The 71,885-nt window shown below is 33.1% G+C and overlaps 7 protein-coding genes and 1 long non-coding RNA gene across 13 annotated transcripts in view; 4 read left to right on the forward strand and 4 right to left on the reverse strand.

Annotated features, from left to right (window-relative positions):
* Window positions 1-843: 843 nt before the first annotated feature.
* Window positions 844-4,704, reverse strand: LOC130828134 (GTP-binding protein SAR1A). The gene is made up of 3 exons (XM_057693950.1): window positions 4,292-4,704; window positions 3,702-3,833; window positions 844-1,442 (listed from the first exon to the last, which is right to left on the reverse strand). Exons 1-3 carry the CDS (start codon window positions 4,418-4,420, stop codon window positions 1,125-1,127), a joined length of 579 nt encoding a protein of 192 aa, XP_057549933.1. The 5' UTR covers window positions 4,421-4,704; the 3' UTR covers window positions 844-1,124.
* A 4,684-nt stretch (window positions 4,705-9,388) lies between these two features.
* LOC130828548 (uncharacterized) lies at window positions 9,389-10,903 on the reverse strand. Its single transcript, XM_057694513.1, has one exon. The coding sequence runs from the start codon at window positions 10,901-10,903 to the stop codon at window positions 9,389-9,391; it is 1,515 nt and encodes a 504-aa protein (XP_057550496.1).
* A 1,489-nt stretch (window positions 10,904-12,392) lies between these two features.
* LOC130828954 (universal stress protein A-like protein) lies at window positions 12,393-16,583 on the forward strand. The gene is made up of 4 exons (XM_057695000.1): window positions 12,393-12,770; window positions 14,063-14,166; window positions 16,095-16,213; window positions 16,291-16,583. The coding sequence occupies exons 1-4, from the start codon at window positions 12,590-12,592 to the stop codon at window positions 16,367-16,369; spliced, it is 483 nt and encodes a 160-aa protein (XP_057550983.1). The 5' UTR covers window positions 12,393-12,589; the 3' UTR covers window positions 16,370-16,583.
* Window positions 16,584-16,832: 249 nt separating this feature from the next.
* LOC130828953 (calreticulin) lies at window positions 16,833-21,326 on the reverse strand. Its single transcript, XM_057694999.1, has 14 exons — window positions 21,149-21,326; window positions 20,006-20,113; window positions 19,704-19,896; window positions 19,344-19,602; window positions 19,190-19,246; window positions 19,028-19,075; window positions 18,862-18,948; window positions 18,691-18,748; window positions 18,535-18,602; window positions 18,349-18,444; window positions 18,208-18,255; window positions 17,766-17,795; window positions 17,592-17,672; window positions 16,833-17,464 (listed from the first exon to the last, which is right to left on the reverse strand). Exons 1-14 carry the CDS (start codon window positions 21,249-21,251, stop codon window positions 17,453-17,455), a joined length of 1,248 nt encoding a protein of 415 aa, XP_057550982.1. The 5' UTR covers window positions 21,252-21,326; the 3' UTR covers window positions 16,833-17,452.
* A 15,004-nt stretch (window positions 21,327-36,330) lies between these two features.
* Window positions 36,331-45,030, reverse strand: LOC130796704 (RNA pseudouridine synthase 1). Its single transcript, XM_057659070.1, has 2 exons — window positions 44,481-45,030; window positions 36,331-37,872 (listed from the first exon to the last, which is right to left on the reverse strand). The coding sequence occupies exons 1-2, from the start codon at window positions 44,917-44,919 to the stop codon at window positions 37,211-37,213; spliced, it is 1,101 nt and encodes a 366-aa protein (XP_057515053.1). The 5' UTR covers window positions 44,920-45,030; the 3' UTR covers window positions 36,331-37,210.
* Window positions 45,031-46,541: 1,511 nt separating this feature from the next.
* On the forward strand, window positions 46,542-53,964 carry LOC130796708 (peptide chain release factor PrfB2, chloroplastic). The gene is made up of 7 exons (XM_057659077.1): window positions 46,542-47,177; window positions 49,516-49,728; window positions 51,004-51,105; window positions 52,259-52,396; window positions 52,866-53,170; window positions 53,437-53,590; window positions 53,672-53,964. The coding sequence occupies exons 1-7, from the start codon at window positions 46,731-46,733 to the stop codon at window positions 53,804-53,806; spliced, it is 1,494 nt and encodes a 497-aa protein (XP_057515060.1). The 5' UTR covers window positions 46,542-46,730; the 3' UTR covers window positions 53,807-53,964.
* A 661-nt stretch (window positions 53,965-54,625) lies between these two features.
* LOC130796709 (uncharacterized) lies at window positions 54,626-56,423 on the forward strand. The gene is made up of 3 exons (XR_009038718.1): window positions 54,626-55,127; window positions 55,449-55,499; window positions 55,623-56,423. It is a non-coding gene; the product is annotated as an uncharacterized LOC130796709 (long non-coding RNA).
* Window positions 56,424-64,272: 7,849 nt separating this feature from the next.
* Window positions 64,273-71,885, forward strand: part of LOC130828149 (uncharacterized) — a 16,945-nt gene continuing 9,332 nt past the window's right edge. For all 6 annotated transcript variants that reach the window (XR_009047330.1, XR_009047327.1, XR_009047328.1 and 3 more), the window contains exons 1-2: window positions 64,273-64,735; window positions 65,845-65,895. Coding sequence is in view for 2 of the 6 variants with exons in the window: in XM_057693968.1 (XP_057549951.1) it covers window positions 64,394-64,735; window positions 65,845-65,895 (393 nt within the window). In the remaining 4 variants the exon portion in view is untranslated. The remainder of the gene's footprint in view (window positions 64,736-65,844; window positions 65,896-71,885) is intronic.

Here is a 71,885-nt window from a genome sequence, read left to right on the forward strand (position 1 = left end):
ATTTTGAAGTGCCAAATTGAAAGAGGATTGCACGATTTGATGGAATGAATCAAAGGTTTTAGAGGGAGAAGGTGAAAATGTCGAGTGAAGTAGGGTTTGAGAAATGCGATTTTGCGAAAAACAGAAACTGATCTGATTTTGTATATCAGGTCTGTTCGCAGTTAGTAACTGCGAACAGCTATAAAAGACAAAATATCTGTTCGCAGTTACTAACTGCGAACAGCTCTTTTGTCTTTTATAGCTATTCGCAGTTACTAACTGCGAACAGCTCCAAAGCACAGCTTTGGGGTTTGGACGCTTACTTTTGAAATTTGTTTAAAATTTCGCTTATTTAATTATTTTTTTTTATTTTTTCGCTCAACAATTTCAAAAATTCAAAAGAAATCATCCCCCAAAATCTATGAAGTTTTCTGGACACCAAAGCAACAGATTTCAAGTCGAAGGTAGTGCGCGCAATGATCCAACACCCTCACAATTGCATAAAACTCACAATCATATTCAATTTTGATTGGGTTTAAGACCTCTACCTGTGCAAAATCGAGTAATCTCACGATTATAATCAATTTTGATCGGGTTTAAGACCTCTACCTACGCAAAATCATGTGCCCTTAACAATATTGGTAATCACTTGTTCCATATTATTCAATATGGAGAGATTCCATGTAGATTTTGTTCTATATGAACTATCCACCTCACTCTTAATCGACCACATAGATGATAATACAAGTCTGCAGCTCGAGAAAGGCCTAGGACAGTAAGAGTACATCAAAAGAAAATAACAAGTGCAAGTCTTTAATCAAGTCTTTAATGGATTCAAATCAGTAAACTCAGAAACCAAATATATACTGCATAACAAATCAATGAGTGCCTACATATGGCATCGAAACATACTTCAATAGCACTTCTATCTTATATGAAGTTGTCATACTCATTCACAAATCACAACACTCATTATGCACAGCACCATTCACAAATCACAATAAACTGGCATACCTAGTCCTTTTGCCAAAACTAGCAGAAACTGGAAATATCTATCTCAGCAATCATGTCAAACCACATTCAGCTGAGAATAGTATCAAAAAACGAGAAATACAAGACACCATTAACCTACTCTATAAAAGCTACTAGATGTACTGAGAGAGCCACTTGAAGCCTTCCCCGTAGCCCATTTTCCTGACAATGCTGCACATGAATACCTCCATAGGTCGGACGTTGGAGTCTGCCAGGTTAACCATCCCTTTACCAGTGGTAAAGTTGCTAAGACCAAGGTGATAACGCAGCTCATCTTCTGAGGCTGCATAGGGTATGTCAATCTTGTTACCTAGAATCAAAAACGGAACATTGGCTAAAGCTTCATCAGACAGAAGAGCATCCAGCTCCTTCTTCGATTCTGCAAACCTCTCCTTGTCAAACGCATCCACTAGGTAAACCACAGCATCCACCTTTGATTAACGAAATTGCATCAGTTAGCAATTAGCATGGATAAAATAAGGATAGTTTCAATAGATATGAATTACATGTCAGCAGATAACATTCAGGTAGCTATCACAAATTGAAGCTGCTACTAAATAGCTCTGCTTAAAAATTTCTGCCTTCTATGATCCAAATAGATCCAAGCTAATTGGAATGATGGGAAGGCATTCTGAGTTCTAATCAACACTTAACATAAGAGCAGAAATATACATGAAAACCAAGGAAATATTGTTGCTAAAATCTTCATACAAGGGTGATAATTGCAAACTTCAATCCCCCCTAAATTACCCACATTCCCCAAAACAGGTTTTCCAGTGCCTCAGAGGTAATGCTGTGATGGTCTCACTTTTGTGGGACAGAAAATATGTTCACCACTGCAGGTAGTTTTGGGAGAGAGGCTCGTAAGTTATAGAAAAGCAAGCAGAGTCTTAAATTTTTTTTTCCATTTTCTTTTAATCTCTCTTGAAAATAAGCCAATTTTTTCTTTCTTTTCCTTATCTCCTTAAAGAAGAAAGCTCCTTTTTCATCTACTTGTTCTATGATATACTATAAATAGCCCTTTTTTCCAAAATAAAACAAAAACGCAAGCGCAAGGCAAAAAAAAAAAAGCACAGCAAAGCGTGCTATTTTCCATATCTCAATTAATCCAGACTAAGAAAAAGCAATTTTTCTAGAGCCTATTTTGGAGGCGCACTTTTTTAAACTAAGTTGCAGTAGTAACAGGCGGCAATACTTCTATGGACAAAGCACTAGTTTTGACATGTGAATCAGAAAAGCTTGGTCATGTATGGTTGTCTAAACAAGCAAATGGATATGGCAAGTAGGGCTGGCAAAAGTTGACCCAACCTGCTAACCCGACCTGAACCTAACCCGAAATAAGTGGGGTTTGGGTTGAGACTTTTGACCCAATTAATTAAATGGGTCGACCCGACCTGATCTGTTTATTAAATGGGTTAGGTTCAGGTCAAAATTTTAAACCTGAAAAAAACCCGTATTGTTAATTTCGAGTTAACTAAATTTTCTTATTTTTCATAGTAAATACAAAATAAACAACAAAAAAACATAAAGTTAAAATTAAAGCCGAAAAAATTAGATTTAATCAACGTTAAAAACCTTAAAACGAAAACAAAAAAAATTATATACGGGTTAAGTGGGTTGAAATCAGGTCAACTTGATCTGTTGCAGGTCGGGTCAAGGTTGTGATTTTCGACCCAATTAACTAAATGGGTTGGATTTGGGTCAAGGGTTTTCTGACCTGTTTATATATGACCCGAACCCGATCCAACCTGATCTGGTTGACAGGCCTAATGGCAAGACATTCAACATATTGGATATATTGAACTATTACTCTCCAAATGCTTAAAAATGATGCATATACATCTCCCATTGAGAAATTATTTATGGACCTAAATATATAGAACTTTTATCATCACAGTTCTATGCAAGACCAGACACTGTCAAAGAATATGAGCAATATCTTTCCTTTGTTAGATTAGATCTGATTTGAGGTCATTCACCACAAATAGGAGGATCAAAATGGCATGCTTGTGAGACTCAGTTCAATCAAAAGGAACAAAAGGCACTTTCAGATCAGGGAAATCACGTTAAAGAAATTTGCTTTTGATTATGCACCAAAAGAAAAAGAACATAACAACTTTCCTTTTGATTTAAACACTTTTGTTTAAAAATAAACTGCTTCAACACAAAGAAACCTACCAGATTTTAATTGCACAAGTCAAGAGAAGAAAATTTCGATCAATGATGAATAGGTAATTTTACCGCATAGAACAGACATGCTAAAAACATTAAACACAAGCAATAAAACGGAAGCATTTCTAAACAGGGAAAGCAAATGGTTACTTGAAATAGTATAGAAAGCAGGAGTATTAGTTTACCAATCAAAAATTCAGGCCAAGATACTTAATGATTGCTTTCATACAACAGTAGAAGAAACAAAAGAAGAACAAAATCAATTCCAACACAAGCTCCCAAAACAATCAAAGGATTGCCAAATAAGGATATCAAAGTAACCACTAAGAAATACTTCGTCGAACACCTAGAACAATAGCACCATAGCAGTGCCATCAACAAAATTCCAAGAACTCTGTCTTGCCCCCACTACTGAGAATAAAAAACTCTGAAGTGAGATATTCTCGGTAAACAACTCAGTAAAACCTTAATTCATTACTGAGAATAAAAAATGCCAGACATTAAGGATATAAATATACCTTAGCGTAGTAATCTTTCCAAACGCGACGCGCAATCTGATGCCCTCCCAAATCAAAGGCCTTAAACTTGATTTTACCAATACTAAGCTCTTCAGATGTAGGATACTGAGTTGGCTGATGTTGTACCAATCTCTGTCATCCCAAAACAGTCACCAAATTTAAAAACATAATGTTACGAAGATTTTTTTAGCCAATTAATACCTTTTAATCACTTGATTTTAAAAACATAACACTAATCTTTATTGTGGAGAACAAAACCTCCCAAATGTTAACCTAACGTTTCCGGGATGAAGTTTCTAAATAGCGATTGGGTCGGAAATTTTTGGTTTCCAGCAAAAGTAAATTAAAAGGCAGTAATTGTCAAAAAATTACAAAACATAATCAAAAGAAGAGCTACATGCAATCCTATGGTTAAGAATCTAAGCAAAACTAGGGTTACAAAAGTTTCTTATTCTTTGATTCGTCGAATTTATGATCACCGTAAAAGTTCATGATCCAATTACCCTAATTTAATGCAACTATACAACAAATTGACATACATATATACGAAATAACAGAGAAATTGAAATAGATAAAGAACAGAAACGCACCTCATCTTTCAACATATGAAGCAAGGTGGTTTTTCCGGCATTATCGAGACCCAAAAACAAGATCTTGGCTTCTTTTTGCCATAAACCAAGTGAAGCAAGAACACCGTAGAACCAATCAACTAAAAACATCGTTTTTTACCGCTCCAATCGATTTGCAAAGATAATCAAGAAACAAAACTTTTATCAATTTCTGTATTTAAAAGGAGAAGATTCTAGACTTCGATGGATAAACCCTCAATGGAGGAAAAAGACAAAGGTAGAACTTTATTGTCTTGTCTTAGGTTCTTACTTCTAGCCGAGAATAGGCAAAGATCCAAGACTCTCAATGGGTCGGACCCGCATGGGATGCGTGCTCCGACTTTGTTCTACTAAAATTTTTATATACTCCTCCTTTACTCGGATTCTGATTTTCGAACCTCCAACAAAATCAAACTATTACATTTTTATACTTCAAATATATACTTTTTTATACTACATATACCGACAAGAATAACTTTCAAATTAGTAGTTATTTGTGAATTCTAATAAATAGTTATTTACATAATGCTGGTACGTAAAGAACTCCTTTAAATATAAGATGAATGTAGTGGATATGAAAAAACTAAGTTGAATGTGTGGGCATACAATAATTGATAGAATGAAGAATCAGGAGTTGATAGAGAAGTTAGAAATTGCCCCTTTGTTGGCAAAAGTGCGTGAAGATAGGTTGAAGTGGATCGGACGTGTGAAAAGGAAGACTGCGGACGCCCCAGTGAGAATGGTGGAAAGTCTTATAGTGGAGGGTAAGCGAAGTCAGGGATGCAAAAGAACATAGTAGGAGCAATAAAATTTGACTTGCGAGAATTGCACCTCTCTAATGACCTAACCAAAGATAGAAGTAGCTAGGGGTGTCTTATCCGTATTTTAGACCTTTGTTAGTTTTTGTCTAGTTTTTCCTTCCATCCATAGTTTATTTTGTTATTTATTTACTTTTTATGCTTCTCATTTCCTTCCATAATTTTTGACAGTAGCTTGAAGATAAACAACAAATAGAAAAGCTTAGAAGGAGAAATAGATTCAACTTTAAGGAACATATTAAATAAAGTATTTAAGATTGCATATGGCACCAAACATTTTATTTTAAATTGTGGATTTCAATTTGAGAATGACAAGGTTTGAAAAGTCATCCTCAAATCTTCATCTTTAACCACTTTTATAACAATGGTGGATTTGACTCAAATCTAAATTTGAATTTTTATTTTGTCCCACACTAAATTTGATTCAAATTTATATTTTCAAATAAAATCATCATTTTCAACACATAGCATAAAAGAATTCAATAAAAAGTGTAGTTGAATGTCATTTGACAGGGTGATGTGGGGAAGAGAGCGCAAGCACTGCGTGCAAAATGCAATTTGTCTTGTTTTAGTAGTGTGTATGTTGAGGGAAGCCAAGCTATATGTGATATGACCCTTTTTGTATTTTAAACTTATTCCATCCGTTTTCATATGTGTTTCTCATATACAATTTATAAATTTTAGTGTCAAACTTTGATCATGATTTTTCATCGATCTACATGAAAAAACATATTCATATGGAATCGTGATAAATTCACATTGATATATATTTTCTAAATATCAACTTTTTAGAATTTTTGAAAACTCATACACTATATTTGGATAAAAATTTTGGAGAGAAAAAAAGGGAAAAGGGGAAGGAAGGAAAGAGAAATTAAAGGGAAAAAATTCTTGTTTGTAGAGAAGGAAATGGAAAAAAAGGAAGAGAGATAATAATTTTCCCTTCAAATCTTTTTGAACTTTGGTGAGATTAGAACCTTAACAAAAGTATCAATTAAATCCTTCTAATTTCCTTCCTTGCAAATCCCTTCCCACCTATTTTCCTATTCAAACAAGGGAGTCGTTCTCCCTCCAAATCTCTCCATTTCCTTTCCCTCCAATTCCTTCCCATCCAATCATACCCATAATTAAAATTATTTGATTTTTAAATTTGCATTGAGATATGCGCAAAAAGTAAATAAAAAGTACAGATAAAAACAATTAAAGTACTATTTTACCTGACAAAGTAGTCCATTAAGTTATTTCTGTGTTTAAAAAATCAGAAGAATCATATAATTAGGATTTTAAAATAAAATATTCAATTAGAAAATTTTAGAATTAGCACACCTAAAATTAGTAGTTCGAATGGGTTAAGCTTTATAATTCATATATACTTCATCCGTTTTATTATACTTGTTACATTTTTACTTTTTATGCAATCTAATGCGTAATTTTTTATAATTTATATCTTAAACTATGCTTAACTAAAAATTATAAAAACTTAACATTATAAAGTATGTGATTAAACGATTTAAACACGACCTCATTTGATTATATTATTTCTTATATATTAGTTGTAGTATATAAAATAAGTTTGAAAGATAATCTACATATATACCAATATACTAAATGAGAAACCAAAGAAAATTTTAAATGCCACGTGTCAAGTTATGATTAAAAGTTTTCCCGCCTAAATGAATTTAGCAAAATTGTCAATTATATCATTATATTATTATAGGAAATAATTAAAGACAATAAAAATAATAACAGCCCAAACATTCTTCATTTTCCTAAGAGCCACTATTTAAAAGATAAAGAACTTATAAAAGGAAATAAATCAAAGATTATACACATATACAAAGGCCCAAGCTATAGTCAATTAGTTGATTAAGGAAATTATTAGAAATTAAATATTTACATTCTAAATATATTCTATATAATTATCGTCAATATCAAAATATCAATATATTAAAGATTTACATTGTTTTTATCATCATACGCTTTGGTTTTTCTATTTCTAGAGTTTTTGCTTTCTTTATTTAATTTAATTGATGATATTGTTACATTTAATGGATGATTTGTTTATAAATGACATCTTATTCATTCTCTCTATTCATTTTTTACCACTTTGTTAAAAAGTTATTCTCTATTTTTCTTTGATGCAAAATCAAATGGATAGGATAAATAATTTACAAATCAGTCTTTTTTAATTTAGATAAGCTACTCTCTTTGTTTCTTAAAGTTATTTTCATAATAAATGTTTATGGATTAAGAAAATTATAGTCTAAAATGTTGGATATATATTTTATGGGATAACAAATTTAATGGAGAAAAAATAAAGACAATATGTATGAAAAAAATATTAAGATAAAGTTGATAGAAAAATATAGAGTTTTATGACAATTTTAAGGAATATATGAAGTTGTTATATCCCAAACCACTATATCTTATAAAAATATGATCTCTTCATCTCAATTGATTTCCACCCTTAATATGAAGGTAGAAATGTTATTTTGGTGTTAGCCAATATGGCTGAAATCAATAAGTGAAATAAATAAATTAGAGGATTAGATCAAAAGATAAATTGAATTTGTATTTGATATTAAATAAAATTTTGTGGGACGTTATCAAAACTTTAAAGTGTACAAAGTAAGTGAGATAATCCTTAATAGAAATTAAGAGTAAATAACTAAATACTTCATATAGAGGACGAATTTTAATGTTATTAGCTAAATTTTTTTCGCCATACTATGTTATAATTAATAACAATAAACCAAATCAAAATTTTTTTTCTTTTTAAAATAATAAATGTAAAATACAAATAATCAGTCAAAAATTATGGTCAATTGCATTTTATCATTGTCATTTTTAACCCATTACCAAATAACATGGTTCTCATAATTATTACTCCCTCCGTTCCTTTTTGTTTTTCCACATTACTAAAACGGGTAGTTCCATAAGTTTTTCCACTTTAGAATACTTTCCATTTTTGGAAAGTTTTTTTCCCATTTATACCCCTCAAATACCCTCTTTTACCCTAAATAATTTTATTTTATTACTTGGATTCTTTTATTATGACAGTTTGTGTGCAGTCTCATTTAACTTCATCATTATATTTTGCTTCCTCTCCCCAAAAGAAGCCGTTGCTTTCTCTCTCTTCCTTGAGTTTCTTCCATGGCTTTCTTAGCTTTTATCCCCTGTTCATTCCTCATTTTTACTCCATTTTTACTGCATTAAAATGTAGATCGGAATTTGGTCTTCATTTTGATGTTCGTTTTGTGAATTTTGGTTGAGTTTGATTTTTTCAAGCCCTCTGTTTTGCTTTCTTCTTTGACTTCCATTGTTACTGTTTGAAGCTTTTGTCTGTCCATGACAACCGTCGAATCTAAGAGTGATTCGACCATACCATCATACCTTTATGACGGTTTGTGTGACCGTGGAGAATTTTGTTCTTGTTCCATTAATGGGAGGTCACACTCTTATTCAAATGAAATTCTTAAATGGACTAAAAAAGATCTTGAGGCATATCAAAAGGCGATGGAGGATGATGCTACATCAAGGTTTCGTGATTCTACCCCTTCTCCTAATGTTGAAGAAGAATTACCACAAAGTGTTCTTGAGTATTATTTGGGGTCTCCATCTCATGTTAATCCTTCAACTCCATCTAAGATTCATGAAGACCAAGTTAATTTGGTTGTCCCTGACACTCCTGAGGAAGTTATTGCTTTAAGGGGTAAAAAAAACCCTAAAAAACGCACGTGAATTATGTAATTTTTTCTTGAATTTCTTTTTAATTGTACACTCATGATAAGTGCTGGTGATGTTTGCTGTTGGATTTGTTTGATTTTGTGATGTTTGATGTTGGATTTTTTCTGAACCTTTTTGATTTCGTCTTATTTTTTTTGGAAGTCTGTTCTTGAAATTTTTTGTTAAACCCCTGTGATGTGTTTATGCAATTACTTAACTTAAAATCTGAAAAATTATCTATAATTACTTGGTTGAGTAGGAATTGTGTACAATCGACACATCATATGATATTTTTTTTCATGTACAGTAATTTGCGTCATTTCTTGTTGAAATTTTAAAAAGCTGAGAGGTTCAAAGACCTCAATGATGAATCAGGGGGCAAAAAAACTGAAATGATCATTATATAATGACGTAAATACATATGCATGACCTTAAATTTCCATTTTGATGTTGATTTCATAATTAGTTGCTCCTAAGTTTTATAGAAACAATTTTGATGATGATAAAAAATAAACTGAGGGGCTGTAATTTATAATCATCTTTGAGATTCTTCCACTGCTTCATCATATGCTTCAAGTATTTGTTGATTATGTTGTGCAGCATCTTCATTTTCTGTTTGTGTGCCTTGCTGATTTGTGCTTGGGTTAAGGAAACGTACACATTCCCTAACCAATTGTGATGGTACTCGCACTTGTATTCGTAACCTTCCATTGTCTTCTTGAACTTTCTTCCCTAGGTGTGGCTGAACATAGTCATTAGACCCTTTAACCTTTAGGATTTCATTTAAGTTGTGTTGTAATGAAATCCATACATTGGTTAAATTCTTTGGATGTAACTCTTCGAATGCATCTTCCACTGCTTTTATTAACTCATTCATGTTCTTTGGCATTTTCTTATGCATAAGTGATTGTATGCTCCTAAAAAAACCCAAATCTAGAATATTACAATCGGGACTATTTGGTGGTTGTTGAGTTAGAATGAATGTTAAGCCCCCTTGCCTGTTGTTTTGTTGCCAAATTGGATCATCATTTGTTATGTGAACCCTTGCATTATCTTGTTGGATGAAAATTATCGATGGACCATCACTTGGCCATTTTCTAAGAATTGCTGGAATTAATTGTTCAATGAGCATGCTCCTATAAACTTCCTGAGTAACCGAGTCGGTTGGTTTAATTTCTATAGACCCCCTTGGACGGTTAATTGAATTTATTTGTGCTGCAACCCTACTTATGAAAGGGAAAATTCCGATTTTCCCATCAAATGTGCATTGGCCATATTGATTCCATCTAGGCCTTGCAACCGCCCCTAAAAACATGGCTTTTGGAATGAATTTTGATGACTTTCCCCCCCTATATGGAATATTTTCTTTGTGTGCTAGATAAACTCTTTGTGTCTTTTTGGTTAAGTAAAACCATTTTTCATCAATATGTATGAAGTCATACATACCTTTATACATTGGATGATGATGAATTGTATCTTCTTGAATGAGACTTAAAATCCACTCAACCCTTCTTGCCTTGTTTGCATCTGTTAAATAAGGGTGTAATGGATTTGAATGTGCCTTAATCTCCCCCCTTCGTATCAATCGCCAAACCGTTGTTGGTGCCAAGTCTAAGCATGTTGCAACATCTCTTATGCATGTACGTTCACTCATTGGTTTTGATTCAAGTACGTTTGGTGGCACTTGAACTCTTTTTCTTTCACAATTCTTGTACTTTGAATCGACAACATAACGCTTGTTTTCTTCTTTGGTTTCAATTGCACGTTTCCATAAGTTTCGAATTGATCTTGGTGTGTAACCGTATTTGTTTGCTATTCGTACGAATGTACCATGTGGGAGTGAGTCACTTACTTTAAGTGACAACATTTCATGTAAAATGAGATGCCTCAACTCGTTCGTAAGCCTTGTTTTACGTTGATCTTGTTGTTCTATTTGTTGTCCATCAATTTCTTGTGGTTCCTCGTTAGAACTGGAGCTTGACTGTGAATGGTATGCATTTGATCCAAAATACCAAGCCCCCTCTACCTCATCTTCATCGTTTGAAGCCATTACAAGGCTAATGATGCAAATGAGGTTGCTGGACAGTTGTTTTTGGTACTGTGAGGCTGCTGTTTGGGTTAATATAGTGGCTGGACAATAATATGGTGGCTGTTTGGGTTGCTGGAAAGTAATCCATGTACTGTGAGGCTGCTGTTTTGATTTTTATGTTTCAATCAGCAGATCAGCAGCTTAAATAAGATGATTAGGAATTTGTAAGGTGATTTTTTTGAAGATTGTACTTGTAATTATTCATTTTAGTAATCCATGTATTTCTAATTTGTCCAATGCAATTTAGACGTAATTCATTTGGAGATTGTACAATGATCATTTCAGTTTTGTGATTACATTTCCCTCCTTTTTTTTAGAAACAAAAATGTAAACTTTCCCAATTTGAAAAGTGGTTACTTTCCCTCCATGTAATTTCTCTCTTTACAATAAAATCAGATTTTTTTTTGATTATTTAATTATATCTACAATTAATTTCTCTCTCATTATTCCAATACAATCATTACTTCCCACTATTACATATTAAAATAATACCCACTACCACCAAAAATTCTAATTTTCTTAATTCCCGTGAAATACCCAAAAGGGAAAAATAAATAGGAACGGAGGGAGTATAGTTTATTTAAATTTGATATAATAAAGTTTTTACAATGAAGCACGGGTTTGAAACTAGTAATACACTGAATCCAATATAAGGAGCATGTTAAAACAAGAAAGTAGTATTTTGATTTACATAGTTACATCTTGTCTCTAGAATCATATGGGAATTTAATTTGGTCCTCAACTTTTATTATGTGAAAGTGAAACTATTCCCGGTTCCAATACCATGTGCCATTCACAAAGTAACTTAGATCTAAGGTTGTCAATCAAGGTTCTAGAAATCCTAGAATGACTTTTACTCATTTAATTTTTGACACTATTCACAGTTTATTTTTAATTTGTAATTTATTTTTAATTTATAAATTAAAACATTGTTTAATTCATCTCAACGCAAGAATTATTAATATCAACTTTTTGTAACTTTTACTTATGCACCATTAGTGATATTAAGATTTCAATATATGTCTTGACAAACTTGCTCAAATAAAATGAAACGAAAGAAGGGAGTATAAAATTATAAACATATAACAAGGGTAATGTAAAAACTACTTTAAGTTTAAAAAATAAAAAATGGAAGAAACAAATTTAAATTTTAGGGGTATATATTTGAAAGTATATATTACTAGTTAGGTGTACGTATTTTTAGTGAATTTTAAATTATTTAAAAACAAAAAATATATAAAAAAAAAACATGCGTATGACAATTGACATTAGTAATATTTAAAACAAGTTCGATATTTATCTTATCTTATAATTAAATTTAATTTTAATTCGACTTTAAAAATAAATTTACAATTTAATAAAAATAAACATAAACACAAGACTTGATTTTTAGCGATAGGAATAAAGAGCAAAACTTGACACTAAAAGAAACAAGTCAATAACCATAGAATAGAATTGTTGAAAAGCATAAAGCGAAAATAAAAGTTACCCCTTGGAGAGAAAAGGCATAAAATAAGACGAGCCAAAAACGACCTCTGACCTCTGTACAGAGGACACTGGCACAGGCACAGGCACAGGCACAGGCACACACTACTCAGCCTATATAAACCAAATTGGATGAATGAATTAGAAAGTAAAATTGGATAAATGGATGAAGGTAAAGAAGAAAAAGGAAGGAACATAGTTGTGGCAGTGGATGAGGGGGAACAGAGCATGCATGCCTTGTCATGGTGTCTTATTAATATCAAACTCAAACATCCTCAAGATCATATTCTTGTTCTTCATGTTAAGCGACCTACTCTTGTCTACCCTGGCTTTGATAACTCCGGTATTTTCTTTTTATTTTCTTCTAATACTTGTTAGGTATATTTTAGTATCATACTATCCTTATACTTGTCTACCCTCGGGCATGGTATCAAAGATTTGCCGATTTTATGACTATCATTGGTTTTCGTAATAGCATTTTTAATAATTCTCTGTTTATTTATTGTCAATAAATCAATTCAACAAAATTTTTAGTCAATAGTTAAGGTCCATGATATATACTCTAACAATACTTAGAGCTTTGAGGTTGTGGGAGGCGATTGACTGTTCAAGACCATTTCTTTGTTCCATATATGAAAAAGTTAATAAAAAAGAAATATGTTAAGTTTATTAATAAAATAAATATATTTATTATAAATAAGGGGTAAAATAAAAGTTTTTCACATGTCAAATTTTTTTCAAGATGGCTTTGCTTGTATTATTATATACTTTTATTGTATTGTCAAAGAAAATAATTTTAAAAAAGCAGATTTTTTAAGAATTAACGAATGGTGGGATTTTTAAAAGTAAAACATCTAAAATTTAGGATTTTTAGAAGTTAATTTTTCTAGTTTATATAAGTAAAAGGTTAACGTTTCTAGCTAGAACACCTTAATTGACTAAAAGTATGAATATATAATATTTATATAAAATATTAAATGTTGTACTATAGGAATTAAAAAAAGTTGTCAAAGAAGTAAAACAAACATCTAATAAAAATGATAGTGTAATCATTGTCATCAGTGATTGCAAGATGATTTAAATAATAATAATAATAATAATAATAAGTAGCTCAGTTTGTTAAGAAGGGAGACAATTACATTCTTCCTTAGTTAAATAGGCCTTGTAGAGGTCGGAAGGCTACATCATGATCATTTGGATTGAGTCGGTCAGTTCTTGGCTGATTTATCGGTTCGTAGTTCTTTATTGACTAAGGCCACAGATCGGCTGATTTGGCTGATTCTAGTGATACCAAAATAATACTTTTTCCGATTCATTACTAGTGTCCCATTTGCTTTTTTGACACTATTTATTTTTTACTCTTAGTTTGTATTTTATTAGTAATCTTTAAGTTAAAACATAGTCAAATAAAATCTTGTTTGATTCGTCCCAATGTAAGGATTATTTATATCAACTTTTCATAATTTTTAGTTATGCATAATTAGAGATATTAATGATTGAATAAGTGCTGCGTAAAGCAAATGACACATTAGTAATAAATTGAGGAGAGTATTAATGATCACAACATTGACAACTATAGTATTTTACTACCTTTTATATTAGATGTTGATAATTTCTCCTATTGAAAATATACAGCTTATTTATCATCCCATGATGCTTTATCATCACTGGATAGGCGGGATAGCGAGATGGGAAGTTGGGTGCTACAAAGGGCTCAAAAACTTTGTACCAAATTTGATGTGAGTGAACCTAGCTAGCTTATTGTAATTACTATATTTAATATTATTCACATTATTTATTGCAATATGTTCTCTTGAAAAAATTTCTTTCATTTTATAAATTAATGTAGTAAGTAAAATATTAGATTGTCCGTTTAAAACTTGTTTTTGTAATATGCTTTTGAAGGAGATTATTAAATGTAAACATTTCTTTCATTTTATGAATAATCTTTAGGGATAACTTTTTAACTTTTTGATTAAACTTATGCTCTTCACCAGAAGGATGGTCATGGGCAGGTCTGAAACGGGTCTAATCAGACCCGAACACGAACCCATTTATTTTTAATGGATATAGATTTACAATGGATATAGATTCGCACCTGGACCCTAAGGGTCTGAAATTTTTAGACCCATACCCAGGCTTACCGAGTATAATAAGTCTAGAGTCCTTATTGCAAGAAGGGTCTCGTCACTTTTTAAGGGTCTCGTCACTTTTTAATTTTGAGACTGCCATTTCCTGTGGTTTAGAGCCCAAATAATACTTTTATTTCAATTAAGCAATATGCTATTAAGCATAGTTCAACATTTGGGGAACATTAACAGCAACAAATTAGGGTTTTTAAACAACTAAGATTAATACAATCGAATCTATCTACTCTCCATCAGATTTCAATACAATTGAATTAGAGTTTTTTGAACAACTAAGATTTTTTGAACATCTAATTTGATTGAATTAATTTTGGTATGGATCTCAAAAATTAAAACAATGGAGATTTCAATTTGTGAACAGCTAGGATCTCAAAAATTAATTTTAAACAACTAAGATTTCAATTTTTGAGATCTAGACCAAATTAATACATATTGGAAAAATTAATAAAATCAAATTAGGGATTTTTGAACATCTGAGCTTACACTAGCCCTCTAACCCACTAAAATCATAAGAAGATAAGGTACTTTTCATCAAGTATGAAAATCTGAACGACGATCCTAAAATTCTGTAGAAGAAAATTATCGAATTGGTAGGATACCCATTTTTCGAAGAATAAGGGCTGAGAAATTAATTCTTTTTCAGTGAGATAATGGAGAATGAAAGACATTAAGAATGACAGACGGAGTGAAGTAAGGGAGAGGTACACAATGGGTTGAATGGAGGGAGAATGACAGAGGTAGTGAAATACTGAAATAGTGATGGGTTAGGGTTTATTAAAAAAATAAAATACAGTTTAGGGTTAGGGTTTATTAAAAAAATAAAATAGAGTTTGAAAAATAAGATATTTTATAAATTTATAGTAAAGTTTAGGGTCCGAATCCGGGTCTATGGGGTGGGTCTAGGGTTCGGGTCTGAGTCCGAGGGTTCTAAACCCGAACCGAAACCCGTCAATTATTTTTTGGATCCAGATCCGACTCGTATCCGGTGGGTGTCAAAAATATGACCCAGACCCTTAAAAAAAGGCAAATCCTAGACGGGTCCAACAGAATCCTGAACCCGTGACCATCCCTATTCACCACAGTCCACATATTTTTATAGTACAAAAAATCTATCATTTCTTTGACGATAGAACTTTCACAAATTCTTGTGAAAGACACCATATCTAATTAGGCAAGTCTATTATATATTTTTTAAAATATTATAAAGACATTAAGAAGGATATAAGTAAACATTTAAGATATTAAAAGTAGACACTAAGAATACGATAAATAAGCATTAAGGATAATATAAGTAAGTATTAAGGATAGTATAAGTAAACATTAATCTTTAATAGGTTGGACTTGAGATACGTATCTCAAAGAAACACCAGCTAAGTTTCATGACATTCTAATAAAGATTATTTTAACTGATAATTATCACTCCATCAACCCACGCTCCTTACTTTCACTAATCCATTATAGCATGCAAACCATCTGACATTTTCTCTCTGGTTATATTTATGTTGAATATGTTAATAAAGGTGAAAGCAGAAGCAAAGGTTGAAGAAGGAGATCCAGGAGATGTAATATGTGAGATGGTGAAGGTTTTGAAGGCTGACTTGCTTGTCATGGGTAGCCATGGCTATGGTCAACTCACCAGGTACTTTGATCAACAATTCCACTGCTTTTAGAACTTGTTAGACTCACCGTAGACTTGATTATCTTACATGAATGCAGGTCAATCATGAGAAGTGTGAGCAGTCACTGTGTTCAGAATGCGAGTTGTCCTGTTCTAGTCGTTAAGTTGCCAAAATAAAATGTTGCTCCGGCCTATACCAACATGTACTATGTACTGCATTTGTTTATCATATCGTTCTTGTTCAATAATCGTTGCATACATTTTTATTCCCTTATTCAATATTGTAAAATATGGAGTATCATACTACTTGTTTGAGGAAAACAGAGAATGATGATTTAGTATACGGTTGTGCAATATATCTTTATTATTTATATCTAATTAAAGTATGAAACTACATAGATTTGGATCTCTCTATTTCAAAAGCAAGAGGATGATATTTCCAGCAGTAAAACTCCACAACTGAATAGTAATCAGCCTAGATTTAGTATCCAGTTTACAACGAGAACTCCACTCAAAGGCATTCGACCACCTTTTTAATTTTGTTGCGAATTACAATGAGAATAAGGATTTAAATTACGGTAATGAGAAAGATCCACTCAAAGCGATGGAGCATCATCAAATCACCACGTTGAGAACTATCTAAAAAACGAGCAAAATACTACTATTTATCTCTTTGATTTTTAGATAAAAGAAACTTGAGGTATTCTTACCAAATGTCTAAATGAGGTAATGGCCAATAAGACAGTGGAAAACAAAAAATGGCGCTAACTCGTTTGAATCCATTTGAGCAACCAGCAAGGGGCAATTGCACAAGCTTGGCCAAATGTAATCCTAATTGCTAAATAACAAGGGGGATTTTAGTCATCACCAACTACGCATTTTGTACAAGATCAACTTGTTTGGCGACAAATCAATTCAAGTATTGAAATCCCAAATACCGAAGTCAGTCCACTTCCACAAGCAGCGGTAATACTGAGAGGCATTCGCGTTTTTTTTATTTGCAATGCAACCAAAAAGACAAAAGCTCATATACCACTCCACAACTTTCGTTAGTCGTTAATGTAAAAATGTTCTTATATAAAAAACTGGAATCCTCTTTGGCCATCCTTTATGATCCACCAAAATATGCCAAATGAGATAAACCAATCCATCATACAAGGCTTTTGACTTGGTGTCCTAACAAAAACCTATGCCTTAATTTGACAAGAGAAAATTGAACCTGATACAATCTAAATTAAAGACTTCAAATTGCTATGCTCCTCACAGTTCATCCTGTATAACACAAACAAGAACATGATCAGAACATCAGGAAGCAGAATACGACACTGTACAATTTATGAATTATTTCATTACAAAAATAAAACATAAAAAAGCCAACAAATAGGTAAATGAACATTACATGCTTATTCTCCTCCTGTTCCTCTGATTTATCATCGGCCTCATCCTTATCAGAGTCTTCAGCATCATCTTCATCCTCAGCCTAAAAAAAGCATGAAATTTGCAAGGGTTAACTAATGCTACTGACATGATTATCGAAACTGACCAATAAGTTCAGCTCTAGTTTGACACTTACATCTGAATCAGCAGGATCATCCTTGGTTTCCTGTTTGAGTTGAAAGTTGAGTTAGAACACAACATTTATATATGTTCAGAAAGGATTGAATCCTACAATAAAGCAAGCAATAGCAAAGGCCCCAGTGACATCCACAAACAAAATCACATGAACTGTACGTTCAAGATACTAGAAAAATGACAGGTAAGGAACTTGGGACCATTTGGTGTTAGCTTTAACTAGTTGACTCGGACAGCTAGTGAAAGTCTATTGGAGAATATTCTACATTCTAACATTCAGTTTTCCAGAATATTCTATTGTACAACTGAAAGTCCCTTCCTCCCAGTCTTATACAGTGACACATAGTTCCATCCTCTATTTTAAGGATTATAAGCAAGAAAAGTATTAAACAATCGTCATTTACACATACAAAAGACCAGGAAAAATGATATTATGCTCATACCTCCTCTTCTCTCTGCTTCTCGGCCTCTTCAAAGGCAGCCTTCTCAGCCTGCATAAGACGTAAAACAGTGTCAAACAATTGAACTATCAAGATGTTGGAAACTGGAGATGCTTTTCTCACACTAGAAATATATCAACTTACATCCTTTTGTTTGCCCCAAGTTTCTTCAGCAAGCTGCTTAGCATATTCAGGGTCATCAGTGATTAAGACATTGTCAAAGAGCGTGCCAGATTTCACCTGCGAGAAGTAAGCAATATTTGCATTGTGCTCACATAGAGTAGAATGGAAGTATGAAACATATATTCAAAGCTAAATATGTGATGTTACCTGCCACAACTCAACACCAACATATCTGAGGTTGGGGTAAACATAGAGTTCTGGGTCATCCTTGAATTCTGAAATTTTAAAATAATATGTTCAGATATTTACTCAAATTCGGAACTTTTTGGGCTAAGAATTCTGCAAGGGTGAAAAAATACAGACCAGGGTTGTCAATCATGGGTGCCTTCCACTTGCCCTTGTAGTTAGGGTTCTTGATTTTCTGCAAATCGTTTAAACTTATTAACTATATGTTATGCACTAATAGTCCTCAGAATTGATGATTGATATTGAATCAACACCACATAGATTTAACTAAATAGAAATAGAACAAACCTTTGCCTTCCATGGGCCCTTGTACTCGGGGTTTGCTATGGTTGGGGCAGTCCATTCACCATCTTCCTCATCATCCCAATCCTCAGGCTGAATATCATTTAACAAGTAAGCTATATCTGATTGCAGAGAGCAAAATATGACTACACACCAATTCTATACACATTACCTTCTTGGCATCAGGATCTGTGATCTCCTTAGGAATGTCATCATAACCCTTCAATATTAGGAGACCAATAAGTTCAATGTTCCCAACATAATCAAATATATCCGAACACATCTTATTTCATACAAGATAGCACAGGAATGATCAGAAAAATTAGGCAAATACCTCTGGTTTCTTGTCTTCGGGATCAGGAATATACTCCTTGTCATCCCAGTCCTCAGGCTAAAGAGCACAAAACCATAAGAGAAATTAGCATAAATGTTAAACAGCCCACCTCAAATAAGGACATTAGATTTAAGATATGCTCAAAAGCAGATACCTTTTTAGCCTCAGGATCCTTGATCTTTTTGGGAGGTAGTATATCCCAGTCATTGTAAAGACTACCAGTTTGTTTCTCCTGGTTGTCGATAAGAATGCTGTAGGTGGCATCTGGACGAAGAATGAAAGTGTAAACATGAGTCAATTGGTCAGTCTCACAAGGGACCTCCTTCTTGATCAAGTGATTTGTATCATTGTAGGTAAGAATGGCATGGACTTTCTTTGTACTGTAGCCACAGATATCAGGACCAAACATAATGCTGCAAAGCCAACGAATAGTACATCCCATATCAGTGACCATTTACACTTGGAATAACAGTCTAATTGCAGAATCAAAACCCAATAACTGAAGAACATTTACCTGTATGGGGTATCACCACCAAACTTCTTTTGGTCGACTTCACCACTGAGTAGCTTCATGTAACCACCCCCACAGTCAAGCTTCTGTTCATGCTTAACAGAAAACTGGAAAACTAGGGTCTTATCCTTGTTGCTGAATTCAGGAAATTCAGCAGAGATGGCGTAAAATCTGTAATCCTCGCTAGTCTGGATACCTGCAATACACAAATAAGTTGGTTTAAATTACTCAGAGTATTAAAATAAACAGGTGAGAAAAAAAGCAAAAAAAATTTCACACTTAAAGATATCACCAAAGAATAATACCTTTGTCATTAGCATCTCCATTCCATTTACCGGATGTATAATTCCACTCTCCAGCCATGTTCTCATCTTTCTTCCAGTCAGATTTAACCCAACGATTTTCCCATCCATCTTCATCACCAAATAACATATGTTAACAGGAGAACAACAATTCAAAGAACACATTTCTCAATATATTAACCCCTCTAGTACACCCTCCTCAAATGTAAATGCATTCGTTTATCCTCACAAGACTGTAACTTGTAACAGACAATTAAGGCTATAAAATTTCTAATGGTTACCAATTGGCACAAAAAGTTGAAGGTAGAAAACAAATACTTCCTCTTTCACCAAAATGGAGCAACATTTCTCACAAAAGGCAACCAACACCTCTAGAAAAATTGTTGCATCATTTTAGCAATAACGAATTCAACTATAAACTCTAAATTCAAATTCAGCTATGGAGTTCTAAATAAATTATGAAGGTAATGAATTACCGTCTTAAAAAAATTTAAATCACTCTTTTAAGTACAGTATGATCAGCATTTTAGAACCAGCACTTACCAGTCTACAACATCAAATTTTCATACCCATTTTTTTATTAGATGCTACTTCTAAATATTCATAGTATCATAATCAATCCTTGATATTGTAAACTAATCACTAGGAACAGACAAGAATAACTAAAGCTATTCATTAAACATCTAAAGAACATTACAAAATCATCGACTACTTTACGAATCAAAAGAGTCATATCATTAACTGAAAAAAATATCTCAATGTACATAATCCACGAGAAGTTAATTGGAAAATAATAAATAAGCCACATTATTCACAGATCTACCCCGAAACTCTGAATTCAAGCAATTAAACAGAAGCAACCAAACAACACAATCAGATCCTCACATAGTCATATGAAAAGAGATCAATCACGATTAAAATAACTGCAACATAAGATCAATGCCATTAAACATGGTAAACTCACCAAACACACGATCCAAACAAAAAACAAATCGAATAACAAGCATCGTCTCATCATTCGCCTAATGATGAAAACGACGATAGATGTAGTAATCTAATCAACAATCAAAGGAAATCATGATCGAATTAAAATCAAAACATCTAAGTTTCAAAATCGAAAACGACGAAAAGAATGTGAAATCATACCTTCAAATCGTTCTTCGAAAAACACTTTAGCAGAAGAAAAGGCAAAGAGAGAGAATAGAAGGATTAGAGAGAAAGAGGTAGGGTTGGGCCTCCGAATCTCCATTGATAACTCTGAGAAGTGACAGGGAAGATGAGAAATGTAAAAGTGACCAATAACAATAACAGGCGAGATTTATATATGGGAGACTGGAGAGTATTTCAGAGTTTCAATCTAATTTTTTTTTAATTGGTAGTCATTACCGATTCTAAATTAATTATTGACGTGGACGTATAAATGTTTGACACGTTGGATTTAAGTGTCATTTGGTTTGACGTGGCGAATTCTGATTGGGTGTTAACACAACCTAGCTGTGATTGTTGCTTCTAAATTGTTTTGTTTCCGAATTTGCCTCCGGGTTCTTGTGTTAATTAATCAAAAATTGCTATTTTTTTACTGGTTCTTTGTGAGTTCTCAAATACTCGTTACATTTTTGTTAATGGCACTATTCATTATTCAAGCATATTTTATGTATCGTAACTGATATATAATAAAAAAATAATTAAGTGGTATCTTGTTTGAATCGTCTGATCACTAACTATACTATTATTAAATTTTTTATAATCTTTAAATGTGTATGATTCAATATACAAATAATTAAAATAATACATTGAATTGGATAAAAAATCAAATGTAGCAAGTAAAGTAAAACAGAGAAAGTATATGTACCTTTGACTTTGCTCCATAAATTTAAAAAGCCATTAGATGTTGAGTTTTATAGTGCAAATTCAAAGAGACTAAGAAAGTATTACGTACTGTAGTTTTGACTTTGTTACGGGTAATAAAAATATTTTATACTTGAAAAATTGATTTTTGTTTGATAAAATTATGTATCTACTGATGGCTTTTTAATAGAGAAAAAGTGAATCAACCAAAAGCCAATGAAAAAGATAACCAAGTTAGCCTCTTCATTTTGGCTTACAAGTCAACTTTTGAGCTCACTAAAAAAATCAATTCCCAAACTTTTTTTTTTAACATTTCAATCGATTAAAAAGTCAAAAGTCAAAAATTCACCAAAAATCAACCTAAAAACCATTTACCAAGCTCCAATAACTTTATGCCTAATGTAACAAAAATAGTACATAAAAAGGATAAAAGTAAAAAATTGTTAAATTGTATAAAAAGGATAAAAGTTAAAAATTGTTAAATTGTACAAAAATTACAGTTTATGATCTGGTCTCTATTTTTTACTTTTTAGACCAGATCAGATCAGACCGCAAACTGTTCAATGATCATAAATCATAATTTTTTTAAAAAAAATATGTTGCTACCTAGATATTTTGAGATGTAGTTATTTTTATATAGTAATATATACTTAAATAATGTTACTGCAATCAACTAATTACAAATTATTATATTTGGTTATTGAAGGTGTGAAATATTTGTATAAACACGTATATTAATTTGAAAAAAAACACAAAAATAAAAAACCGTAAACCAGACCAGACCGTTGTAGAATGGTTTGGTTCGGTCCAGTCTGGTGATTTAAACGATTCAGTCCGGCATGGAAATTTTTCAGACCAAAATTTTTGGTTTGGCCTGATTTAACTGTCAAACCAGACCACTGGTATAAAACGCAAATTATATGGTTTAAACAAAATTATATGGTTTAAACAGGATATTATTTTTTAATTCATTGTATGGTTTAAACAAAATTATATGTACAATTGAATTTGTAAAATTAATGGAGTATAAAATTCAAATTTGGAGTGAATGTGAGGTGGGTATAAGGTTGGTATATTCATAATGGGTATACCTAGTTGATCATATTCAATGGAGATGGGTTTAAATGTATATCCAAGTGGCAGGCGTGGTTAAGAAAATTTTACCCACCATTGGTGGTGAGTAGGTGGTGGTATTAAAAGTTTAGGTGGGTATGAATATAGGGAGGATATAATGCATCCAATCGCCCATTTTGCCATCCATAAAGAAGAGGAGACCGAACATCTAAAATTGACCATCTATTAGAGCCCTTATGTGAAAAAAATACAAAACCATTAAAGACAAATCATTTCTCAAGTGGGATACACCCTCTCATTAGAGGTGTTCTGTAACACCCTCAGAATAGGTCGAACTTTTGAAAACACCTTTAATGAAAAACATGAGCCAAAACCTACTCATGGGAGTGTTACCGCCACATCTATTTCTAATAAAATAGATGTAAGGCTTAACGACTAAGAAATAACTTAATAACTTTAAATTCAACAAAGGGTCTTACAACATAAGAGAAGACTGAAACGCAATCTATGTCCATATAAAATTTAAACAATTTAAGGTAAAATTTAAACTGAAATACGACTCTAACAAAAGCTATGTTTCTAGGTGATCCTCACTCCACGATTCCCACGCAATCAATAACCTGCAACATAAGAATGCAAGAAAAAACAAGGGAAAACTCCCAAAATCAGGAAATTGAATAATTCCAACTCCATCCCGTAAAACGATTAAGTTTGAAAATGATTTAAGAAAATACAATATAATCAAAATGGAAATAATTTAAAAAAATAACATATAGCTGAGTTTAATAGAAAACAATTTGAGAAAACAATATATATAATATCACATAAACCAATTTATTAATTTGATATTTAATAATGACAAACACATAATCAATTTTTAATTTGAGGCAACGAGAACGCCAGTAGGCCGAGGCTTTACCCCTATACCTACTTCATCAAGAGGTCGTCACCTCAAATAATTCAAGGCCAGCAGAGTAGTCTCAGGGAACCCTAGTGTGCACACCCCTTCTACTTGGATCACAACAAATAGAAGGAAGACCAAACATCGTATCAAGTATCAGAAATAATAATAATACCTGTCGGCAGCTATACTAACCAAACAGGGCAACCTGTTCATCACCCTTATACTTGGATCACAACAAATATAAGAGCTTCATTTCCCTCATGTTACACTTTACATGATTTAATATATTTTAATAATTAGTCGCGTGCACACAAACATATAATAAACATACATTATTTATTTTATGTTGGGATGATAAATTTTTCCCAATAAATATATATCTCAGGAATATCCAACTGAAATATCATTTTCAAAATCACCATTCTAACATCAACTGGTAGCAATAGGAATTAATATCACAAATATTTCTCTTCCAATTTAAATCGTATCTAATTTCGTTATCAAAATAATAATATAAATTTTATCGAAATAAAAAAAATTATAAATTCAAGTTTGACAAAAATAATAATAAATATAATTTGAGAATATATAAAACATAACATCATATAAAATAATGTCATATCAAATCATGCACCCATTTAAACACATTAATTATCACTTAGCACATAATACTAACGGGATAGTCCTAATTAGATGGACATTGAGAATTACCTTGTCACGCAATCCTAGACAACGTACGCTCCTAATAATCTCTGTCTACGAATCTGTTGTCTTTAATATCAAAATCTTGCGTTTTCTTGACTGAATTTTAAGCAAATGGGAGATGGAGGAAGTAATTTGTAGGAGAAGAAGGAAGTGTGAGTAATAATGTGAATGAAATTAAGGGTGATTGGTTTAATTTATAATAGGTAAGTGAGGTTGGTTATAAGATTTTAAGGGAGAAGTGGGAAGTTATTGTTAATGGGGAGTTATTTTTATTTTTATTTTTTTTTATTTTAATTTTCTGAAATTTATTTATTATTATTATTTTTTTTAAAAAAAAAAAACGGTTGTTACATACACTCCCCCTTAAAACAAAAGTTCGTCCTCGAACTTAAAGTTAACTACTGAAGTTTTAAAAGAAATTGGACGATTTGATAGACTCGCACCACCCCCCTATTTAAAAAGTTTCGTCCTCGAAACTCAACGTACCTGTTCGAAAAGTTTTGGGTATTGCTTTGTCTTGTCAACTTCGGTTTCCCATGTGGCTTCTTTGGTTTGCTGGTTCGTCCATAATATCTTGACCAACTTAATTTCCTTGTTCCGAGTACATCTTGTTTTGGTATCAAGGATTTTTATTGGTTTTTCTTCAAAGGTAAGGGTTTCATCAAGTTCAATAGTTTCAGGTTGTATGATATAGGAAGGATCATGGACATATTTTAGGAGTTGGGATACATGGAAGACATTGTGGACTTTGGCTAGGTTCATAGGTAATGTTAATCTATAGGCTACTTCCCCAATTCGTTCCAATACTTCATAAGGACCTATAAAATGAGGACTCAATTTACCCTTCCTACCAAATCTCATGATACCCTTGGTTGGTGACACTTTGAGCAAAACTTTTTCACCTACTTCAAACTCTAATGCTCTCCTCCTGTTGTCTGCATACGACTTCTGACGATCTTGCACGCCCCTCATAATTTCTTGGATCATCCTTACCTTCTTTGTAGTCTCCTCAATCATGTCTGGTCCTAATCCTTACGACTCATTAACATCATTCCAACATATAGGACTCCTACACTTTCTCGCATATAGGGCTTCGTAAGGTGCCATTCCTATGCTAGAATGAAAACTATTATTGTAAGAAAACTCTACATACATCAAATTATCCTCCCAAGATCCACCAAAATCCATAACACATGCTCTTAACAAATCCTCAAGAGTCTGAATCGTTCTCTCTGTTTGACCATCTGTTGCTGGATGAAATTAGTACTAAACTTTAGTACCGTGCCCACTGCTTCTTGTAGCATCTTCCAAAATTTAGACAGAAACCTCGAATCTCTATCCGATACAATGTCCTTAGGCACACCATGCAATCTCACTACCTCTTGAAAATACGCGTCTGCCATCTGTTGCATTGTCTAAGTATTCTTCATCGCTATAAACCTTGCTGTTTTTGTTAATCGATCCACTATCACCCATATGGCATTCTTCCCTGTTTTTGACTTTGGCAATCCTACTACAAAGTCCATTGAAATCGACTCCCATTTCCATCCAGGTACTTCTAATGGTTGCAATTTTCCCCCCTGCTTCATATGTTGAATTTTTACCTTCTGACACATTAGACACTTCGCCACAAAGCCTGCAACTTCACGCTTCATGTTGGGCCACCAAAAGTTCTTCTTAAGATCCTTGTACATCTTATCACCACCAGGATGTATTGAGTATGGGGAATTATGGGCTTTAGTCATAATCTTAGTCTTAAGCTCCTCGTCATGCGGTATGCACTATCTTCCTTTATACTTCATTACGCCATTTTCATCACTTTCGAACTCAGGTGCTTGACCATCCTCCTTCAACTTCTTCAATTTAGTTAACCAATTATCCGTAACTTGCTTCACCCTAATTTCCTCAAAAATATCGGATTCAATCGTCATTCCATTCAATTGAGTACCCACATATCCATATTCTACCACTTCTAAGTTCATCCTACGAATCTCTTCACACAACTCATCTGCTAAAATTAATGCATTTATTGTATGACTTGACTTCCTACACAGAGCATCAGCTACTTTGTTTGCCTTTCCTTCACAATACTTCAAATCCAGATCATAATCCTTAATGAGTTCTAACCATCGTCTTTGCCTCATATTCAACTCCTTTTGAGTGTACAAGAACCTCAAACTCTTGTGATCAGTATAAATCTTACACTTTACTCCGAATAAATAATGTCTTCAAATTTTCAATGCAAAGACTACAACTCCCAATTCTAAGTCATGTGTGGGGTAACTCTTCTCATGCGGCTTAAGTTGTCGTGAAGCATATGCTACTATTTTCCCATCTTGCATCAACACACAACCTAGTCCATTCTTAGATGCATCTTTATAAACCTCATATTCTCCACTTTCATTCGGTAAGGTCAGCACAGGAGCAGAGGTAAGCCTTGATTTCAACTCTTGGAATGCCGCTTCACACTTCTCATCCCATTGAAACTTAGTGGTCTTCTTCATCAAATTAGTGATAGGTTGAGCGACTCTCGAGAAATTTTTCACAAATCTCCTATAGTATCTGGCTAGCCCTAAGAAAGTTCTCACTTCTGTCACATTAGTGGGTTTAGGCCAGTTCATTACTGCTTGAACCTTCGAGGGATCTACCATTACTCCATCCTTTGTAATTACATGCCCCAAAAATGCTACCTTTTCCAACCAAAATTCACATGTTGAAAACTTGGCATACAACTTATTCTCTCTTAAAATCTCTAAAACTTTCCTCAAATGAGCCTCATGCTCTTCTCGATTCATAGAGTACACTAAGATATCATCAATAAAAACAACTACAAACTTATCCAAATAAGGCTGAAAAGTCCTATTCATAAGGTCCATAAAGACAGCAGGCGCATTAGTAAGTCCAAAGGGCATGACTGTGAACTCATAATGGCCATACCTCGTTCGAAAAGCTGTTTTGGCTATATCCTCTTCTGCAATTCGTAATTGATGATAACCTGATCTCAAATAAATCTTTGAAAATACCCCTGCACCCCTAAGTTGATCGAATAGATCCTCAATCCTAGGAAGTGGATACTTATTCTTCACCGACACACTATTAAAATCCCTATAATCAATACATAGTCTCAATGCTCCATCTTTCTTCCTAACAAATAACACTGGGGCTCTTCAAGGTGATACACTTGGTCTTATATATCCTTTATCCAACAAATCCTCAAGTTGTACCTTCAACTCTTGTAACTCGGCAGGTGCCATCCTATAAGGTGCCTTTGAAATGGGTTCTATTTCCGAAACTAAGTCAATCTTGAAGTCTAACCCTCTCACAGGTGGCATCTTTGGAATCTCATTTGGGAACACATCAACAAACTCCTTAACTACAGGTATCTCTCCTAACTCGTCCTCTTTCATGCTCGTGTCCTTTACATGGCACAAATATACGGGGTAGCCTTTCCTAAGATGGGTCCGGAGATTTAAGGCAGAGATAAGCTTGGACTTTGGTGGCTCGGAAGTAGTTTCTTGGTAGGTTAGTTTATTTCCCTTAGGGCCTCTAAAGGTAATTCTCTGTTTAGCACAATGGATTTTAGCCTAATACCCCAATCCATTCCCAAAAATGAAATCGAGGAAACTAACAAAAAACAAAAGATAAGGTGCATCTTCTTTTCTAGGGAGCCCATTTGCTAAGAACTCCACAGTTAAGCGTGCTTGGTGGAGAGCAATCATAGGATGGGTGACCTCCTGGGAAGTTTTCCCGGGTGCGCACGAGTGAGGCCAAAGTGCGCTGGAAAGACTTATGTTGGTTTGTGGAGCTAGTTTACAGTCTCCAAGAGTAGTCACCAGCGGTCCAAGGGGCCGGGGTGTTACATGTTCATTCAGATTATTGGGTCAATTTCGGGTCAAATATTTTAGGTCGGTTCAAATTGATTTTTACATATTTTTAAATTCACATTGATTTTTACATAATTTTAAATTCATATTGATGTCTTCGGTTACAAGGTCGGGTAAATATTGGGCCATCGAATCTATTTTGAACACCTCTACCTCTCACAATGTCATTATTAGTAAACAACGATGAAGGAAAATAATGGTGCGGGTCTAGGGCGGGTCCAACCATTATTGGACTCAAATTCGAACCCAAATTCATTTATTTTCAACGGATTGAGACCTGGACTAGGACCTTAAGGGTCTGAACATATCTAGAGTCGTCGAGTCTAATGGGTCTAGGATTCTTATTGGGTCCAATAAGGGTCTTTTGACTTAAGAATTTTGAGACTTTTGTAAGTACTTTTTTCAGACTCTTGTAAGGAACTTATTAGTCTATTTTACAACAGTCCTTCTTGTATGAGACCGTCTTACCATGAGACGGGTCCATATAAAAGGTCTATTAGTAAAAATATATATAGAAAAAACAATGAAATTTAAGTTCGCACTTGTACAAGAAGCAATTTTTTAAAAAATAGTTTGGGCTGACCCAATTAAAGTCTCACGATGAGACAACCTTAATAGACAATCAATTATTTCCAAATGTTTTATAAGAATTTAACTATCCATAGATCAATCCATATACGCTGAAATTCCATTAAATACTAGTTTGAGTCCATAATATTCAAATAAAAGTACAAACCACAAACACTTGTCCAAGTCATAATCCAATTTGACATAAAGTAAATCAAATATAATTAAAAACCAAATATAAAAGAGGTAGTACATACTTTATATTCCAAAACATTATAATTAATTTTCATTAATCTTCATCATCTTTATGAAGGTTGTAGACAGTGTTAGAGATGGGAACGGCAACAAGAGGGAGGTGAATTGTTGTTTTAATAAGTTTAAGTATTTTAGCCCTATTTTTGTGGAATTAGATTGAAGTATTAAAACTTAAACTATATGCGAAAAAGTAAAAGAGACAACACAATTTTACGTGGAAACCCTCTAGGCTTAAATACAAGGAAAAACCACGACCCCTTGGGATTTCAAAACTCTCCAATATGTTTTATGCAATTCGTTATAATTACATAGAACAACTTGCTTCACTCGAAGCTTCTCTAACTAGGCCAACTTCTCTTTCTCTTTCTCTTTCTCTTGCTTCACTCGAAGCTTCTCTCTTAACTTTACTCAAAGTTATTCTCTTCTCTAGCTTCACTAGAAGCTTTTTAATTCTCCCCTAGACTTACCCAAATCTAGTTACAACAATTCTCTCAAAAATCCTTTACAAGGATAAATTCTTTAAAGATAAAATTAAAGAGTTGCACAAGAAAATATTATAAGTTAATTGGCAATTTTTGAACAAAATATTTCTTTTTAATTTTTCTCAATCTCTCTCTCTTTCTCTCGTATGAATTTTATGGCTCATACGAAGGTAATTTTTGAGGAACAAACAAGTCCTCTATTTATAGAGTTAATTTAGCTAATAAAAAGGAAGTAACTACCATTATTCCCTTATCCCTAAAACTAAGGAGAATAATGTAGAACATGAATTACAAGGTCAAAACCCACGGTTATTTTCTTAATAAAAGGTAAAATAGGTATACACTTGATTTACAAGTAAAAGCCACGGTTTTCCTTTTTATAATAATAGGTGAATTAGTTACGGTTCCCCTTTTCTAATAATAGGTAAGTTAGCTACGGTTCCCCTTTACTAATAATATGTAAGTTAGTTACTCACTTAATTTAGATCTAAAATAAAAGCCTTTTCAAAAGGAGAAAAATAAGGAAAGAAATATTCCATATTTAAAAAATCACACAGTTATATATTTAGGTGATTATAAAATATTTTGCCAATTAACTTAATTAATAAATAATGCAACAAATTAATTGTAACTAATACATCAACTAAAAAATCAGAAAATAACTTAATGGATACTTTTACTAATGATTATAAATAATACATTTTCACCTAGTCTATATATTTTATTAATGATTTTAGTGTTTTGGAAGGCAAAATAAAAATACTAAAGTATATGGTAGTATGATGACTGATGAGTGCAACAATCATTATTCATTTACTTATTCATTTGAAAGCTAGATGCTTAATTTTGAAGCCATAGAAAATAGAAAGATACAATAACCCACTAAAGAAAGAAAACTTTACATTCACTTCACCAATTGAATCCGGCAATTATAGAAGCTGAACATTTGTGAGGTATCAAGTGGCATTGTATAATACCAAATTATGTATTTTTGTATTTTTGTATTTTTGCTCGCCTTATCGTAACCAGACAACTTGTATTCAAACCCAAGTTGACATTTCGTCAGTAGGGCCTGATCTGATTGGATCTAATCTGAATTTACTAAGGTCTAATCTGATCTGATCTGGTCTGGTTCAGTCTGATCTGAACAGAATCTTTCTAATCTGATTTGATTTGGTCTGGTCTGGTCTGATATGATTTAATTTGGCTTCATTGAGTTTTTTATATTAATTTTTTAATTAATGATAAATAATAGTAGTTAAGGTATTATTATTATTTATATTTATTATTATTATTATTATTATTATTATTATTATTATTATTATTATTATTATTATTATTATTATTATTATTATTATTATCATTATTTCTTCTTATTATTATTATTAGTTTTTCATTTATTATTATTATTATTATTATTATTATTATTATTGTTATCATTATTATTAACTCTTATTTTTATATTAATATCAACATCATCATCATCATCAGCTTCATAAAACCAAAAAAAATAAATAACTACTTTTGTTCCAAGATTTTTATAGAATGTTTGAAAAAACATACTACATAGTTTCTCCATCTAAATAATAATATATATTACATTCTACAAATTAAACATCAAATACTACGATGTTTCTGCTTCTCTTTGAATTGATGCCCAAATATCATTGTCTATATTTAGTTGGATTCTATCCATTTCAGTCTTGCGCTCTGTGTTAAACATGTTGGTATCACTTCTCGGTTCAATGTTAACTCCACTTGATATTGGGATACCTAATTGATGTAAGCAAATAAAATTATGAAGCTTAAATGTTGACGCCATAATAGCCAACTGACATTTCATTGCCATACTAGTCATATTTTTCAATATCTTCCATTGATTTTTTAGCACTCCAAAGTATCTCTCAATTGTCGTACGCAAGGATGAGTGTCTGTAATTAAAATGTTCAAGCATCCCTGTAAGAGGTGGGCCGACACGAAAATGAGGCATATGATATCTAATATCATCATGTTTTATTGGATTGAGGTATCCAAGAGTGTTCGGATATCTAGAATCGACCAAATCGTATTTTCCGAAATTTATTACAATAGTTAGACATTTACAAACAATATTTAAACATGGATTATATGAATATGAAATTGTTATGTAATACTTGGAGGTGGATGTGGAAACATAAATTTTGGTTCAAACAAACTATGACTCCATACTGTTATGTTGTGGGCACTACTTTCGAACCCAACATTGACAAATGTGAAAAGTCTATCAAACGAACATGAAGCCAAAACATTCCATGTTTTATTCCCTTTGCGTCCTTTGAAAGGTAAACCATTCTCATCTAATATAGTTGCTTTAATAAGGGTCCCGTCCAAGGCTCCAATACAATGCTAAATAAAAATATTAATGTATTAGAATGATAATAAGAATAAAAATTTATAGCTACTAGTAAGCAATAAAGGTACCTAAAAAAATGGCCAATATTTTGTGTCGTTCGCTATTTTATCTGGAACATCATTCAAGTCTCGAAAAGGTTTAATAATCTCTGTGCATAACATAATAAACGCTTGTAATACTTTTCTAAAGTATTTGCTAATTGTCGCTAGACCATGCTAAAACTTATTGGTTGTTGTGCTGTATGAAGCCCCTTTAGCCAATATATCGCAATTCCAATTTGCTCAACGACTGAGATGTATCTACCATCTGATAGCCACCCTTTATTCTCTACGTATTGGACTAGTTAAATAAATATTTCTCTATCCAATCTTTATTGTTCCCTACATAAATCAGGATGAATACTCAATAATCTATGTATGTAATCGCAACCCGGTTCTCCCCCGACTCTCAAAGGTCGTCGTTCGAGTGGAGTGAGTAGTCTCTTTAACTCCTCTAGTGCAATGATCATGGTACATGTTCGAACTCGAATAATGTTTATCCTACAGTGTAATAGCAACGAACAACATATATTTAATAAATATTAAACATAAAATTGTGAAAATAATATAAACAGTATCACTAAGAACAAGATCAATATATATTTTATAGAGCCATATGATAAATAGCATCACTAAGTACAAGATTAATACAAAAGTTGTTTCAACTATGTTAATGTCAAGCTTTATGGAGCCATATGATAGTATTACTAAGTACTCTAGTACTAGATTAATACAAAAGTTGCTCTAACTATAGTAATATATAAAAAGCTTTATGGAGCCATATGTTAGAAATATGACTACTAACTTATAGATCAATACAAAAGTGGCTCCAACTAAATTTAGATGCTCTAAAATAGTTTTATGGAGAAGTAAAGACACATTCTACTTCAGGTAGATTAATATCAAAAGCCATCTTCAAGAACATAAGTTTTTGTTGGTTTGATGACAATGCTAGAAAATAGTCACCATTGTCTCCTTCACGTAAGAATTGCATACATTTAAAAACAAACTCTTCACCCTTTTCTTTAACTTCCTTAAGATTATTTAGAACTGTAGCAACTTGAGAGTGTTCGGAAACTTCAAGAGATGGCGACCCAGATTAAATGGACATTTTGAGTATCTCTAAACTAGTCTCAATATAAGTCTTAGCTTTTTTAGAGCTACTTGTACTCCCTACATTCTTACGTTTCCCCTTTGACGTGGTTGTGGGGGACTTTTGCTCTCTTCATGACCAGAGTCACATTTTCCCTCTCTTAATTCTGTTTCAAAACAATCATCACTATCACCAGTTTCTTCGGTATTATTTCCATCACCTTCCCCTAATAGTGATTTACCACTCTCACATCCAGGGGAATAACTATATTTGCTAGTTGCAAAAGATCTACTATAAAGACCACGTAGCAATGCCAAATTAGCTAAAGGCTTCTTCAAGAACCTAGAAGATATGCCTTTATATTTCTGTTTACACAAATAAAATAATATAACTACCTCATAAACACCTAAATTAATTATATCAACAAGCATTCATGTATTTTTACCTCCACAAATCCAGCCCATCTATCATCTTGGTCAACTTGTGGACATCCACTCTCAGGATCTAATGAAAGACCTGTCCACTTCAATTTCATCTCATTCCATATTTTAAATTGTGCTTTCAAGTCATCATACTTATTTCTAGCTTGTTTATCATCAAAATTTTTTCCAGTTACTACATTTAAACCTTGAACAATTTTTGCCCAATTTGTTTTGCGTCCACTTGATCCTACTTTTAATTGTATACAAATCTCCAAGAATTTTTTAGTATCTTGCTCACTCCATGAGAGTCTCTCTTTGGGAGCCATACACTTTACTCACCACAAAGACAAAATGAGCTAGATTACTTTAATTAAAAAAAAAAGAACACAAACTAATAAATTATGTACATTGAAATACTAAGCACAATAGCAATGAAAAGCAGATGGCCAATGCAGATAAACAAACTTTCTGATGTGGTCGAAAAAATTGATCAAATTAAAGTGTGGGCCGTGCTTTTTTTTAAAAGTAAAAAGTACAAAGATACACTTATCATGTATACTCTTTAAAAATTGATCAAATTTTTTATGTTTATTTATTCATAAAAATAGTAATGGTATATTTTAATTAGTTGAAAAATTGATCAAATTTAGCAAATAAATAGTGCGAAATTGAAAGTGAACCAACTAAAAATATATAAGAAAAAGTTATACCTTTATAAGTGAATTATACCAAAAAAAATTTAAAGTACACCGTATTTTAAAGTAGGTCTTGTACTTATTAGGTACACCAAGTATATGTTATTTAACATTTATTTATTTTAATTATTTTCTTTCTCTACTCCAAAAAGTTCTAAGAAACCCAAACCAATTCGAAAAGTTAGAATTTATAACATCCATCGATACAAAATTGATTGTAAATTTAAAATTAATATAAATAATTGTATATTTAAGATTCTAATTTGTCGTGACTATTAATCACTTAGTTTGATTTATTTCAACACATCAATTTTTATATTCTCATTTGGTTATTACTTACTATTAGGCCTAAAATTATACTCTTTAAAATTGTATACAAAAATCTACAAAAAATCTATAAAAAAACATACATATACATATACACACGTATAATTATCATCCAAAATGTAGCCACAAAGCATGACATCAAGAAGGCAAAGATATATTATATAATAAAAAATCTACAAATAAATACATATATATATATACACACATATCATAAAAACTTACAATATTTTATTGTACTCTTGTGAATAGTTTTTTGTATTTTTTTCTCTTGATCCACCGGTGAAGAGCTTAGAATTACAGGGATCATATATTTCCTTGATACATGGTTTATGTAGTTATATAAGATGTTAGGTAATAGAAATGAGAAAAGGTAAATATTTATTGATGGTTCTTTAATATACCAGGAGAATGTTAGATACAACAATAAATGCTAGAAGGTAAAGTGTTCTTAAGGTTTAGGTAGCTGTATGTTAAATAACATTAATAATAATAATAATAATAATAATAATAATAATAATAATAATAGTAATAATAATAGTAATAATAGTAATTATAATAATAATAATAATAATAATAATGATAATAATACTAATAATAATAATAATAATAATAATAATAATAATAATAATAATAATAATAATAATAGCAATAATAATAATAATAATAATAATAATAATAATAATAATAATAATATTATTATTATTATTATTATTATTATTATTATTATTATTATTATTATTATTAGCAATAATAATAATAATAATAATAATAATAATAATAATAATAATAATAATAATAATAATAATAATAATGGTATGGTCTGATTTGATTTGGTCTGGTCTGATCTGATCTGATCTTATCTGGTCTGATCTTATCTTATTTTATCTGGTCTGGTCTGGTCTGATCTGAAGGTTTCTGATCTGATGTGAATAGTTTTGATTTGATCTGATTCCAATAAAAATAAGTAATAAGTCAAAAAAATAAGCTGAAGAGAACATGTTCTAAAAGCTCTCGTATCTTTGTTAAAAGTAGTCTAAGTACCCATCAAATATATATATTAATAAAATATAGAATATATATTAATAAAATATAGAAAAATTTTATGTGGTAATTCTGAATTTTTATGCTTTTTTATGTGGTAGACAATTATTTTTTTAATTCACATTGTGATCTTGACATTTTAACTTTTCCACGTGGTAGATGAAAGAAAGTTTTTTTGTTAACTTTACGCTATTTTTGTCCAACGTAATGACATTTTTTCAAAAAACAAATGTCGTGATCAACCTAATTGACCACATATTTTAAAGTTCAGTCAAAATAAGTACTTAATTTAGCCAAAAACTTAACATAACAAACCAAATAGAGAAGTTGAAAGTTAAAGGTCACCACATAGATTTAAAATATATTTATGAAAAAACCAAAAACTCCGGGTCACCATAAGGAATTTTCTTTATATATATATATATATATATATATATATATATATATATATATATATATATATATATATATATATATATAAAGATAAATCAAACAAAATCAAATTTGACTATGTATTGATTAAGAGTACTCTAAGTATGCATTATAAAAATTTTAAAAATTATATATTAAAAAACTTTACATCAAGATGAAACTAACAAGATTATACATTAATTTTATTTTCAATATATACTTTAGAAATCTAATTTAAATTCCTCTATTCTAAAGTAAAGAAAGTATTAGGCTTAGCTCATGAAAAACCAATGGCCAATAAGTAAGCTCCAAGCAAACACAAATGAAAATACTACTTCTATATTGTACACAATTCAAATTTGAAAGCCATGATCATTCCCACATAGCCATAATACTCAAGAGAATCAAATCTTGTCTCAATTAGACCAACTTTATTTTTTGATTCTCACCTAACCCTCTCTTTCCCTCGATAATTGATGGATTTGTTGGACGGCTACCAAATTTCTTTGTACAAAAATGTAGAAAGAAATTCAAGAGGAGTAACAACAAAAACCTATTATCAAATGTCGTCAAGAATATTAGGTAGAAACTAACTACTTAGAATCCATAAGACCCTGTTTTCCACCACTCCTTTGTTTTCATCTCCGCAAGTGAAGGAATCAGTCAAGTCCTCACCGGAAAAACAACCCAAAGAAATATTAGCGATTTCTGCAAGTTTCAGATTGACACGATACGAAATGCCAAAAGGAGAAGACAATAGTTCCAATTCCCACTTATGATCAATAACAGAATGTTCTCCGGTTTCCACCAGCTGCAAATACCGGTTTTGTTTCCAACACTTCTCATACCGAGATTTAATTACATTGTCTAAAAAGTGTTTCGAGATGTTCTCTAACGCCCCATGAATCATTCACAATGCCCCAACTCATTCGGTCAATTAGAACCCGGAAACAAGATTCGCTCGCTGACCAAGTTAACTGAATCTTTACATCGCAATTGTAGATTTTAAACCCACAACTTTTACAGTATGGACGTAGTAAAGTCCAAGAACTGTAACTAAACCCACAACATTATTGCATAGCTTTGATCGCCCACTGAGGCAACGCTGCCCGAAATTGTACTGGAAGTCCAGTAACAGGGTGTTCCAAGGATAAACTCTCAGCATGAAGATTATGGGCATTACAAATCTCTCCTTTCCACTCATTGACACCTTCATATTTCACATCTCCTTTTATAGGAATTCCAAGGTACTGACAGTGCAGCCGGATTTGATGTGTCCTTCCACTCTTTGGAAATGCTCGGACCAGAATTTCATCCCGCCTTTGGGTTGCATCGGCCAATGATTTCTCCTGAATAACAACTGTTCTTTCTACATCCGTTTTATAATCTAATGACCCTTTATGTTGAACAACCCTATTTAGCGACAGTAATTCAAATAGGGTCTCCATATCTTTCACAACAGACCCACCAGGTAGCGTCTGACCAACATCGGATGCAGCATATACACGCCAAGCACCATACTTTGATCTGCCATGTCCAGATTTTAACCTGATCTTGTCCCATTCTGGTGCAGACCCCACACAAAGAGCAACATAAGTTTTTTGGACTTTGTGGTCAGTAAATGCCTTGACAAGCTTGCTAGCTACTTTATGTGATTTAGTTATAACCATTACACCACTTGTATCACGATCCAGCCTGTTTGCAAGATGGAATTCTGAAGCTTCAACTGAATCTAAAACACAGGCAACACAACTGCACATAAGCACCTACTCTTGCCAAACACAGCAATGTGAATGATCTTGCAAAGTATTAAAAATGTGCAACAACAATGTCAAAGCTCGAATCTCAAAAGATTAAGGTCAACTACATGAACCGTAAATAAGTCCCAATGGTCATGAGAAAACATACAAGAAAAACAATCACACATCTCCAGAATTTAATAAGTTACTTGAATCGGCGGTTAAAAACTGGCTTACAAGATTCAGGTTATAAGCGTAAAGAGGACTAACTCTCAAATGTTGAAACATATGGCTACAAGCCTATGAATAAAAAGAGCTAATCAATTTTTTTCTAATGAAAAATAATCTTACATATAATCTTAACAACCGTGTTTTATATATTCAAAGACAAATCTCATAAAAAACATTCAGGAGATGCCTAGATTGGGGCACTAGGTAAGGGAATGAATAATTCAACTTGATGAAAGTGCCTAGAGTGAAAGGAAAGAATTATTGGAGTAATATAGTACACTCATTTATGGGGTAAACAATTCCGTAGCCTTTAGTATTGTAAAGATTTTCCAAGTAATCTTTACTTCTCTTCCCCATGGCCTATCTTCTGTCTCACTCTCTTCCCTGTAGTATATCCCACTCCTATCTCGTCATGTTGTAGCAAACATTTTAAAGCCATATTGCAAAAGAAATCAAATTCTCTTTTCTCAAAACGATGCAAAAAGATGGTTTCGAATGATCTTGTTGATCATGATGAGTTGCTAGCCATTTTTGGGTACAGGATCAAGCTGTCTGACATGGCACAAGTGGCCAAGAAGTAGCAGGACCATGGAAAAAAACTGTGGTTGCGGATGCGTTTGCGGAAACAATCGCAATATCGCGGAAAATGGCTATAAGGGAGAAATAACGCAAATTGCAGCCAATACAGAGTGATTTTTGGAAAAAAAAATTCATATAAGGGGAGTTTTGAACTTAAAATTGCATTTTTGTTCTTTAACTATTATTATTATTATGCAAAAATATGCCTAAAGCTATCATAATTGCAATATTTGAGGTTCGTTTAGTGTATAGTTAATTAAATTATTAGTTATTAGTTAATTATTTTGTTTATCAATTAAAATTATGAGTAACTATAATTCAAGCAATCGTAAAAATTAAATTTAATGAGTATAAATGAAATTTTAGCATGGACACAAATAATATTGTAACAGTGAAATATCATTATAACGGTAAAATAACGGGCATTACACGTTACATAACGGTCCGCATGGCGTTTTGACCGTGAAATTCCATGCACCGTTATATAATGGGATTTAACATTGTGGCAACTCTCAAACTGGTTACATAACAGGCGTTAGTAAAGGGGGGATTTTTATTCTATGGTAGCAGCAGCTTCAAGAAGCTATGGCTATGGGGAATGTTGAAGAAAATGAACTTTCTCGCCCAGTTTTCTATGTTCAACTCAGCTGACACTTTTAACACATCCCCTCCTTCAATTGGGTCGATGTAGATCCAATTGGAAACCTATCTGGCAAGTTTATAACGACCCATATTCGGATTATGATCTCAAGGCCATCCCAGGTAAAGCTATTTCAAAGTTGGAAGTTTACGGAGAGGAAGTGCCAAACCTTCCTTAATTTTTTCCAAGTACCATTCTCTCAATTAAAAAGTTAAATTTATTTACCCCCATGAATAATTACCCTCAAAATAATTACTGGTATCCAGGTGAGGCCTTAGGAAAATATTCCAATCCATAAGAAGCCTTCATATGTTACAAACTCTGAATAGCATTTTATTCTAAGTACTTAAACACAGCTTGAAGTTAACTGTTTCACAGTAGAAATGGAAATGTTAAGACAACAAAAGCCGCAAAAGGCAAGAAGAATTATTCTTATGCTATCTTTAGTGTTTTACATAGATGGGACTGAGAACTCAAATCTCCATAAGCATAAACATTTTCATACATAAGAAACCCACAAATGAGCACATCTCCAAAATTATAACCTTCCCATGGCAATATAGCATAAAAGCTACTTATATGTTTTTTCTAAAAGCTAAATTCCACCAACAGGAAGCAGTAACTGCAAAAAATTTTCCCCTTTTAACACATTTTCTCCACAACATCTAGGGTGGGTTGTTGATGCATACAAAAGTTGTGCAATCAGTTGTTAACCGCTCTAGCTAATTGTCCACCCAAGTGTCATTTCTATGTTATGTATGGTTGTGCCTAAGGTTATGGGTATATCAGATAAAGTTAAGGTTGACAGCGTTCCAGTCACCCTAAGTCTGAAATTGTTCAAATGATGTTCGAGAAATCGAAGTTCCACATCCATGATGAACACTAAGAATGATGTTCTCGATAAGTTTTGGATTTTTATGTGTAAATCCAATAGGATTGAATCTAGATGCTAAAAACTTTGTTTTGTTTTTGTTGGATTTGAACACACTATCATAGTGTGCAAGTAGGCGTTTACTATTACAATAAAGCCACAGCGGCTATTTAGCCGTTAGTTGTATAAATTGTGAGCTTTCTATATTTAGAACGTTCCTTGTCTTGATAGTAGAAATGGATGGGGTGCAAAGAAAAGGCCCAAGAAGACAATCATCATGTGCAAGAGTGAAAGAAAACAAGCCCAAGTTCCAGATCTAAAGGAAATTTCGTCCACCCCCCAACTCTAAGCCAATTAGTGATAGGTTCGTCCGACACACTGTTTTTTAAGTCGAGGTCACGATGGATTCGAGTTCAATATGTCTAATATCAGATTAAGTCCAATATCAATAATCAAGATGGCATGTCAAACGGGAAAATATGTGAATGGTGCCATAATTAATGAATAGAACTTTGTTAGCCAAACCGAGAAAAGAAAGGATCAAGTTGTTGCTTATGCTCAAGATGAGAGATTCAAGGCAAAATATGTGAAAGGTAGAATTTTGTGAAGATTGAAATTTCATGCGGATGGTCACAACAATAAAAGATATCTTTAAAGGATTGATGAACAAGGAAGGATAAAAAGTTGATCAATGAGCCCATGGACGTGACGACCAAGCCTACACATGAGGTCCTTGCTTAGAAACAAGTTAGAAGTTACAAATCCAACTTTAATTTTTAGATAGAAAGTTTTTATCTTTTCAAATACTTGAACTACGTCATAATAATTGTATATTTCTTACAATTCTGCAATTATTTTTTATTCCAAAAAATTATCATATGTGAAATAGTTGCCAAGATCGATACGATGCTAAGAACTTTGATGAACGATAACAATAACAATGAACTAAACAAATGTTTGACAATGTAAAACTTGCAAAGAGACACAAAGATTTAAGGAGGTTCGCCCAATGATGGCTACGTCCTCCGTCGTGTGTAGTTTCTTGTTTATATTATATCAAATGAGTATAAAACACTCTTACAAATGAAGTATTACAATTGAGTAAGAGATAAAATCAAAAGGCTATGTGTTTGGCTTAGGGGTTGTGTTTGATAATATTTATGAGTGTATGAGAACTCTCTATTTATAGGAGAGATTTCACTAAGTAACATTAAGTACATTAAAACTATGAATAAATGATAATGAAACATCCCCAAATACTTGAAAAGTCAAAAACAGCATCCTAGGAGCATCAGAGACTTCGCTCGACCAAAACAAGGGTTCGCTCGGTCGAGGGGCTACAGGAAGTTTTTGGTTGCATTCTATCTGCTCGCTCGACCTACCCTGAAGCTCGCTCGGTCGAGCAAGCTGGTCAAGCGACACTTCAGAGAGCTTCTAACAGCATTGCTCGACTTGCATAGTAGAGCATCTTGAATTAAACCTTTACCCTTCTTCATTAAGTCCCATAACTCCCATAATTAACTCACACTTCATTACCTCATTAATTCATACTTTTAATCACCATCATAAAGCATAATCATCAAGACTCAACTTAATACATCCACATTAACACACTCATTGTATTCCATCCCAAGAGTCACACATGAATGTACACATCAATTGTGCACTCAAGTCACACCATTCATAACAATGTGATCTACTACAAATATATTCAATACATATAATGGGAAAAGATGGTGAATTTTATGATCGAAATCCTTTGAGAACTTTTTTGTTTATTTTGGGTATATTACTTTTTAAAGATCGAGAGGAAGAAAGTCATTTGTGCTTGTAACCGTTTGGCAAGGATATTGTGTTCTTGGAAAACTTAATTTAATAATGTGCTGCATCTGTATCGGGATTCAAATTAAGTTCGATGAACCATAACAACACCTCAAAGATCGACATCCATCAAATTCCTCCTTCATATGCCACCTTCATTACACAAAACCATCCCAAATCGTCAACACCCATGCTATTCTTCATCAATATCCATCAACACTCATCGGGGAACTCAATACTTATCTTTGGATTCATACTTGTATGCAGATTGCAAGCCCACTTTTCACAAACCCAAACCCCTCTAAGGCTCTAACCCCTCACCTTTCGCCCATTTCTTATAAACTTCACAAGGGTGCAATTAGGGATGGTCATATCCTCATACGTCCAGGACCCTATTAGACCTGCCCCGAACCCGCTCCTTTTTTAAGGGTATGGGTCTTATTTTTTGAGACCAATTGGATGTGGGTCGAATATGGATCCAAAAAATAATTAATGGGTCAGGGTCTAGGTCCAGACCCTCGGATCCAGACCCGACCTCTAGACCCGCCCATAAAACCCGGACTCGGACCCGGATTATTATTAAATAGTCTGCCCCTTTTCATTTCATATACTTAAGTAACATCCAATTATATTATACAAACAAGCAGAAAGTAACATCAATAGGAAAGGTTAGTTCATCAATAGGAAAAATCAAGTATTTTGATTTTTAATACACTACTTGGACATAAATCAAATAAAGTGATACCAAGTAATATCTCAACATCAACCAGAATTGAACCAGATCTTGAAATTTTTTATGGCATGTATATTTAGTAAAGCATACTTTTATGATAAGAATTCATCCTTGTTCTTTCTTCCCTAAAAAATGTTTCGCAATAAGCTCAGGGACATTTAAATTTGACAAGTCAAAATGATTATTTTTTAGACCCATTAAAGACCCTAGACCCACTAGATTCGGATGGTTAGGGTCTAGGTCTGAAAATTTTGAACCTTTAGGGTCCGGATCTGGGTATGGATCCATTGAAATTAAATGGGTCCGGGTCCAGGTCTGATTGGACCCGCCCCATGACCAGTCCTAGGTGGCGTGCAATTATTGAATCTTATCCATAGTCAGAATTAAAACAAAAAAATAAAAAATAAAAAATAAAAAATAATCTAAAACCCTAACCGGCATGTCGAATCATATACCATCTCTTTTCCTTCACCTCTTTCGTTAATCATCTACCATCCTCTCTTCATCCATCCTTAATCATAAAACTACAAAAGCCTCCATCTTTACCTTGAAATTGCGTAACTACTATAATTTATTGACTCTCACCTAAATTTCTGTAGATCACCCAACTTGTACATCAGCTTCTCTATCAAGGGAATTTCTCCTTTAAGGAAAATGACAATATATTTACTAGTAGTTCTTCTCATTCTTTTATATCATGTTTTATACATCAACTTATAAAGAAAAGGGATATTCTACATGGTAGGCACGAACTTTTGCAAAAGGTCAGTGGTAGCAAATCTTAAAAAAAATTTCACAAAATAGCATTGTATTTTTTGAATTTCACACTTAACGTATAATCTAACGTTTTTTGGGCATTAATGTTATGACGGTTTAAATTCCAAAAATACAATGTTATTTTATAGAATTTTAAGGAAAGAAGATTACTATATTTTAATTGAAAAAGACAAGGATAAAAACGAAATTTCACAACTAATGTATAGTCTAAAGTTTTTTTGGGCATAAATGTTACGGCAACTAAATTTCCAAAAGTACAATACTATTTTGTGGAATTTTTTAAAGATTTGCTACCACTGACCTTTTGCATAAGTTCGTGGCTACGATGTAGAGTATCCCTAAAGAAAACTTAATAGTAATAGTACACAATGCACAAGGCCTTTCTTGCCACTTCTTTTCAGGGTTTAAAGAAACTAAGCTTAATTCATATCACAACTCTTTCCAATATCAAGTTACACTCTCAATCTAATGGTTGTCTCAAACACTCAAAGTGATTCCTCCATTAAATCAAACATGTTATTACTCTTTCCTGATCACCTAATTTTCCAACCTCTCCTTCCACTTCTAAATTTGAGGCAAGAATTTAATTGTTTGCTACATGCTTAGATATAACTCCAAAGGTTGAAAATAAAATTTCAACATCAATTCCTCTAATTCACTATTTTGTCAAACTAGTGTGAAAAAAGCCATCAATTAGTAAACCTAATAAACCCAAACAATCAAAATCCCTAAAGACTGACTTTAATTATTTGTCATAATCAATGTGTTAAGTATACAACAAAAGTACCAATAACAAAGAGAACATTATGTCAACAAACCAAACATTTGCAGCATTTAGGTTATTCTACTCTTTTCCCATCAAAAATAACTCACAAAGCAAAGCAAAAAATCCAACATTCATTAACAAAACCCAAACAAAAAAGGTTGAATTAGAGAACAATAAATGAACCAGCGGAATGTTGCAGAAATTGAGGAACGGAAGACAAGACACTCTCGCAGTAAATCCCAGAAGGTTTATTGACAACTATCAACCATTGATCCTCGAAGATAACATTTTCTCTTGAAAGAGAGTAAAGACTAGACCTTGAAGAAGCATCCATGGCTCTGTTAAGCTCAATTTGTTTGGAAATTAAAGGCAATGGTGGTGATAATGGAGTAGGGTAAGAGGATAATGAAAAGGGTTTTGTGTCATTAGGCAAATGGGATCCTGGACTTTTGTCCATAGAACTTGAATCTGAGTGATGGGAGCTTATGGATGACATTGAAACTTGTGGAATTGATTGAAGGAAGGAAGGGGAAGTTAGAAGTTTGAGTATAGTACTTTTAAGGGGGTGCAAGAACTTGGTATATTTCCTTATACGAAGATCAAGTTTACGATATGGAATCATCCGTCAAAACTCAAAACCCTAAATTCATTGCTTTCCTCTTCTCTTCGAGAATAATACTACATCAATGAAATTGACACCGTAGGTAGACAATAATTTAAAACGTTCATCAAATTTGGTCTACCTTTAAAAAACTCTTATAATGGAGGAATTACTAGAAGAGAATAATTAGACTATCTATTAGGCTTAAGAGTTAGTATGATTTGATTATTACAATAAGCATATGAGCCTCCTATATAAAAGATCGATTTCTTTAATAAGTTACATAAGAAGAGCCACGGATAAATGAAGACAATAACAGTCGCATAATAGCAAAAGACAAAATCAAACTGGTCTTTTGACTGGCTGCTCGTTTGAGCGGCCCAAAATTGCAATCTTTGAATTGTTCCACACTAAGTGCTTTATCGAGCACCTATCATGCTTGTTTGAGCATTGTACTTCTGCATTTTCTATTTGCTTTTGAATTGTTGCCTCGTTTAAGGCAAAAGGTAGCTGGTGAGTGCCTTATTCGAGTACTTTGATTAGTTTTAGACTTTTGAGTAAGAACATAGATCACATACATCATCAACGTTTACCTTTAATGTTCATCTTCAATACTCCCATAATTCTTATGTATTAACATAAATAATTAACCACACCTAATTGCACTCTTAATACCTACACGTAATGGTGTACTCTTAACATCATCCAACCATCATAAAGCAAGCCATTCAAGCTTCCAAGATTCCATTTTTAGTTCTAGAAATGTGATTTTTCAACTGGGCATTCATTTATTATGTGTAAAACTGTAAAATTATAAAATGGTTACAACCATGAATTGAGGTTTGCAAATGGGGTTTGCGAATATAAAAAGGAAAAGGGAATAACAACTATAAGGGTTTTGGGTCAAGTTATGACAAGTTCATTCTTTTTATGTTTGTTAGCGGTCGAAATTTTTTTTCACCCTTGTAATAGACTTTTATTCTCACTAATTATAGGAATAATTAAGTCACAATTGGAGCAAGTATAACTTTACTCAAGTAAGGTTAGAGATTTCAAATAACATTCTTCCTTCCTCAGCCTACACTATAAAAAATAATATAATTTTCATGTGCCCAAAAACATTCTAGTTTCCCTTTGTCCTTAGGAGATTGAGTTTTAATGTCATGTAGGATTAATCTTCAACTAGGGTTGGGCCAAATTTAAATCAAATCAATATTGATCTAGTCGGTACAAGTCTCAAGTCGATCATTATTAAGCTAAAATCAAGATAGGTTTAACTTTAAATAATGTAACTTTTAAGGATTGACTAACTTTGGGTTGGATAATTATGAGTTTCGGATGATTGAGTTGAGTTTAGCGTGATACATACCATGTTTTTGTTTTGAGGCAAGTAAAGTTGTGTTTTGAGTCATGAACTCATGTTCATATTAAAGTTATTCTAAGTTTAGATAAATTTACGTGACTCTTATTCACCAAACATGTGAAATTTAATTTAAACTATAAAAACTTGCTTTCAAATAATCGCCAAAAAGTTAGTCATAGTATGTAGTTCTTCATAATTGTCCTATAAAATATAAATAACTAAAATTGAATTTTATTTCAATTAGACTAAATAACATTTATTCTAATAATAAGGTCATGTATTCGATTTTCACCCAGCAATCCTTCCCTCGGTCAAGCCAACCTAAAAGACCTCGGCCATAGTATACATTCTCGATCCCAAATTTCTTCATTTGCAGTACTTATTCGGTTATTCCTAAACCCCGAACTCTCTTCAAAAAACCCCTTTTCTGTCTCTCTTCCATCTCTCCTCCTCAACAGAAACCTTCAAAATGGAATATTTTCTTATACGAAGATCAAGTTTACGATCTGGAATCATCCGTCAAAACCCTAAACTCATTGCTTTCCTCTTCTCTTCAAAACCTTCTTCCCAAAACACTAACAATATCCCATCCAGCCATCATAAAACAAGCCATTCAAGCTTCCAAGATTCCATGTTTGGTTCTAGAAATCTGAATATCCAGTTAAATCATTCTGGGTATCCATCAATTTTGTGTAATACTGCTATATTATCAACTGGGTATGATCATGGAATTGGGTTTGCAAATGGGGTTCGGTTTTATGGTTCCCAAGCTGCAGAACTTTGTACTTCTGATGGACTAACTGTGGAAAGAATTGTTGCAAATGGATGGCCAATACTTGATGAGAGTGAAAGTGATTGGAGAAGTCATGCTTCTGCTATTGCTCAGTCAATTCATCTTATTAAAAAACGTTTGAAGGTAATTTATATGCTCTAACTTTATGCAGTTTCGCCTTTTAGGTGTTTATCAAAATCACTTATTAGTTGGTTTATTAGAATATTTTCTTGATTTGGGATTTTGATGCATGTTCCCTGCTGTTAGGGAGTGAATGGGCTGGTCTTGTTTTGAGGTCTTACCTTTATATGATGTCTCTAGTTTTGTTTGAATATTATCTAGCAATTTTATTTCCTAGGTTTTCTTATTAGAGATGAATTGAAATCGACTGTACTTAATTCGTATTCGAGCAATAATACTGTTCAGGTCAAGGTACTGGTAATGGTAACAGCCACGTGGGAGGTTCTGAGCATGTTCAACATGATCGACTGTACAGGGCCTAAAAAGTTGAGGGCTCAGTATTGAATTACATAGTAGTATATGTTAAAGCTGTTTGAAAAATATCATATTTTTGCTCCGCCCCTGAACGACCGTAATCTTGCAATTAATGTGATCTTGCAATTAATGTGGAGTAATTGGAAAAACCTGTACAATGTTGCACTATGATTCATGTAGTGGAAATGTGGGCAGTGATGGCCCTATATGGGTGCAAACTCAGTGGCGGACCTATGTGGGTGCAAACTCAGAGTAATGACCCCGAAAAATAATTTGTTGAAATTATTGAGGGGATAATAAAATATTAAATTGAAAGTAAGAGCTTCACCAAATAAATATGGATGGTCGAACAAAGTTTGGTTCACGCCGTAAACCAAACTAGACCGAACCATATTTTTGTTGCTTGGTCCGGTCTAGAGTCCCAAAATCCAGGTTGGTTTTTTTATTGATCCAAGTATGGTTTCCGGGTTTGGTCCGCATTTTGTCAATTTGCATACCAAACCAATTCATACTCCTTAATTTTGATAATGTGTATTACTTATACGCATCAAAAATCAATCTCTCAATGCTAATGTTGTCCTAAATTTGAATATGAGATAACAGTTTCATGTTTTAATGCTTGAGTTGAGTTTTAAGATATTGAGCTATTGAGTTTTAAGATAATGTAGATTACTTATACTTATCAAAAATCAATCACTCTTCTCTTGCTATCAGAATCTACTATACTTGATGAGCTATTAAAGAATTGACATGAAGCTGTATTGAAATACATGGTGAACGGTAGCCTTCCTTGACTAGTAAGTAGGAGTATATTATAATGGAAAGTAACAAAATAATGATGAGGTTTGACTTATAAGTCACAGTCACTAGGGAGAAGAATGAAGAAGGCTGAAAGTGAATGAATGAATGTAACAAAGTGGTGGATAATCGAGGCTTTCAACTTCATGCTGTTGGGCCCATTTGATTAACGTACAACCATTTTTAATTTATTCTTCCATATTTTCTATGTTTGATATAAAAATTGTAGATTATGCTAGAACAAACCGTTTTTGAATAGTCTTGTCCGATTTGTTCTAGTCTAAAAAAATTTGAAATATGATTACTAATTATACATAGTAATAACACAAAACCTGATAGTATTTAATAGTTACATGGAAGCGAAAACAACTAATAAATATACATCAACTCCATAAGTTATGCAACCATACCCTTGTTAGTGTTAGAGTATATAACATATCCTGGGGCCTCAACTATCAGCTTAAACTTTTGGTTGAGTTGGTTCCTTGACATGGTATTGGTTGGTTAAAGCCCCAGGATATGTTATATACTCTAACAGTTAGGGATAATAAAAAGGTGTTTTTTTTTGTTTTAATTTTTTTATCCTTGGTAGCAAACAGTCTGTTATAATTCAAAATAAAAGATTTCAATAAAAATATTAAAAAGCTACTTTAAAATTTCAACTTCTCTAGATAATCAAAAGCAATGAACTTTCTACTTCTCATGTGTACAATGTTCTACCTCTATACCCATAGAAATTGGTAAAATTGGAATGTGAATCATGTCTTGTATCTCAATGTAATACGTTCAATGTTAATTATGAAAATTTTAACTTTAGTGAGCTTATATGTAATTTACTAAGTGATTGATTTTAAAATTTTGTTTTGGATTTCTCCCTCCTTTTTTAATGTAAATCATGAATAAATGTAACAATATTCATCTATTTGAAGATATTGATACAATGTATGTAAGGTCAATGAATTGAGCTTTATGAAAATTAAATAATGCACTCATCCTTCATGAAGTTTTTTTTAGAATAAAGTCTAATTAAATACATGAAATGCATTTTGTATTCCTTATGTTGAGAGAATAGCAATGTGAAATGTACCCTAGACTTATTGTCGCAATAATGTAGTTTTTTTGTTGATGATTTTATGATTCATTTTGAGTTATTTTAATTTTAGTTTTTCTTGGTTGTCGGTGATGATAGTGGAAAACACTGCTGGTGCGCTTGGATATGTTGTCCGCTGAGCTGAATAAACCAAATCTGTGGGATGATCCTGGACACGCAGGGAAGATAAGTCGTGAGCATGGTTCACTTATGGGAAAAGTAAAAGAGGTAATGGAGTTTGAGCAGGAGTTGATGGAGCATATTGATATGCTAAAGCTTGCTCGAGAAGAGAATGATTCAGAGTTGGAATCGGTGCGCTTCACTCTTCCTAGGCATGTTCTCATATCTTTTCTGTATTTTATATGTAATTCAGTTAAGTTTATTGATCAGTGAAGATTAAAATTTGATTCGTACTGTTCCATGACTTTGTAATAGCTGATATTTGATGGTTTCGTATAGAACACTGATGACTTAAACTTTGTTGTGTAGTGTAGTGAATGACATGTTGAGTGTACTTCAATTTCTGTTGCTAATTGCTATTGCCTATTGTACAATGTTCACAAATGAAAAGCTAGAGTGCTTTTTCCTTAATTAGGGAGAAGGCTGTTGATTTTCTGTGCCAAATGAACCTAAATGTTATGTCGTTTTTATATAACTTGTGAAGTTGGCAGATAATGTGCAATTTTGTGTTCCTTAATGGAATAGTTCATCCGTTTTTCACTTCTTGTTAACCTCATCAAGAATACTAAGACACTCTAATATATACTAGCTAGTAAATTATTGGAACTTCTTTCTTCCCTCATCAAATAAAGGTTTCATATTACTCACTGTATTTCTGGTTGTCCTTTCTGTCCAGAGAAGATTCTGTAATATATCAAAGGTTTTCATGTTCTTCCCTCCAAAACTTACTTGATTAGCATCTGTTTGTTTGTTCCGAATCCTTAAGTAGATTAGTAATCTCATGGTGGCTTAAGAATGGTGGTTTGAGAATGGCTTCTTAACCTTGGTTGGGATTGTATCATTTTACTCTTGCTCATGAAAATAATCCAGTTTCTGATTGCATTAACATCCATCCAAAGTGTTAAATGTCTCACTTAGTTGGGTAGTTGAGATCCTCAATATTGAACAATGTGTAATTTTTTTAAGTCGATTGTTTGTTTGGCTTTTGTATGTAGATTTGTAGATTTCTTCATTTGGATTGCAGATTTGCATCTGGGACTTGATTACAGTTTTTCTCACTTTAGTGCAAAGAATTGTAGTCTGTCTTTCCTTAAACATGTGCCCTACTGCTTGATAAAGTATACACTTCTTATTTTCCAAGAACTATTGAGCTATTTTTTATATAATGCTTTTGTTGTTTCATCGAAGTGGTTTTTTTCTTGGTTCTCTTTTACCTTACATATTGACATGTTTTATCTAACTTGGTGTGCTTGGGATTTATTTTAGCGATTTTATCTGTTTACTTTAATATTTCCTGCAGTAAAGGAAGTAGGTCAAGAGAATATATTTGCATTAGTATTTCTTGCTGCTATGAGCGGGATATACTAGATATGATGATGATGATGATGGTGATATGATTTCCTGCAGGAAACAATGAATGCTTTACTTAATATGAGAAAAGATTCAAAGGAGAAAGAGCTGGAAGCTATGTTAGCCGGTGAACATGATCCATGCTCTTGCTTCATTGAGGTTAGTATCAGCTTGATGATCCATGGGAGTTAGGAGGGTTAAGGTTTTGATTATAGACATTTCAAATCCGTCATTAGTGCATCTGCATTACTCTTTGATTGTAAATGTGATAGCTGAGAAGTATTTGGAATACTGTTTAAGGTTCATCAATGTTCCGAACTGCTGTTTTTCCTGACTTCAGTAAGGTTACGCCCTTTGGCAACGAGTAGAGGGTGAACGTTTGGTGCATATTGCAAGTTGTAATAGGAATCCATACAACATAGCTACTTGTAAACTTTAAAATGTCTATGCATATCCGTAGAAGTTTCCACCTTGGTCAGTAATATTCCATACAGATTAATGATTAGCAACAATTCGTCAACCAATGTAATCTTCAGTCATGTGAGCTATTTATGTGGATGGATGGATGCTTGAAATTCCAGAAATCATGGCTTTACTTCCAAATATCCTTTCTCGAGTTATGCTCATAAAATCATCTCTAGACTTCTTTTGTCAGTGTTTGTCTGAGATTACTCAAAGTTAGCTCATCGAGGAGTTATGCTCATCGAGTCCTTTCTAAGCTTCAACCAGTGAGCAAATCATGAAAACGCCAATTTTGTTGTAAAATACAGATTTCAGCTAGACCTGCAAAGCAATTTTACTAGTTGCCATGTTACTCAAGTATAAATTAATAATAGTTAGGATTGATCATTAATTGCTTTGACTAGTTCAAGTAGACAAGCACAATATAAACTTCTTAAATACTTCATTTTTGTGTATAAATATTTGTTTTCAATCATTCAAATTGAGGAGCGTTACGAAGAGCCAATATCGTCAAATTCATGGTGGTGAGGTTATACTAGTTGCTTGGAGCCATATATCAGGCTATTTTAAAACATAAAAGCGACAGTGTCCTATGGTGTCATGGGTACTAACATTGAGCTCATATTTCTATCATCATCTAATCCTTTCTAAATTTTAGCCGGTAGATGATCCCGTATAAGTAAAATTAACAGAACGAATCCAGATTGTGTTCATTTGCGCAACCAATTATCATTATAGCACATTATTTAGTTGTGTGTGGTCTTAAAGTTTTTGGAGGACATTTGGGTGTACATTATACATTTCGTTTCTGAAAGTGGAGAGCAATATTATGCTTACTTAATTTCTGCAGGTTCAAGCTGGAGCTGGTGGCACAGAGAGTATGGATTGGGCTTCTATGGTAATGGCAATGTACAAATCTTGGGCTCAACGACGTGGATATCGAGTTAGTGTTGTAGATGAAATGTCTGGTGAAGTTGCAGGGATCAAGGTTTCACCTCTTATTTGCTCTTCTATCTTTAGCTTGCACTAGGATTTTATCAAAATGATGAGCGATTTTGGTCAAGGTGTAGCTTCATTTTAGCTTGAAATGGAACCATATTTGGTATCATGGGAAGTAAAGAGAAACTAATTTTTTTGTAGAGGTGTTCATTCGGGCGATCGGGTTGATTTTGGGTTAGGTGTTTCGGGTCGGATTGAAATTAGGTTTAATGTCCATATTGTTTTTTATATAATTGTAAATCATTTTTGAAGTCAGGTTAAATCGGGTTCGGTTACAAGGTCGAGTAGATTTCGGGTCATCGGGTCTGTTTTGAACACCTCTAGTTTTTTGAATAAGCTTACTGATATATCCATATCTAGGGGTTGCGTTTTATGTTCAATTTAAAAAAGGTTGCTTTCATCAAAATCTACAAATTTTTATCATGTTGAAATTGTTATGACTTTTGCTTGAATTGCAGCGGGCTACAATCAAGGTAGATGGTGAATATGCATATGGATATGCAAAAGCGGAAATTGGGGTACACCGATTAGTTCGTATTTCACCATTTGATAGTGCAAAGCGTAGACATACATCATTTGCTGCTGTAGCCGTTATTCCAATTCTTAAAGATGTATCTACACGTGTGCAAATTAAGGAGTCAGATCTTCGCATTGATCGGTATCGTTCTGGGGGAGCTGGTGGTCAGTCTGTTAACACCACGGACAGCGCAGTAAGGATAACTCATATCCCTACTGGCATTACCGCTACTTGTCAAAATGAAAGGTCTGCATGGGAACTTGTATCTATGAATATTCTGTATATACTCTTGGGCCCCCTTCGCACATGATTTTCTATAACAGCCAGTCTCCTGAGAGACCGTCTCTTTGAGAGACGCCTTTTAAGCCCAGCCCATTAAAGCTTAATTAAACTAAAAGATGATAATGAGCTGATCAAATTAGGGATGGTCTCTCAAACCCAGCCTAAAAAACATTGCGAATGGAACATGTGTTTGATGTTCTATTTGAGACGAAAAATTTGCGTATTTGCAGATCACAACATCAAAACAAGGCTTCAGCAATGGCAGTTCTCCAATCTCGATTAGATCAGCTTGAGATGTCTCGCCAGGCTCAAATGAATGCTCAGCATACGGAATCCCTTATGGAGATCAGCTGGGGAAACCAGATTAGAACATATGTTCTTCATGTAAGAATATTTCATCTCTTTGTATTGATGGTTGGCATTGGCAAATAGAGTTTAATGATTTCTAAACTCGACTTGTTGCAGCCCTACCGAATGGTGAAGGATCTTCGTACAAATTATGAGGTTTCAGATCCCGATTCTGTCCTCGATGGTGACCTTGATGGATTTATACTGAGTTTTTTGTCTCTTTCTTTAGACAAATGTGAAGATAATTTGTGATATAAACCACTTGTTGGCATGCCTGACAATTATATGCTGGTTCAAACCCCAGAATTGTACCTCCCATTTTCGTTGAAGGATTCCTAATTGTTTTTCTTTATTTTGTCTTATGAACATTATCTCAGACATAAATATACCAAAATAGATTCATTTTTTGATGATGGGTTTAGTTTTTTATCTGTTAATGCTTCAAATCCCCCAATCCATGATATGTAAAAAAATCTATTACCTATGAGCCCTGTGGCTTCGTCGCACTCATTTATCTCTAGAGAAAAAAATAGTAGCAAAATGAGTAGGCTGGACTGTGGAGAGCATTTTTTATTATTTTGGGTAGATTGAGGGAAGAGGTGAGCTAATTGTAAAACGATTAACACTTATTTTTTATTACTTTTTATCCTCAATAATTCAAAATTTTCTCATATTTTTGTATAAATATTTACTTTTGATTAACCATGAATAATCAGAACTTTGGAGTATGTTAGTTTGTAATGTACCTACCAATATGAGTAACCTTCTACAACAGATAATTCACAAAAAATATATATTAGAAAGCATATAGAAGAAATAGTAAAGGTTTTCTTAGGGTTTATATTTTTGAGCTTTTAAATTTTTATAGTTTTTTTGAGGATTTTTGTTTTTCACTTTGTTGAATTACGTTTAGGCGTTTATACATCCTTTTCTGACGTAGAAAATACATTTACTATATATTTTTAGACGAAAAAATTTATTCCCACAATGAAATCTAAGTGATATTTAAAAATTATTAATTATCATCTCAATCAAAGGTTAGTGTTAAAAAATTTCTAACTTCTTAACCCTACGTGATTCTCTAATGAACTCATTTAAAAAAAAATCAAACGTTCTTGATTTTTATGGTTTATACTTTTGAGATTTTAATTTTTATGGTTTTTTGAGGATTTTTATTTTATATTTCACGTTTTTTGAATGTTGTTTGTACATGTTTTTCTGATATAGAAAATATATTTACTATATAAGAGTACTTTTAAGCAAAAAAATTATTTCTATAAAAATTATTTTTAACAGATATTTTATACCTTGAATATGATGATGATGACTTTTAAACAATTTTTGTGAGAGAACCCTAAACAGAAGTAGGAACTACGATGGGGTAGGATTGCAAATTAGCAATAAACTGTTACCGTTCTAGCAAAGGGCGCCTTTTAAAGAAATCTATTTTAGGGAGAAAGAATCAAAATTCAAAACTATACTATTTATCCGTTTAAGTATTGAGAAAAAAAATAGAGATGCTAAAGTGCCCGAATAATCGATCAGATTCTAATCATTCGAAACAAATTACGTAGTAAGTCTAAATTTCTTCTGCAATTCTTTAATTACTTTCTCTTTTTCACAAGTCTTCTGCTGCGCATTTTCTTTTCTTGGAAGTGATTGGTGTTGGTGAAGTTCGGAAAGTAAAGTTTAATTCTGGGTAGTTATTTTGACGATTCTTGTATGATTAAATAATTCTTGTAGTTGATTTTAGAAATTATCGAGTTTTCTTCCTTTTTGTTTGAAATCTGCAATAGAGTAGGGTTTTACTGCTTAGTTTTCTCTGCATTTGCAGTTAGGGTTTCATTCAGAGGTTGAATGTAATAATCTTATCGTCAAATACCGACTTTTATAGATTACACAAATCGGACATTGTTGTGAACTAGATGAACAGTGGTGCTATGAGGTAAGTTGATTTAATGATGCTATTGACACTGGTTTCGTTTTTCATTGATTTAAATTTTGAGTACTTTAAAGGCGAAATTCTTCGGTGTTTACCAATGTGTTCTTATTGTGTCAGACTCGTTAGACTTGTTTGCAGGTCTGAAACATAAGTGAACTTAATCGATTGTCAATTACTAGAGCATCAATGGCATCTTTTGAACCAATCATTCGCATGGATGAAAATGCATTTATTCCTCGGGAGAAGATGCAACCGCCTAAAATGGGCAGGAAAGCTCTTACTGATATGACTAATTCTAAGAGGCCGCTTGCAAAGGACAGGTCATCAGTGAAGAACCTCAATAGTCTAAAGGCACCGGAAAAGGTTTTGCAGCCTAAAATTAGCAGGAAACCTCTTGGTGATTTAACAAACTCAAAGCAGCCATGTGTAAACGAAAATTCATCCAAGAAAAACTGTATTGAGAACGTTTCTTAAGACACACCTAAAATTCAACATAAACTTTCTTAAGACACACCTAGGACTAATTTAGACTTAGTCTCCTAATTAATTGTATCCAGTTCAATACAGGAATGATTTGACGCCAGAAGGTAGACTGTATTTCTTTCTTAGCCAAAAATCTCTTATATAGTGTCTGGGAACAAGTATTTCATTTCAAATTATGGATTTTAATAATGAAATCATAAATGAAGAATTTGCGAATGACAAAGTTTGGGTAGTCATTTTCAAATTTTCAACTTTAACTTCTTTAAAAATAATGGTGAATTTTGATCCAAATTCAAATTTGAAAATTTTTAATTTGGCAAAAAATAAATTTAAGTCAATTTCAATGAAATTATCGTTTCCAAATATAGACATTAAATAACTTTTCACTAAAAAAATGCCTAAAAACGTTCAAAAGATTGTGGTAAAAAAGCTACTCACTCAAATGCTAGTGGAAATCAAACAGATTTAGAGACTGCAACTTTGCCCAAATCATAGTTGAGGCAGCCTATTCTCAAAGGCAGTTTGGACAAAGCTTGGAAAGGGAGAGTACCTCCCACTCTCACGCCATAATAGAGCAAAAGGGGAAGAGAATATACCTTGTTAAGAAAGCAAGAAATAATTACTACAACCCCCCAACAGTTCACACTAATTGGGAATGATTTAGTTAACTTGGCCACTGCTTTGGCTAATGCAATCACTACTAGTGGAAGGGAGGTTGCTCCATTTGGAGGCCCCATGACCAATACCAAAGAAGCCCAGTTAGATTAGTCGTATGTGCCTAAAAACAGGCATGAAGAAAGAACAAGGGAGTAACAAGAACATTGCTCCCAGAGAAATATTGTAAGACAAACGGAGGCCGTCACAGTTCAACTTGAGAATATCAAAAGAATGACTCAAGAAGAGGAGTATTGCTGGTACAAGACTCCTACTAGTCAGGTGACTTCCACCACGGAAGGGACCCAATTTACGAAGGGGATGGACAAAACAGTCAGGTGACTTCCAAATAAAAGAAATGATTTTCCTAGTAGCTTGAGGAAAATTTGAAACGACAAAGAATGTAAAAAAAGAAGGGTGAAGATGAAACCTAAGTCCAAACTGGAAATTATTAATTTTCAATGGGATAAAGATATCCTTAGGGTCAGAGTCAAAAATTATATACTCATTGGCAGTCATACCAACTGTAAGGTTATGCCTTGGATCCCACATTGGAAGATTGATGTTTTTCATTATCCCACATCGGACTTCTCCTTATAAAAGGAGTCTTGGGCATTAGTTTTGCATCATCCAAAAAAATTTATTTGGCTAAAGTTTTCTGTTTTGAAGTAATTTATAAACTCCCATTTTCTGTAACCTAGCCAATATTTGTATTCTGGGTTTCCTCTTGTAATAAAATTTTTCTCTCCTCTGCCTGTGGACGTAGTCGACATATTGTCAGTGAACCATGTAAATTCTGTGTGTTTTGATTTTGTCAATCTTTACGCTTTCTTTCTTGCATCAGTTATAACACCAACTTTCCCTAATCTACGCCAATAACCTTTATCATGAGAAACATGGCAAGTGTTTGTGCCATAGCATCTATCATGGCCTGCACATCCACATCCTCCGAAGTAAGGGCAGATCACACTAGGATGGGGAAGACTTGGGATAATCCTTGGTTGCTGAAAGGGTGAAGTGATAATCCTCAAGACATATTAGGGATGGCTCAGGAAGAACATCGAACCACTTTGAATGAGGCCAGTCAATGGATTGAACGATTCAAGAAGTAGAATACTCCTCAGGCTGCCCTCTGGAATGTTAAAGAAAGGCAGGTCTAAGGCCCTTTCGTCAGTTCAAATCTTATTGAAATCACGGGCCAAACATTAGGGATCTATCTTAACAGGTGCCATTGTTGAAGGAAGAAAAAGAGAAGTGAGAACTCTAAAACTCAAAGGAATGTTTAGCAAAAAAATATTGAAGAGAGTTAAAGAAAATTCGAAGAATCATAAGGGGAAGGAAAGATGAACACATGAGATATTTATAAGCTAATGCTCCGAGAAAAGCGACAATACTCAAGCTAGTATGAAAAATAACCGCCAGAACATCGTTTGAATTTGAAATGAGTGGCTGACGATGGAACGACGTTCATTTAATGCGAAGTACGATTTTTTCCTATAATGATGAAAAACTACCATTGGAAGGATGAATCAATACTAGGGGTGTCCGGGTTTACGTTACACTGTCATTTGAACAAGTTGACATCAATCCAGTTGAAAGGGTGCTCCAGAAAATTGTCCATCTGGAAAGGTAAGAATGTCTAGTGTCAAGATGCTCTAGAAGAAAGTTCGTCCAATTAGAAAAAGTGCGTCCAGTTAAAAGGCTTAGTCGACAGTGTTTAGTTGAAGGGTCCAGCAGACGAGGGCTAGTTGAAGGTTCTAGTTTACATGATCCAGTTGTAGGGTCCAATTTATAGGATCTAGTTGAAGGGTCAGGTTGACAAGATCTAGTAAGAGGTCCAGATGGGGATGATCTTCGTATGGATTTTAGATCACTTGAGTCACACCCTTGATACCTAAATAATAATTCAAGGGTCTGGGAGGCAATTTGTAGGCGTCAGTGCCGAATTCTAAACTATCTGGACCAAAAGGGAATTCATATCTGGGTAGTTGCTGGAAGAAAGGATCCAGCCGAAACCTTGGCCTTAATAGGAAGCTCAAAGGTCTTAATTTGAAGAAAAGAGTAAGCAATCATAAAAAGATTTGCTAGGATTAGAACTAATATATAAAAATGAGTGACACTATAATATTTCGCCTAAAATCATGATGTAACTGACATACATATTCGTAGGAAAAGGGAGAAGGTTTCATCTTTTTAGGAAAGGGAGGAATTTGTATTTGACGCACCGCCTCATCACCAATAGGAAGATGCCACGTTAAGGTTTATAGCCGACTCTACACAAAAAAACCAAGGAGACACGTTAGTCTCAATGACGGTAATATTAAAAAGGTCGTAATAGACATTCTATAGTATCAGGATAGACTAAGAACTGCAACAAACTTGGGGTATGAATGAACTGCATTAAGACAATTGTTTTTCCATTGGTGAATACATTTATTCTATAAGACAAATAAGGTTTTGTTGACATAACTTGGGCCTCACCCCACAAACAATCCCTAAACTAACCCTCCAAGCTAAGGAATTATTGAAATAGATAAGCTAATTTATAAAAAAAAAGCACGGAATAAGACGCAGATCAACTTATTTCAAAAGATAAGAGTCTAATTTCCAAACCCGAGGTTTGGTTCTATTCGTAGTTAGTGTGCTTAATTTTTTAAAAGGGCAAAGAAGTTGTTCGCAGTTAGTAGAGCTGTTGACTTTTTTGACTCTGTTCGCAGTCACTAACATGCCCATTATGCTCTATGGCGAACAGGGTTAAAAAAGTCAACAGCCTTGTGGCAGTTAACAGCTTCTTTGCCGTTTTAAAAAATTAAGCACCTATTCGCAGTTACTAACTGGGTACAAAATCAAACCTCAGGTTTGGAAATTAGACGCTTATTTTTTAAAATAAGTTGATTTGCGTCTTATTCCGTGCTTTTTTTTTTTTTTTTTTTTTTTTTACAAATTAGCTTATCTATTTCAATAATTCCCAAGCTAAGTGTGGTCTTACTACAAGATTAATAAGATAGCAAAAACATATTCCCAAACTCAACACAAGGAACTAATTCTAACTTAGTCTCCTAATATCTTATTCATTTGGAACATTATTTTTGTTGTTTATTTTATTTATTACATTAGTTCTCTAAAAGAAGCTATCACATCATTATTATCATACCATACTATTATCTAAGGAGGTTGCAAAAAATCTAAAAAGAAACTATCACATAATAAGGAGAGGTATTCCAATTAAAAAAGAATCAAAGGAAAATAAACCCACAATTGGCATTTTTTTTCTTCTGTTGGAACTGAACAAGGCAATTGCAACTGTATAAAGCACGTGTACATTTGTTTGCTTGTTTGCAAAGGATATGAAATATGGATTTGATGGGTGCAAATCGAACAAGGGGTTTCATAAGCTAATCCTATAATTGTGAAGATAATCTCACAAATGCAATTAGTGTAAGTTCAAAGCTTGAAAAGAAAAGAAGCCGCTTTTTGTTCACATAAGATTTAAATTGACACAAATTCTCGTATGAGACAGTCTCCTCCTAAGACATTTCCTATATATGGATTGAACATATAAGAAGTTTTAATTGTTCATTCATCCCATATTTAAAACTTATATTCATACTATTTGTTGTCGAGTTAATCCCAATCCTTGAACGGATACGGAGTTTTGATTCAATCAAGTCCATATTTAAATTGCATATGAATAGTTTTTGCTTACCACCAATAGACTAAACATTTTTATTACTAGTTCGAATTTCTTAGTTTCAAAATGATATGATGCCATTTTCTACAAAAATACATAAAAAATCAAAATTATTATCATGCTCATGACAGGTTCAAGTACATTTAACATAAACGTTAAGTTCTAATTCATCAAACAAAACTAATTGGAAGTACTAAAAGCATGAACATTACATTCACCATCAACAATATAATTACATTCACCATCAAGAATATAATTCAAAAAAAATTCACAAAAAAGTATTAAAATCAACTAATAAGTACCTTGATCGAATGAGGATGAACCAATGGAGTATTACTTTGCAAATATGTGACCTACATTTGAATGAACATATATAGGACATTTAATAAAATCCTAACAAACAAAAACAAAAGCGCATAAAATGAAACATTTTATATAGCTTAGGGCAATACAAGTATGTCCTAAAACACTTAATAGTGCCAAATTGAAAGAAAGAGAAGTGATTTGAGAGCTTGAAGAAGTTTTAATGGAGGTATTTTTTTCTGTGGAGGTGTTGAAGTTTTTGAAACTTAAGGTTTATGATTTGGGGGAATGAATGATAAAAAAAAGTAGTTGAATTTCTACGTCGTGTCTTTTCGGTGTTATTAAGAGAAAGTTGCCTTAAAGTCTTTTTCAAGCTTCAGACTGGAGACACTTATTTTGGAGAATATTTTTTCAGAAGCTCAGTTTTTTTTTTTTTTTTTTTATTATTAATACAATCATTTTTTTTAAACATTTTCCTAATGAAGTGGGTTAACTTAAATCTAATTTGCTTAATTTGTTAATCGAACTTTGGCTTTTTTGGGCTCTTTTTAGCTCTTTATGAACTCCTATAGTTCAAAAGAAAACTTGAAAAGAATAAACTAATTATAAAAAACTAATTTTCAAAATAAGTTTCAGGAAATTTTAATTCTTAAAATAAACGTCTTTGTGTCTGATCTGAGGTTAGATATGTTCGCTGTTATTGACAACAAACAAAAAAGCTGTTTAAAAAATTCAAAATTCTTAATAACAACAAACAAAAGGGAGATAATGTTATGTTGGAAGGGACAAAAAAATTACAACAGTTAGCGAACAAACTTTGTTTTAATTTTTTTGTCCGTTCCAACGATATGACATTGTCTCCCTTTTGTTCTCTGTTAGTAATAATGAACAAAGAATTTTGATTTTTTTTGCCGGTTTATTTATTCGTTGTTACTAACAATGAATATACCAACCTCGGCTTTCGCATGAAAAACTTATTATGGTAATTAAAATTTCTTGAAGCTTATTTTGAAATATTTTTATAATAAGCTTATTTGTTTTAATCTCATACCCTACACTTTGATTTGGGTCTGAGTGTTGAACTCACGTAATATCAATTACATGAATTCATTAAACAAAAACAAAATATTGTATGAGACAATCTCTCACTGTAAGATGCACCTCATTCATGAGTTGAATAAACCATTTTATATATAATATAAAAATATGAGCTTTTCATTTTGAGGTCATCTCACTGAGTAGTTGTCTCTAAGAAGAGTATAGTAGGCAAATTGGTTTTCACAAAAAAAAGGAAATTCCACATAGTAGCATCCGAAATTTCATAAAACACGAGTGGTAGCATTTTTATAAGATTTTTCCATATGGTAGCATCTAGTTTATGCATTATTTAACTATCGTAGCATGTTTTGTTAAATTCTTGACAATTTCCGTTTAATTCACTATTTTGACGTTTCTACCATTATTAAGAGTTGGTTGTTGTTTTTATAATTTTCCCTAAATTATTTTTATGCTCTCAAATGTTTAACTCACCATTCTGATGTTTAATTCACCATTTAATTCATTAGTGTTTGAAATGCACCTTTTGTACTTTATAATCCTAGTTAAGTACATATGTATTAGTGCTTGAAATACATTTTTTGAACTTTATAATCCTAATTAAGTACATTACGTAAACATTATGACTTATGTAATAGTGCTTAAGGCACCTTTTGTCAAAACTGTCAACAGTTTGAATGAAAATAAAATTGTTACAACATTTGAAAGCATTTATGAATAGAATTATAGAATGGTGAATTGAACGTCAAAAAGATGAATTAAACATTTGAGAACATAAAAATAGTTTAGAGAAAATTATAAAGACAACAACCAACACTTAATAAGGGTAGAAATGTTAAAATGGTGAATTAAATGTAAATTGCCAAGAATTTAACGGAAAATGCTACGTCAGTTAGATAGTGCATAAACTAGATGATACTATGTGGAAAAATCTTATAAAAATACCACCACTCGTGTTCCATAAAAGTTCGATGTTACCATGTGAAATTTCCAAAAAAAAACTCAACCATTTACATTTTCAATTCTCAACTTATAATTTACGCAATTTAATCAATTAGTTTCCTCAAGTAGCTCTTGTAATTTACGTAATTGTTCAAGAGGTTTTAGTCAAAACTGATCAAGTGAAATGGTGAGGAGAATGAACATAATTGGGAAGACACAAAGTTTCATGGAGAGGGAATGAACATGAATCATTTTTATAAAGGTGAAGGTATTTGCAAAGGATATAAAATTAATTTAATCCTTCCAACTTACTCAAGTTAACTTTACGTCAAAATATTGATTTTTTCTAAAAAATGCTATAGTATTAGTTAAGTAAGAATGTGTTTGCTACCATTTAGAAAAAAATAAAATAAAAAAGTATTATCACTGACATTTCGCTATATCTTATTGCTATCACATAGAATTTTTTTAAAGCAAATTTAATATAAAAGTCTTACCTTATCTGCTAAAGGTCTGACCTTTCATTTAGAAGAATAATACAAGCTAAGGTCAAATTTTTGTTAGATAATCGAAAGGCTAGATGATTAGATCTTGTAAAAGATTATAACCACATGAAGGTATCATGAAATTAAAATTTTCAATTCTTATTTGTTAGATTCTTTTTCAATGTGTTGTCACTTTTTTTTATGAAATTTTCTATTTTGTCCATCCCTTATCAAAAACTGAACTCATTTATCTCTTTAAATCTCACATACTCAACGCTTGTTTAACGTATATACAATACATGAATGTTCATTTTGATTACTTTTAATTAACATAAATGCAAAGTAAATACAAATCTAAAATCTTGATTGATTGATTTCATTTTAATTATAAAATTAAAAATATTAAATATAATTTAAAAAATCTAAAAATACTAATTTTGTTTTAATTAACGTAAGCATAAAGTAGACGGAAATCTAATTTTAATGCGATAATGCAGCAGACAACAAAATTGCAATTACTATAAACTATATCAAATTCAATTCTATCTCAAGTCTACAACATATCTAAAGACCCCCTTCGTAGAAGGCTGTATCAAATAGCGATGTGAAAGAGGATATTCAGCATTGTCAGATCTCATACACAACGATCGTAGTTTTGTTAGTTTTGAATTAGTTTTGATTAAAGTTGTTATGTATTTGCTAATTTTTATCTCTGATGTAAATGTCGTAAAACTTTTTATTAATGAATCAGGTATTATTCAAAAAAAATTAGACAGAAATCTGAAATTACGATCAATTGATTTTGATTTATTTAGAATTTGTAAAAGAAAAAATGTACAAGATGCACCAAATGTGTTGACTTGACCTACGCGAGTTGCATACATTTTTTCAATTGATTTATATTAATGGTATGTTTGGCAACTTGAAATTCATTTCCAAATGTTAAATTGGGTCAAATACCATGTTTTGCAAATTTTAAATTTGAGAATGAGAGATTGGGTCAATTCCATAGAATTGCAATTACAATGTAAAATTTCAAATATCAAAATTCATAAGTTCTAATTATATACGTGTTATTTACAATTATTAAATTTAAATATCAAAATTAAATTTCATATTCCAATAAATTCTATATTGTGAAACAGAATTTGGAAAAGTAAAGTATAGTATTAGAAAAGAATGACGACACATGATAAGCTCGCCATGAAGCTCATGCCGTCATGCGCAACTCCTGAAGTCCTAAAACACACTTTCTCTCCCACTCAGAATCCCCACCGCCAACCATGAAACCTCCATTTTTACTCCCTTCGAATCATTCAACTCCAGCTCTCCCTTTTATTCTTCCTCGTAATTTAACTTCTCCAATCCTAAATTCCTCTCCTAACTCCACACTTATCCTCAAATCTCGTTATTTTCCTATTTCTACCTTCAACCGTCGCAATTTATTGACACTTTGTTCTTCCAATTCTTCCGCTGAATTGTCGAATTCCGATTCGCTCACTGAGAAATCATACCAATTTTTGGAAATTACGAACCCTAATGTTTCCCCCTTTTTATCTTCGTGGCGTTCTAAATTCAGCTTAAGTGATCAAGCTTCCTTTCTTTTTACCTTCATCGCTTGCACGGTAATTCATTTATTTTATTCTCCTTTATATTTTGATTATTCTCCTTTTGTATTTTGATAAATCACTGCTGAATTTATGTGTTCGTTTACAGTGTACTAATGTTGTTATTGCTCTGTTCATTGCTGAAATTTAACGTTCATTTAGAGCTTTAACTCCAATGATCCTTTAATTTCATTGAACTTTCAACCCTGCCCCTTCTATTAGGCTTAGTTTGGACTTTGGACTTTTTTAGTTGCATCTATGCTCCTCCATGTTGACATCTGATTATTTTTGATGCGTTCTTGTCTCTTATGTTATTACTTATTCACATGGCCGTTGATTAGCAAGGTAAAGCGGGCTATCCCTTTAGGCATTAGGGCCTATGATATTAATATGAATTAAATTTTAGGTATAATTATTTTTTTTCAACGAAACAGGAGTTAATAAGACTTTTTTATAAATTAGGGTGTTATATTATTTAGGAAAAATTACAATAATCTAATTTTTTATTGATTTTCCTATAATAATCTCAACTTTTGATTAACTATGAATGATCAACTTTATGGTCACTTATCCAAGAACATTGTTGACCAAATAATGACGTATATACAGGTCAATGGCTATAAAGAAAGAAAAATAAAATGAAAAATCAAAAATATTAAAAATTAGAAGTTAAAATCAAAAATTAAATTTACTTGCTTTCAATTTTAATTTTTTTTAATTTTTCAATTTTTTTATTATTTAATTTTGTTTTTACTTTTTTCTTCTTATGCAAAATGACTTGTATGCAAAATGACTTGTAAGAGGCTACCTTAGAGCATTTTTTGCAAACACCCCTTATATTATTCTTGTTTAATCAAAAGTTGAGATTATTGTAGGAAAATCAGTAAAAGCTTAATTATTTTGGGTAATTTCTTCTATTATTTATTAGCCTAAGTTTCTAAGTGCCATTTTATCTTTTGCTCTGGGCAAAAAAATGAATGAGACGGCCCTGTTTGATTACAGGGATTAAATGAGGGTATGATTGATTCAACATGGCATTTTAGTACTCATAAAGGCTCACCTGATTTCACTTTCCAATCATTAATCTTAAATGACCACACTTATGAATTTTCTCTTTTTGAGTGCAGGCTTCTGTGGCTTTTATCAGCCTTGTTGCTGCAGCTGTTCCTACCTTGTTTGTAAGTTTTCTACAGCTTTAAAGTATTAAGATATTAATACATGCTTACATACATGGTGAATGTGAACTGAGAAATATGTATTAGTGACCAATACTGGTGTAGAATTCTCTCAATTTCTGATTCTTCTTTAAAATTTCATTACTGTTGTGAAGTTTGATCATTTTTTGTTGTTTTGGCATCTTGTGACTTCTCGAGTTCATTGACACATACTTGTTTTAGACATGTCTTTTTATCTTTGACCACCAGTAGTAAGATTTGCATTCAAGGAAATTGTGTACTGAAAGTGACTTTTTGGTTCTCAAGCCAATTTTTATCTAAGCATTATATGATTGATGTATTTGTAGACTGTTTGTTTTGCTCCTCTTTCCCATTAAAGATCTTTGAAGAAAATGTAATGTAATGTGTTTGTGGCTGCATTGTAAATCTAAGAAAGGGTAAAGATCAGAAATAGAGAAAGAAGAAAAGAAAGAAGATAGAAGAATATTAGAATAGTATGCTTGTATTATGTAAAATAGAGTAGTGACTCAGTAACTCCGATAGTGTATACAACAGTCCAAACTATACTACAAGCCTGAAGAAAATCTATACCCCCTTTCATTATATACTATTGTATTTTTTCTAGAATGCTCAACCCTTACAGGTCATCAATTTGCAAAACTGAAAAGATTCTTTGTCAAACAGAATTGCTAAATGCAATGTATCACCAATTTACTCTTTTGTAACCATTTTCTTTTCTCTTCTAGAATATACAGTCAAGATGTTGGGCATGGGCCTTTCCTCTTCCATGACTATACCTGCCACAATGATATTCACATTGTCCTCAAGGTGGAAATAAGGATGGCAATGGATCCTGGACCTGGCTCAGATTCGTGGATCCGGATCTTTCTAGGTCCTAAAATTTTGGACCCGTCGGGTCTTTATTCGTTTAAAATTGATGGATCTAGATCTAGGTTTCAAAAAAATACCCAAATCCAAACATGTGGATTCTTAGGACACGTTTTTTTATTGAAAAATACCTTTAGATATTTTAATTTACTAGTTGGGTTTGGTACTTTTAGGACAACTTTAGATTGTATAATGTTATTTTGGATGGTAGACTGTATATAACACTATCGCAATCTCAACATGATGCAAAGTACAATCTAATATGCGAAAATAAATTGGACCCGTTTTTTACCCGGATCGGATACTGGATCCGCAATATCCATGGATCTGGATCTGGGTCCTTAGAATATAGACTCGCGGATCCGAATCCAGATTTGGATGTTACCTATGAAACGGATCTGGATCATCTGACTCGTTGCCATCCCTAGGCGGAAATGAGAAAACATAACATCAATGGTTGGTAATGTTCCTAAGTGGCTTCTTAAGTTGGTAACCCTTGCCATTTAATTAGGACCACAGAAATAAGTGTATTGTTATGAAGATCTCTACGAATACCCATCAATTCTTCACGTCCAACAATCATTACTCCCTTGACTCGTTTCAATTATGAGATATGAAACATGGTTGTATCTTGCTACTGGTACCACGCTCCTATTTTCTTGATAACCTCATAGGGCCATTGAATTGTGCTGCCAGTTTGTCACATGGTCTTCGAGGTAGTAACTATTGCCATACGGTTGGACTTTCAAACAGAACAATTCCCCAATTCCAATGATTCTTGATGCCTTGTATCTGCCTATTTCTTCATACGTTGCTGAGCTCTTAAAAAGTGAAAACGTAAGTCATCCATGATGATATCTATTTCTTTTAATAGTGTTTTCAAGCTTTCTATCGGGGATATGTTGCTGTTGCTGTTGCTGTTGCCTATGCGATGAATTGAGGGAGGAGGTCAACCATAAAAGGGGACGTATTGATGGACATGAGGAGATATGCTGTAACAATACTCAACTCAAACCACTTGGCCCAATGTTTTGGTTTTCCATTCATAAAATAACGCAAATAGTTTTCGAGTGCTTAGTCAACTACCACTGATTGTCCTTTTTGTGGATGATAGGCGGAACCTTGCAATTAACATTTCCCTTGCATTTGAAATAACTCTTGTCAAAAAATACTTATGAAGATCTTGTCCCTAACAGAAGTAATGGACACTGGACATCTGTGGAGGCATACTATTTCCTTGATGAATATAGCAACTACTGACTTAGCTGGAAAAGGGTGTTTCAATCCTAAGAAATGTGCATATTTTGAGAGTAATACTGTGTCAACCCCCCCCCCCCCCCCTTTTGTACAACAAGAATGATGGCCATGAGCTCTTTCTCGTAAATGGATTTGGCTTGCACTTATATGTCCAACGCCTAGCTGAAATAAGCAATAGGGTGTTTGTTTGGAGATAACACCGCTCCAATCCCCTTATGTAAAGCATCAACTTCTACTATAAAAGGAACACTAAAGTTTGGTATTCCCAACGTTTTTGACCTTCTAAAAGGCTATATCTTCATCATGGTCCCAAGCAAAGCTATCATTTCGGAGTTTTCGAATGAGAGGAATGGCTATATGAGCGTACTTATGAATGAAGTGCCGGTAATACCCTAGGAGTCGCTAAAATCCCCTTTAACTCTTTCAAGATTTTTTGGTGTGCTTCACTCAACCATTGCCTGAATCTTATCCGGATCCACAACTATTCCTTGTACCTACACAATGTGGCCCTAGTAAGTTTCCTCAAACTGGAAAGATTACATTTCTTCGCATTGGCATAAAGTTGATGCTGCTCTAGTAGATCAAGAACTGCGACTAGGTGTTGTACATGCTCTGTATGTGCAGTATATGAGTATGTCATTAAAGAAGATGTGGACAATCGTCAGAGAAAAGGTTTGAACACCTCATTCATCAAAGACTGAAATGTGGCTGGCCTGAAAGGCATGACCAAAAACCAAATTTCAAATCTAGTTTAAGAGAACACCTTATGCTCAATGAAGCTCATCCAACAACTCTTCTATAACTAGAATGGGGTGTTTATTTGCTACCGTATCCTTTTTCTTCAATATTAGCATCTGTCTTCAAAAAGGACTTTGTGATGGTTTTATGATGCCAACTTGTAACATGTCGGCCATCAATCTTTTGATTTCTCCCTTCTGAATATGAGGATATCTATATGGGCGAACACTCACTGAGTTAGTTCCTTCCTTGAGTACAATCTGATGTTGCTTGTTGCGCTCGGGAGTTAGTTTACCACGCCTCTGAGTTCTTGTGGAATGGTTGTCATGAACTCCATCTGTTCTTTCATGCTACCTCTATTTTTTTCCAACCTGTTTAATTCCACCAACAATCCTCCCTTAGCCTTCTTAATATTTTTCATCATTAGTTTCAAGGTTATTTGTGATCATTCCATAGTTGGATTCCCTTTAAGGATTAACTTCGCCCCTTTCCAATTAACAGCATCAAGGGTACCATCCAATTTGTGGCTATGGTTTCGAGTTTAGCCAAACACTCATATCCAAAAATAATTTCAGAACGTCCCAACTCTAATGGTAAGAAATTCTTTGATATACATAGAGCCCCCTAATCAAGCTCTATTTCCTTACATATCCCATTACTCCTCCATGCTTCTCCTGTTCCGAGGTTTACTGAAAAATTCATCGGTCATGGTTGTAGATGTTTTGAGTTTTGCTACTATGGATGAAATTAAGTTATTGGTTGCGCCTAGGTTAATCATCACCACTAGCGCTTCGTCATTGATTTTACCCAACAACTTATAATCAGGGGCGAAGCTAGAATTTTGAATTAAGGGGGTCAAATTGTCGATATACTAGTAGATTATTTACTATATAAAAACTAGTTAAACTATGAAAATTTTAAAATCATGTAGACTTTAAATGAACTTAAATCACCAGAAAAATTATAGTATTTAATAAATAGAGTTGAAACTTCCCTATAATTATCCCTTTTGAAAAAAAAAACCAAGTGTTTTTGACTCTATATATTTGCCTAGTAAATCTCCAAAAAACACTGTTAAAATTAAGATAACAAAAATATAAACACACACTAAACAAGATTAATGTGAAATTATTAAAGATAAAGAGTAATGACATTATAATATAAATTTATTCTTCTATAAAAAAATAATAGTTTAAATTATGGTTTGATTCTTTAACCTTAGCTTACAAATGTGTTACTCCAACCATTGAGCTGTTGTAATTTTTACAAAGTTGTATTTTCGGCAAGGGATTTTGGGCCTGTAGCTTCGCCTATGTTCATAGTTTTAGGATTATAAATGCCTACTACATAATTCAGAGAGGTACTTACTAGGTTTTCACTAGTCTCTTTGCCACTGGTTTCTTCATCCACCCATTCTATTTCTTGTCCTCCTCCTCTACTTTTCCTCACCCACATTAAGTACACTTGATTCCCTCTTCTTGTACAATGGAATCTTCTGGTGTTCTTCGGTGGATTTATGTTTTTTTGGTTAGTTAAGGAATAGGGCTAGTTTGTTTTTGGGTAAAGTTTTGGACTCCTTTTTGGTAAGTACAAGTGCTGGTAGGTTTTAGGTATTTTGGCTATACTGGTTATATTTGGTAATTTGTTGATGCCCACCACTACCATACGCCTTTGGCCCTTGTGCAGCAATTAACTTCTCTTCTATTTTGACAGCCCAATCCATAGCTTCTTCCATATTACCTGGGTCATGTACCCTAAGCACAGTTTAGATCTTCCTCTTCTATCCTCGAATGAAGTTAGCCAATATGAATTCTTCACTCATTTCTTCATGCTGTTAGAAGCAAATTGGATGAATTTTTCTCATATTCCTCTACAGTTCCTTCTTGCCTAACCCTGAGCCATTGTTTGATTAATGATCCTCGCTTCCCCCTGAAATGTCAAAAGCATCATTCTCTTCAACATTTTCCAACTAGTGACTGCCGTCCTCTTGTTTTTCCATTGATACCACAGAAGGGCATCTCCGTCCATCCCTACACCTGCCGCCTCAATCTTCTCTACTTCCGTGAGTTGATAGAATTCAAAGCAACGTTCTACCTTCACAATCCACCCATCTGGTTGGCACCTTGAAATATGGGGAATTCCAGTTGCTTGAAGTTCAGTTAGCAGTGTCTGAAAGAATGGCTTGATTCCTGTTATCCTGTAAGGGATTTGGGATCTCGAGCCCTTCCCCTTCTATTAACATCCTTGAATTCCTGGTAATGGATCTAGATGCTCTCTCTTGTTCACTACTATCAGAAATTTTACTGCTCAAAGCGTTCACCTCTGCCATCATTTAAGATCTTCCTGATTTTCTTGAGAACTCTGCTTTTGTTTTATTTTGTTCCGCCACAATTTTTGATTGGGATTCCTCAAATAATCTGTCTTCCAATGAAGTCTGGATTTCAGGAATGTAAGAGTGCAGGCTTTGCACACTTTCCACCCAATCATCCAGCCTATTATTCTAGGTTGGTGCCATGATCGGTCGTGACCACTGGTAATGAAAATGAAGAACTAAAAGGGTTAAGATCAGAAATAGAGAAAAAGAAAAGAAAGAAGTCAGGGAGAATAGTATGCTTGTATTGTGTTGAAAAGATTAGTGTGCTCCCCTGAGCTCTTAGAGTGGCTCAGTAACTCACATAGTGTATACAACACTCCTAATTGTACTACATGCCTGAAGGAAATCTATCCCCCCTTTCATTATATACTAATGTACTATTTTCTAAAATGCCCAACCCTTAATCTCCTCAATTTGCAAAACAGAAAAGATTCTTTGTCAAACAGAATTGCTAAATGGAATGTGTCACCAATTTGCTCTTTTGTAACTGTTTTCTTTCCTCTTCTATTGCTTATGGTTGAACGAGTTTGCCTGAAAAATACGTCCAAGGTATTGACCTATCCATAGGTGTTAATGACAGCTTTCTGGTGGTACAGCTTGGCCCGTTGGGGAGTACGAGCTGATGCTTCTGCTTATACTGGATCCTCAAGTTTGCTTTTGAAGATTATCATTCACCCCAAACTTTGTTTTTTCTTTCTAACGTCTTGGACCTTGATTTCTAACTTGTGGTTGCATA

The sequence above is a fragment of the Amaranthus tricolor genome, chromosome 12, assembly GCF_026212465.1.
Source record: "Amaranthus tricolor cultivar Red isolate AtriRed21 chromosome 12, ASM2621246v1, whole genome shotgun sequence".
Lineage (NCBI taxonomy): Eukaryota > Viridiplantae > Streptophyta > Magnoliopsida > Caryophyllales > Amaranthaceae > Amaranthus > Amaranthus tricolor.

Excerpts from the sequence above, each read along its gene's own strand:
- LOC130828953 (XM_057694999.1), bottom strand. The coding sequence starts at position 21,251 with ATGGAGATTCGGAGGCCCAACCCTACCTCTTTCTCTCTAATCCTTCTA. Across the intron at positions 20,114-21,148 it reads TTTCGAAGAACGATTTGAAG|ATGGATGGGAAAATCGTTGG; the intron begins GTATGATTTCAC and ends TTGGTGATGAAG. Across the intron at positions 18,749-18,861 it reads AGGGCCCATGGAAGGCAAAG|AAAATCAAGAACCCTAACTA; the intron begins GTTTGTTCTATT and ends AACGATTTGCAG.
- LOC130828954 (XM_057695000.1), top strand. The coding sequence starts at position 12,590 with ATGGATGAAGGTAAAGAAGAAAAAGGAAGGAACATAGTTGTGGCAGTG. Across the intron at positions 12,771-14,062 it reads CCCTGGCTTTGATAACTCCG|CTTATTTATCATCCCATGAT; the intron begins GTATTTTCTTTT and ends GAAAATATACAG. Across the intron at positions 16,214-16,290 it reads GGCTATGGTCAACTCACCAG|GTCAATCATGAGAAGTGTGA; the intron begins GTACTTTGATCA and ends ACATGAATGCAG.
- LOC130796704 (XM_057659070.1), bottom strand. The coding sequence starts at position 44,919 with ATGATTCCATATCGTAAACTTGATCTTCGTATAAGGAAATATACCAAG. Across the intron at positions 37,873-44,480 it reads ATTTCTGCAACATTCCGCTG|ATTCAGTTGAAGCTTCAGAA; the intron begins GTTCATTTATTG and ends CCTGTGTTTTAG.
- LOC130828548 (XM_057694513.1), bottom strand. The coding sequence starts at position 10,903 with ATGGCTTCAAACGATGAAGATGAGGTAGAGGGGGCTTGGTATTTTGGA.
- LOC130828134 (XM_057693950.1), bottom strand. The coding sequence starts at position 4,420 with ATGTTTTTAGTTGATTGGTTCTACGGTGTTCTTGCTTCACTTGGTTTA. Across the intron at positions 3,834-4,291 it reads TTCATATGTTGAAAGATGAG|AGATTGGTACAACATCAGCC; the intron begins GTGCGTTTCTGT and ends TTGGGATGACAG. Across the intron at positions 1,443-3,701 it reads GGAAAGATTACTACGCTAAG|GTGGATGCTGTGGTTTACCT; the intron begins GTATATTTATAT and ends CGTTAATCAAAG.
- LOC130796708 (XM_057659077.1), top strand. The coding sequence starts at position 46,731 with ATGGAATATTTTCTTATACGAAGATCAAGTTTACGATCTGGAATCATC. Across the intron at positions 49,729-51,003 it reads ATGATTCAGAGTTGGAATCG|GAAACAATGAATGCTTTACT; the intron begins GTGCGCTTCACT and ends GATTTCCTGCAG. Across the intron at positions 53,171-53,436 it reads GCTACTTGTCAAAATGAAAG|ATCACAACATCAAAACAAGG; the intron begins GTCTGCATGGGA and ends GCGTATTTGCAG.